We start from the raw sequence: 65,383 nt of genomic DNA, 5'->3' as shown, positions 1-65,383 counted from the left end.
AGGTAAATTAAGTCGAACACGCGAAGGGAAAATAAGATAGGAACATAAAACTGACAAGAGATTAACCACTCTCAAGAGACCTCGATAAAAGGGGATTTTCCTACAAGACACCACAAACTTCTCGAGGCCTCTTCTATCTTCATCTTGGAGACTCCAGATACATCATCTTCTTCCTTCAGGCAAGACGATCTACAACCTCTATTGTACTAAAAGATACGTGAAGCTATAAGAGACCATATAAATCATCAAGTATAGTGAATTTGCTCTCCTAACACCCTATGAACGTAGACTTTATCGAGATCACAAATTTGTTTGTCACCCTCTCATTTATATTTCATTTATTATTTACTTCCATAGATGAACGCAAGGACATTATACCGTCGCCCAAGCCACTCTCGTGGGTTTGTCATCTTAAGGATGTTTCCTTCTTCCTTTCCAGCTTGTACCGAAATGGACATCAAAGGTGATATTGAGCCATTTCCCTATGGTTTATCATAATCAAGATGTAGAGAGATTGGATGAGTTTAAAGCTCTGCTTGTGGGAAGGGAGTTAGTCTAGACTGTCTAGTCTGCACCAACTCCTGCTGGGTCCTACGTTAGCGAGTGATGACTCTTATACAGCCTGTTGTTTTGTTTCTTGCAAAATGATCCCTCAATATGCATCGTCCTGATCCCAGTCTCACTCATGCAGACGACTCCCTACATATAGATCGACCTTGCTCCAGCCCGTCAACACTTCTCCCGTGCCTTCTTGGTTGGCTTTGCTCCTACGGGTTTTCTAGTATGCAAGATATACCTACAACTTTTTTTCAACTAGTCTTACAATCAAACCAATGAAATCGCATCATTTCATTAAAAAGTTTATTATAATTTTACAAAACTAAGTTCGATTCACATACAGTTGTGAAAGAGTTTTGTTATTGCAGGGGCTGTTTAGTGTCTATGCCCCCTTGACATACTGCGGGTTGTAAAGAATGTTCTGGGCCTTCACAGGGAAAATGAATGTAGCAGTTGTGTGTTCGGAAGACTATAGATAACACTTGGTAGGAATCTTTTTATATATAACATCAATAATCGAGTGGATTTCAGTAGACCACATATATATAATATACACATTCTTGATAATTGAAATGCTTCAAGTTCCTAGTGAAAATAATGAACGGACAGCCTCGCTGTTTGCCTTTCAAAGCGACCCCACTGCCTCGAAAAGAAAGTTTTTCCCACAGAAGCAGTTGCAACAATGGGATATATGCAATTACGAGAATAAAGTGTAAATCATGCTACTTGTCAAATGATGACAACAAATGCTACCAACTGCTCAGGCCATCTGGCCGGGCAGCAATAACTCAAGGCTGCACCCTAGTGCAGAACCAGTCTTTTTAAGATCTAGCAATTTGGAAGGTTGTGTGACAAAAAAAAAACAAAAAGGGAACAGGGATACTGAATGGGTTATATAAACTAGATTAAAAAATCAAATTAAACCATCTAATCCAAGCATAAATCTTAGCAATAGCCAAAAAGACTCGCTCCTTTGGATTGTAATGACCTCTTTGTAAGTTACCAATTTGCATAAAATGGGTAATGATGATGTCAAGTTCGAGATCATTTTGGGTTAATGCTGGAGGGACTGCTAACACTTTTGGTAGCTTTTGTTAGCACTGTTCCCACATGCACCGATTCTGTAGGGAAATATGACGGCAATGTTTTGCTGGGAAATTTGAATCATATTTGCCATATACTAGGTAATCTATAATTCAAATTTCACAGCAAAACATGTCCCGGTCATATTTCCCTACAGAATAGGTGCATGTGGCCTGTAAGAACAGTGCTAACAAAAGCTACCAAACCTGTCAGCAATACCCCCAGTAATAATCCAAAATGTTCAAAAGAAAGAAGTTAAACTACGCCTCTTGCATTTTGACTTCCAAACTTGTGTCAGGTACCTCAATACTAGAATACGGCACAGAGACTTCAGGATGATACCTGAATTGCAATACTCAGCATGAGGTCTTGGATCCTAGAAATAAACTTTAACCCAGTGACGACGATATCCATTTCAGTACGCCCAGCCCAAGGTGGTAAAAATAAGCCCAATAAAACCCCTTAAGTTGTTTTCAGGTAGGATACACCAGCTTTACAGGAAACAAGTATCACCATTTGAGTAAAGAAACATATTTTAGAACTATCTCTTACAGACAATTTTAGTATGGGCAATGGAAATCTTTTAACTTGGTATCAGAAGTTAACTTCCATAAAGTCAATCACACACCTCAAGTTGATACAACTAGAGACATTTGCTATCACTAAGAAAATGAAAGTAGAACAAGCGTAAAATAACTATCATGAGTCAGTTTAAGCCATAAAATTACAAAAATAAAAATAAAAAAAATAAAAACAATTAAACAAGATAGACAACAACTTATGATTAGTACATGGTGTGCATATGAAGACGCAGTTGATCAGCATTACACAGATTACAGATAATTTATGACATTCAAGCCCACCTCCCTTGAGGAGCACAATATTCCATTGCTTATGCTTCATCGATCTGCTCCTGCATGAACCCCAAAAAGTGTAGCAGTTTAGCAAAATTCATATCTTGGAGTCCACCATGAGGAAGATTATTGAGCTTCATGAGCTAGGATGTTAAAATGAAGTAAATGCTGTTTTGCACCTGTTTACACTATATTGGTTTAGACACAGTAACCATCCTAACTTGACAGAACACTCAAGGATCAGAGGGATTCACCAGTCAGACCAATTAAAAGCTTTAAATTCTAAAGCAAGGTAATGCCCCTGCCTTGGCTGATGACACCATGAGGCCAATAGCAAAACATAGCCAGGACAGTGTGAATGATGATATATTAGCTAGACAGGATGAAATTGGGTCATGAGGTAAAGGAGATGTATAAAAATGTAGAACAGGAGTTGAGAAAGAAGGGGAAAAGAGCATGGGCATATATGAGAACAACCAAGCGAGAAGGTGCACATGTCTGACGGCTAAAGCCTGAAGCTGCATAACAGCAAGAAGGCCATACTGATGGGAGAGTAAAAAAGATCCATACCCGGTGAATTTACTCCTTGACTTCTCCGGTTGGCCTGGCTGCTTAACTTTTTTTTGATTCAGCAATTCCAGTTTCAGAATTGGCTTACTCAATTTATTTATTTTTTACTATCAATTGTTTTTTTTTCTTTCATTTTTTTCCAGCATGTTTAATTCACACATATTTACAACGAAAGTAATGTCATTGAAATTTTCTAGCAGTAGTTTCCATAACAAGGATCTGAATGTGGGCAGGTGGAATCCAACGGTTTGTTCTCCTCTTCTCTAAACTGCCTAATTGATTATCCTTCACACGCATTAAGGAACCTGGATTAACCCAATTGAATTTGAGCCACCATTGGCTCTGGCACATCAATGCTCTGACTGACTAGCAATTTTGGGCAAACAGCACCACACCAAATTTGAAATTACTGTTACTGCAAACTCAAAAGGATATCCCAAGGACACCGGAGATTGAAACCATTCAGTTTTGTTGTACAAAGGACCTTTAGTAAGACTATCATGTTCTTCCATTGCATTTAAACAATATTTTGCAAACATGATCAGGATGTTTTTTTCTAAATTTCCAGAGGCATGTTCTGGTGATGCTCCATAATTATTTATTCTGTATCTCTTCACAGGCCTGATTTGTGCTTCTAAACGCTATAAAAAATGTTCAAGGGTTTTGTCAGAATGACCAAAGTCTCATCTAACTTCAAGTTGCGCTCACCTGCATATCTGAAGTCCAAAGTGTAAGGTTGTCCCTCAGCAATTGCATGATGAGAGTGCTATCCTTGTAGGAGTCCTCGCCTAATGTGTCCAGCTCAGCAATAGCTTCCTCAAAGGCCTATGGACAAAGAAGAGATTCAAAAATCCAGTCAGTACAAAAAGGTCAACTAAAACAGATAATCACTACATCAGCCTATAGTATAACTTTCAACTTAATAACATACGAAAGTACCTAATAACAAGGGTGCATCCATATCTTTCGTAGACCAACATAATGCAGCTATTTTTTTTTCAACTCTTTTTGATTCTTTGTCGTTTTTTTTTTTTTTTTTTTTTGTCATTGTTGTTTTGGGGTGGTGTTGGGGGTGGGGTTGGTTGAATAATCAGATCATAAATTTATTTGCACCTTCACTTGGTTGCTGTTTCCAGAGCAACTGAGGGATTCATTATAGACTTCAGCTCTTCTTCTAAGGAGTTCTATTAGATAAAAGTAGGCAAGTTCAAAAACTTATACTAAATGTGCCAGAACATGACACACAGAATCAATACATTTACTTTTATGGGTTTTTCCTTCACTGATTTTAATCATCCATGTTAAATAGAACACAGAGACACCCCAATACAATAATAAATGACATTTTAGAAAACCGACCTACATTCCATAACTTGAACTAGACCACTAAAGGGGCCAGTCAACAAGTGATCTTTCATAAGTTCTTTATCAAACCGGAATGATATAGTTTTTATCCTTATGTTACCAAAATTATATCTTCAATTAATTTCTTACTGCCAGAAATACCTCAAACAGATAAAACCAGTGATATCATGTGATCTGCCACACGATGTTAAGTCTCCCAAAATCCTTGTTGATATAACCCACATCCCTACTTAAAAAAGAATGATAGCCCACAACCCTTCATTACCAGCATAACCCTCATTCCAATTCCTTACTGACCAACCAAACTTAGCACATACATCCACTAGCAAATGAGTGTATCTTGTTCCCATAATTTGTGACCCACCTCTGTTTGAGATTGAAACTCCACTAGTGTTTCCCTATGCCTTTTAATGTAGCAATTCTAAGCTGATATCCCATTTGATCTAGTTCAATGTCTCCTACTCATGGAACATCTCATGTGCTTGAGGTTATTCCAAGGCTCAATTTGAATAAAACCCAATCCTAATTTGAACCCAAATTCAAGAAAATAGAACTGACAAAAACAAAAGATCCTATGGTGACCATGATGATCCCATTTCCTGAATTCATCTCGATCACACTTTGGAATCGTGGACAGATACCTGAAACTAATCCACAAGTGGGCCATATCGTTAGGACTGAATGAAAGGTGGATACAGATTTACTTAGGAAAGGTGGTCCAGTCCTGAAGTCACATTAATCTCATCAATCCTAAATCTCAACGTCCTTTTTTTTTTTTTTTTTAATAATTTTATCAATAAATCTCATTCAAATAGTCCTCTCTCTGCGAATATTAATTTTGCACTTCCAGTCACACTTAATTATTTTTTTTTTGTAATACCGTAGTCCACTGGCTGTTTGTAATAAATTTTAATGGATTACATATTCATGATTTTCTTGTATCACTGGATGCTCATGCTTAGATGTCACTCTTGTGTATGTCCTCTATACTTGAGCTATGCCTTATCTATATCATGAATAAAACTCTTGTTTATTGACTAAAAAAATCGATGCACATAGCACCATCAGCAAATTACTAAGGTGGAAATGAAGTTTGCTAAGCAGCCAAGCACAGATGAATTTATTAAGCTGGATAGAAAACAAAAAAGACAACTAGGAAAATGGCTCAAAGGCATAATCATGATTGTGAAGCAGAGCATGAGAAATTCACAAGCTCTAGCTTTCCAATCCTAATCATATCTACAAAACTCTTATATACATTCTGGTCCATATATAGCTTATAATTTTCTTCTGCTTTTCAAAACATATATAATTTTTTGTTCTTGTCCACTATAAATGTAGTACCTGCTTTTCAAAACATATATAATTTTTTGTTCTTGTCCACTATAAATGTAGTAAAGAAAAGAGAAGTGAACCTGCTTTGCCATGCCACAAGCTTTCTCTGATGAGTTTAGGATCTCATAGTAAAAGACAGAGAAGTTAAGTGCGAGCCCCAGCCTTATAGGGTGTGTCGGAGCAAGATCCGCAAGTGCTATATCCTTCAAACCAATAAATAACCATATAAATAACCATCTTTTTCGATCAAAAGATGAAGTACAAAGATAAATCTTTTTTTTCTAAATATAAAGTATACTTTCCCTCGGGAGCAAAAACTAACTAGCATAGGCAGCACCCTACAGAACAACCAACCAGATAGAAATTGAGGAACACTCAACAAAGTTGGAGTGAAAGCAAGGAACTGGCTTATCAATGGAGATATGCAGAGGCTTTGATCTATGCAGAATAACAACTGAATGAAAACGTAGATCCGTCAATTAATTGATGCAGGAAGTCAGTTGATTAATTTGCAAAACCAAGCTTGAAATGTTGGTTATTACTTGATGGAAAGTGGATTAACAGTTCACTTCTAGTAGATAATGCCATGGACATAATGAGCTGCTGTTTCATAAAACTGGACTACCACCGTGACTTTCAGATATCTAACTACAGAAGTATGATGAGACTATGAGTTGTCTTATTTCACCTTCAATAAACAAAATCCCTTATATGTTTAGCTGAAAAATTTTACAATTATAAGGGTTCAATATTTATTTGGCATTTGTAAAATCTGAAAAAATGGGACACATTTAGAAATATATACAAATTTAAAAACGGGATCTTCATTATTAATTTTGCAAATGGAGAAACAAATCCTCTCACGTGTCATTAATTGGAACGAAAAAGGGCCCCATAACCATTTCAAGGACCTGAGACCCCGACGTGAAAAAACAGCAAAGCTCATACTGAAATCTCAATGCACAACTACCCGGACATCTTCAGAACAGAACCGGACTTACCTCGACATTTATTAAAAAAACTGGATACTATTTTGAAAAATTGTTGAGAAAAAACTCAAAAAACATATGAAATTCTATATGCTAAATAATAAATTCATCTAATCAACCACTACGATGGCTCTATGCGACACAACGATAAACAATTTAAGCTCGATAAGATATATAAATTAATTAAGTAAAACCTGAGCCGCTTTGTAAGCCAGCATAGTCTCCTCAGCCGCGGTTTTCCTCTCATCCCCGACCTTGAACTCAGCCATATAGCGATGATAATCGCCCTTCATCTTCAGATAAAACACCTTGGACTCCCCTGTGGAAGCCGACGGCACCAGATGCGAGTCGAGCAGCCTCAGAATCCCAGCGCAGACGGTCGAGAGCTCCGACTCGATCTTGGACCGATAGTCCTTGACGAGGACGACGTGCTCCTCGTTCTTGCGGCCCTCTTCCTTCTGCTCGATCGAGGACACGATGCGCCAAGCTGCCCGGAGAGAGCCGATCACGTTCTTGTAGGCGACGGAGAGGAGGTTGCGCTCCTCCACAGTGAGCTCAGAGACCTGGTTGGAGCCAGTCACAAGGTTTTCCATGAACTGGACCATTTCCTCGTAGCGCTCGGCTTGCTCCGCGAGCTTCGCCATGTACACGTACTGCTCCCTACTCAGTAAAGAAGCCATTGGAGCAACGAGAGAGAGAGAGAGAGAGAGAGAGAGAGAGCGCTTCAGTTTGAGCAGCTTTGGACGGAAGTCTTATAGAGGTGGCTGTATGGGTTGGCTTTCGGAATTTTGTGAGACTATGAGGAGCATTAGCACAATCGCGGGTGAGATTAACAAGGCTTTACTCGCTTTTGTATGGAAACACGTGGAAAGGGTTAGGATATATTTACCTTTCAGGTGGGTGGTACGCTGTCGTTTTCTCTGATCATATTCGGGATTACGGAGATCAATTGGACTCTGGCGGAATGCCGGCGTTGGATTTTGATATGTGCGAGTGTGGTGGTAGCTCGCGTGGTGTAATCATTCAGGCCGTCTTATTGGTCGATGATTATGAGAACTGGATAGAAGCTGAGATGGATGAGCGTCACATTCCACTTGGACGGTCCAAAGTCAAATTTTTCTTTTTTTAATACTCCGAATGACCTTTCGAAGGAAGTTTTATATAAAAGGCCCAAATTCTCAATATTGATTGGGCCGCTCAATTTCAACGCCATATGTTTTGTAGTAGTATAAGATTGGACAATTCATGACGTTTAATTGGGTCTAATCATGTTAAGTTAGTTTGTGTGACATAGAAGTCAATCCTAATTCAATTCACTTGGGCAAATTCCTCAGTTCAAACTTATTAATTCATTTCATGTTGATTTGTAACCAGATCACAATTAGAATTATCAATTATAAATGTCGTGTACAAAGTTCTAGTCCTGTCAGATACCCTAACTTGACTCTGTAAATAAATTTTATGATAAGTAATTGAGTTTGGAGTTTGTGTGAGAAATTATCATTCTACTTCCTAAGTTTGTTTTATTATAACAAAATAAAGCTTTATTGCAAAGAATAGCTTACAATGACGGAAAAAAAAAAAAAAAAAAAAAAAAAAACCTTATAATTGATTATCAACTTGAATGACCTAAGCAATAATACGAGGGAAAGATTCCCATCAAACACTAATGTCAATTACATTCCAAGCAAATCTTGTAAGCCTATGAGCAGCTTCATTTTGCATTCTTCCAACATGTTGAATAGTACAGCTATTAAATCTCTGCATCAGTTCTCTAACATCTTTAATAATGTGGCTCAACAGAGACATAGAATCTGTTGTGAGTTGAAACTCTTTCACTAACATCATAGAATCATTCTCTACTATCATATCTTTTTATTCTTGAGTGAACACTTAGCTGTAAGCCTCAAAGTATTGCTAGTAGTTCAACTTCAATAGGACCATTAACTGCATTCTCCTTTTTGTTAGTTGTCATTATTAATTATCTTTAATCATCTCTAATAATAATCCCTACACTAGCACTATGTTGCTCAGCAAGCCTCACCAAAAGTAAGTTTCATACTCCCTTGAGGTGGAGGCTCCCATCTGTAGTAGCTTTTGATCATCTTGATAGGCCTTCCTCTTATATCTTTATAATTCCATCCTGAAGCAAGAGTGTGCCTAATTACATGATAGGTGTCAAGGTCTTCTACTCATAAACTAAATGGTTCCTTCTATACCAGCAACTCCATGCTATAAGAAAGAATAGCTCAACATCATTTCTTTTACATTTCTCCTTGACATGGCTGGCAACTTCCACGAAATCATAGTTAGACTCAAATATTTGTAGTGCAAGAAGGTGTTGTTTCCAATTGTTTTCAAGTGTAAGACAGTACCAAAGTGCATGTGTCGTATCTTCCATTACATTTTTGCAGAATTGGCAGTTGGCATCATTGATCACCTCATCTTCAGTAAGTTATGTCTTGTTGGTAGCCTCTCTTTACATGCTTTCAAAGTTCTTTCCATATTGTCTTCTATCTCCTAGCATTAGAACTCTCTAACTTCTTGTCTCTAAAAGGCCCATCAGCACTCCTTACACTAAACATATCATTATGCTCAGGTGTCCATGTAAGAGTGTCTTCATTTTCACTTGAATTGAATAGGATCTTTAGGACCTAGGACCTCATTTGGAGCAGATGGATGTATCAAAGTCCTCACCTTGTCCACATCCCACCATTTAGTATGCCCATCCTTGAGACTATCCACAGTCTCATTTAAGCCCCTGACATCCCCCTCCTATAGACAATGTAGTAGGCTTCTAAAACTAGGAATCCAATAATCAATCTATATCTTGATAGTTTGCCCATTGCCTAATCTCCATCTACAACCAAGGATCATATATTTTTTCGCCCCCCAAATACCCCTCTAGACATAAGAAGGATTGTGGCCTAATCCTTGAATCTATGAAATTCCCATTAGGAAAGTATTTAGCTCTGAAAATGCTAGGAAGTAATGTATTCCTTACATTCATGATTCTCCATTCATGTTTAGCCAAAAGAGCATCATTAAAGGATATGAGATCTTTGAAACCCATACCACCAACATGTTTTGGCTTGCACATTTGCTTCCAACTGACCCATTGAGTTTTGTGTTCCTATTTTTTCTGTCCCCTGTAGAAGTTAGCTATCATTTGCTCTAACTCATTACAAAGAATACCATGAAACTTAAAATAACTCATAGAATAAGTGGATATAGAGAGAGAGTCACTGCCTTTATTAACACATCTCTTCCTCCTTGGGATAACAACTTCTCTTTCCAACTCTGAAACTTCTACCACACTCTATGTTTAATATCTAAGAAGACCTTATATTTAGCTCGACTAACTAGAGGGGGCAATCCTAGTTATAGTCATCTCATCCTTGGTGAATGTCTTGGTGAGCTCTCTATTCATTTCTTCAAAAATTCTACCTTTTAAACCATCAAGGAATTCAAAATCTCTGCTCTATGTGAATGTAGCAAACAAGGATTGGAAATAATCCAAGATAATGTTATCTCTTCTTTCCCAACATGCCACAACCCTTCATCATCTTTTGGCCCAGTAATAAAATTCTTTTTTCTTATTTGAGATGCCTTCCTGTGAAAGTACTTGGTGTTTTGGTCTCCAACTTGAAGCCACAATGCCTTTGATCTTTGCCTCCATGGTATCTCATACATCTCTAACCAACACTATGAAGTATTTCTAGCATTTTGATGCTACTCTATTCTCAAGCATAGAGGGTCAGACATTTGGATTTTGTTGAAGCTGATCCCTCGATTGTTTGATCTTTTTGTGGACTAATCCAAATGTTCTTTTGTTTCATACTTCTAGTTGCCAATTGTAGGCTGAAATTTTGTCTATCGCCCTCTTCATATATGTACTAATAGGACCTCTACGCCAAGATTCTACAATTATTCTTTCACAATCTTCATGGTCTGCCCACATAACTTTAAACCTAAATAACTACTTGCCTCTACTATAGTATTGGTCACCATGTATGTGTAAAATGATAGATACATGATTCGAATGAGTTATTGTTCCATGTGTTACTCTTACATTGGGGAAAAGGTTGATCCACATATTATTGGCTAGGAATCTATCCAACCTTTCACTAATGCTATGATTCTCCCCCTTTTCTATTACACCAAGTGTGCTTATTACCTTTGTTTCCCATATCACTCAATGCACAACCGTCTATCATGTTTCTAAACTCCACCATTTTTCTTTCTAGCCTATCTGTCCCTCCATTCTTCTACTATCTGCCCCGAATTTCAATGAAATTCCTAAAGACCAGCCAAGCTTGATCACCCCCCACTTTTAATGCATTAATCAAACTCTATGTTCATATTTTTTTGCTACATCTGAATGTCCGTAGACACCAGTAAGCTGCCAGTCCATACCCTCTCCCTCCTAAAAAATTCTAGCATCAATATGGTTTTTGGAAAAACTTTTAACATTGATCAAAATTTTCTTTTTTCACATTAAAGCTAGACCTCACTTATGCCCTCACTATCCACAACCAAACAACCTTCATACCTCAAATTGAATTTTAAAGTCTTCATATTCCTAGTTGTCAACTTTTTCTCTTGAAAAAATAAAATATTGGGACCTTCCTTCCTAACCAAGTCACGAACCCTGATTTTAATAAATATAAACTTTGCCCACAATTAATACGTTTTCCTCTCATAAGAGGTTTGGAAATATCAAGACAAACCTTGATTATGATAAATTCATCCCACGCCACATCTACTTGTTCCACATTAATCTCTTCGACAATGCCAATGGCCGCACGAGTGAGTTTCCCCACCTTCTCATTCATAACTTGTAGCAAGAGATAATAAATTCTAATCCAGAAGCAAGCTTCTATAAATTTGATTTGGTTGAGTTGCTAATAGATGTCTAACTCTTTAATCAGAAGTAGATGTTTATCAAAGGACCAAGGCCTTCCCTCATCACATGATTCTTGTCTCTATGGTCTTCAAACTCTGCAATCAGCAAATTTGGCTCTAGGTCTTTGAACAAAATCTTCTACACTGGTCTCCAAATTCTCCTAATTGTTTGCTTTATTGCTTCTTTATTAAAATGACGGTCGTTAAGTAAAGTCATAACCAGACAATTGGTGCCTCTATTTCTTGTATGTTCAACAAGTTTGTCTCCACCACAATATCTTTCTTCTCATGCTCAAACAAAAAAAGGTTTTTTGTATAGTTCTTCCAAATCCCCATCCATCTTATTATGCAGCAAGCTTGATATACAGGCCCCACCATAAATCTTTTTTCGAGATTGTATAGCCTAACATTGTAGTAAGCAATCAATCTGTACAATGAAAGGAGAGAGCCTTTACTTGGAGAGGAAAAATCAGAAAGAATTCATACTCCCTAAGTTAAGTGGAAGCACTTATCCTTTATAAGGAATCTTGAACTGACCTAACCAAGTTGAAATTCAAATTTTCATCTCGACTTAAAAAAATTTTGGTTCAAAAGAAATAATATTTTCTGCCGGAATACTATTCCTTGGTCTTTCCAACCCGAATGCTTCCTATTTTGATCTTCGTAATTTTTTTTTTTTAATTACACCATCAATAACATTACATTTGGATAGACTATCATTAGATTTAATTCTCAATTGCCATTAGGCCTGTGCTCCAACTCCAATGGAGTCGGAACCGGGCCTTTCAAATTCCAACTCCGATCAGAATTTGGAATTCCAATTGGAAAAGCTGATCGGAAAAGAGCCATCCATTTTATTCTTGTTTTAAATTTAGTTTATTCTTGTTTAATAAAAACTCACTTTATATAGATTTTATTATTGTTTAATATTTCTCAATTAAACAAATAGGATTTTTTTTTTTTTTGTTTGTAGTTTGAATATGTAATCATTATCTAAGCAAAATTTTTGAATGGAAATAAAATTGCACCTTTTGATAATGAAAAATATTATATGAGGAAAATGTGGAGTTGTGAGTAGGAACACTTGAACCGAAGTGAGTGATAGTGAGAGAGAATCCATTACCAACAATCACATTCTCAAACCCTTGATATGGTTGTTGAAAAGATAAGTTGTCAAGACAGGTAGGAATTGAGGATGATAAGTAGAATTATCATAAATAAAGAATAATTGCACAATATTAAGATTGGAAGTTAGGCACTCCTTGAAAAATAGTGAGATAAATTATTAAAATAATAATTTTTGCATATAAATTCTGAATTTTTTTTATTTTTTTAAATACGTTGATTTACATATTATAAAATTATAAATATCATTTCTTTTAAATATAACACAATTATATCTTTTTACACTATTGGCCATAATAATATGTGATATAAGCTATAATGTCAAAACAAAAACATGATGTACAACCTTTTATTATGATAAAAGATGAGGATTTAATTATAAGATTAGAAAATGATAAAGTTAATTACAATCTCTGAATTAATAATCATTAATAAATATTTAGTCTTTAGTACTTTATACTTTATCATGTCCAGTTACATTTGTTGATCTGATAAATTTTAAGTAGTCTTATATATTACTCACTTAAAATATGTAAAATAGCAGTGTGACTAGTGGTGAAAAAAATTTATATTGACAAAAATCATTAATGTTTTATGATTTAACCTAATAATTTTATTTATTAATTTGAGGTATGTTTGTATAGATTTCATTCTTGTTTTCAATTTTCTTGAAATATATAAAAGCTTATTTTGACTATAAATATTGTTTTTTTTTTTTTTTTTTTTTTTGTGTAGCTTACAATGTTATTTACCGTTCAAACTTCAAATGGAATTTTTATAGCAGTATGTACTGTTCAAATGAAAATTATCTTCGATGAACGAGTATTAGGGACAATATTCAAAATATCAAATCTGTTTGAATACGTTAGACTGTATAACTAATTATTATACATAATTTAGAAAGTCCTAAACAATTGATAATAGAAATAATAGTCTATTTCAAAGTTTGATTAAACAATCTATAAGAATAAACATATTGATTCAGCTAAAAAGAAAAACATCATCTGTAGCACCGTACTTGGTCACTCGAAGTACCTGAAATTAAGATAAAAAAAAGTTTTCAGTTAATAAATATAACCAAAATTGATTCAGAAAACTGAACACAGTAAAAGTAAAATTTAATTACCATTAATATCAATAAAATATAAATTAGTTTTGATATCAACTTATCCTTATATATACTTCATCAATCACCGGCAACTATATTAGGGTTCACAATTACATCTATGAAATGATAAAAAAAAATATAAATTAAATAGATTTTTGAACATCATAAAAATAATTAAATAATCAATAATAAAAAAAACAAGTAAAATAAGGTTACCATCTTCAAGCCTATAGCTCTCATCATTAATGACAATGCTATCTAGTCTAAGGGGTGTATCACTGATCCAGTTTTGTGTGCAAACGAGGCCTCCACGGTTGACGGTGACAATGAACTCTAGAAAGCATTCAACACTCAACCTCCAGTGCTAAACGCCAACTCAGATGCAACCATAATAATAGAAATTGCTAGCACATCTCTGGCAATACGGGAAAGATTGGATACTTGGTGGAATTAACCTTCCAACAAATCAATATATCAAATGTAGGACTAGATGCCTCGACATCTTCCATAAAATACCTTTCAACTTCCGAAGTACACCCTATAATATTCTTTGATGCAACAAACTGATGATACTCATTCATAACGTCATAATTCTGACGGCGTCGACGCCATCCTCCATTTGGGCTAAGGTCATTGGAGGGAGGTGTCGGAATCGAGTGTGAGGTACCCACTATAGATGAAGGTTGTACACTACTTTTGTAGTGGTTATACAAGTCATCGAGATCAATTTTAAGCATTGTAATAAACGATAAAGCCTTCATTGCCTAGAGGACGGAATTTGCTCAATATTCTATCATGGCAAACTTGATTCGAGGGTCAAGAATCACAACCACAAAGAGTAATTTATTATCTTCTCAACTTGCCCCCAATATTTATTATATTTGGTAAGCATCCTCTTAGCCATACTAGATAACAGTCTGCTAAGGTCATCACAATCATCTTCCAAGTGGTGGTGTAATGCTGAGATCTGACTGAACCATAATTTTGTAGTCGTATATGCAAATCCAGATATTGTCATAGTAATGTCATAAAAAATCTGTAAAAATGTGACAAAAAACCCCACATTCGTCCAATCATGTGTATCTGGCGGACCGAGCCCTTTCCTGCAGGCTCCAGCAAAGCATATTTAAGGCCCCCATCCTCCACCTTCATCCGCTCAAATGCTTTTTGGTACTTCTGTATCACATCCAACATCATGCATGTAGAGTTTCATCAAGTCGGAATGTCCAAGCACAGCGTCTGTGAATGTTTTATCCCAAGCTGTTCTTCTATTACCTCAAACTTTTTAAGCCTTTGGGGGGAAACCCTCACATACCGCACAATGTTGCAGACTTTTGTAATAAAATCATCAACTTCTTTTAACCCCTCAGTAACAATCAGGTTGATTATGTGAGCACAACATTGAATATGGATAAACTCATGGTCCCGAATGACATCATCTCTCACCCTCGTATTCTGCTTGAACCATTCAATTGCAATGTCATTGGCACTGGCATTGTCAACTATAATACATAAAACTTTCTAAATTTTCCAATCTTTCAAGCAATTATCCCTCTTCACCCCAATGGATACACCCTTATGATCATTGATTTCTTTGAATCCAATAATTCGTTTTCTTAAAGTCCATGAACTGTCAATGTAGTGTGCTGTGATACATATGTGGGAAACGTTCTGTATAGACGTCCATATGTCAGTCATAAATGAGACTCTCTAGCCAGTGGTCACAAACATTTTTCTCATCTCAGCCTTATCTTTTAAATGCCTTTTTATACAATCTCACATCACTGTATACCATGATGGTAATGGGAATTGTGGCTCAATAAGCTTGATAAACTTTTGGAACCCTCTTTTATCGACTGTAGTAAAAGGTATCTCATCTTCGATTATCATCTCTACAATCGCATATCTCAACATTTTCTCACGATATTGAGAGATGACCATTTTCTTAAGTTGCGTACTATCAGTCGCAGTAGAAGTTTCGTAACTAAACTTTGTCTGATCTTTGGCCGTCAATCCCTTCGCTATCTTATACCTCTGGCAACCATTTAGATGTGATATCAAATAAGCAGTGCCTTGTTTCTTTGAATGGCATCCAACTTGTTGGCCACAATGGTTGCAAGCTGCCTGCGATTCCTCAGGACTACCGTTAACCTTGGTGAAATGTTCGCACATACACGACCTTTTTTTATTTAATCGTGGTTGTGGTGGCCTCACGGATGGAGGTGGTACATCCAGCTCATCCCTAATAGCCATATCTTCCTCCTCATTAAATGTATCTTCATCTTCTATGTCTACCGGGAGTGGGAATCGACGACTTACACATGAAGTTTGTATTCTAGATGTGGGTCTGGATCTCAGTATTGGGTATGGTTGTGCATCCATACCTTGAAATCTGACACATATATATAAACATCAATACTTAATCCTCAAATATATATATATACACATATATATATATAATTATGTATATATACTTAATGCATAGACTGATTGGCATAACACAGTTTATTTGAAATGTAAAATAAATTGAAATGTAAAATACATTTAGTTGGTATTCTCTTTCGGGTTTATACCATTATTTTCACGAGGTTTTTTGTATCATGGGACTAAACACGGGTTTTTAAACTAATGGTACTTAATTGAACTGACTTTCCTTGATAGAACTATAAGACTAACAACTTTCTGTTAGTACTTAAAACATAAACTAAACATTTTACACAAACACATTGATGCTATTTATCTTTTCTAATGATACATCCACCTTAAAAGAAACCTTAACTTAGCATTAAAGAAAAAAAATTTCTAATGATATATCTTTTCTAAACATGTTTATTAATGAGAATTTCATATTTGCATACTGCTCTGCTCTGCAAACAAGTTCGATTTAGTCACAGGTGTGGGGTTGTTTTTTCAAAATAAAATGTTTGACAAATTGAATACTAAACAGCCTGTATCTGTTTCAAAAAAGCAGATAGGGCATGACCTTTTGATTAAATAAAGAGAATTGGCTGGCTTCACTTCTTTACGATGTCTTCATGTTCACTAACAAATATGCTGGCATGAAGAATAATACGACCCAAAATCCTACATCAACTCTAGTCCTATCTCAAACTCTTAAAGTTAGGCATGTCAATTACGTTATGTGTGATCATATAGTTTTAACATATACAAGCAATTTTGAGAAAGAAAATAAAGAAGGAAGCAGAGCAGACTCAATAAAGTACATAGAGACCATAAAATAGATAAATAAAAATAAATCAATAAAAATGCCAACATTTTCCTCACCCTCACTGTTTGAATGGCTGCTCACAAAAGTTCTCAACATTTTCCTCTGCTACCATTTCCACTAGTATTGGACCTATGCTCTATTTGAATGTTTAAATGAAATGTTCTTAACTATTGGGGGTCGTTTTTAATGAATGAGAAGCTTAAGACATAAGATACACATAAATAGAGTTTATGTGGCTGCTTCTGATTGGACTGTGAACTGGAGATGGCATTGAGACAATTTTGGTATAGTCTGAAGATCTCATAGCATATATATATATATATATATATGAGTAAACTATCTCCTCCACATGCATAATCAGAGAGTTTAGATACACTAGCCAGTAGAAAAAATCTAACTTTTTTTACATGGTAACAAAGCACAAAAATGTCACTTTTACAACATGGATGCAGTAGATCAATTTAGTAGGACATGTAATGCAATGCAAAGTAGTGATTCCCGACAAACCTCACTGCCATTCAACTCTAGCACTCATTTTTTCTTCCCTCTCAATTGTTTTTATTTTTGGCTCCTCACTCCTTATTTCAGTTTCTTAATAGTTAGGCCATTAATTCAAAGTATGCCAATAATTTATAAAATAAAAATTAAAAATTAAATTTAAAAAAAGAGAAAAGAACATCATGACAACTTGCCACTTTCCTTTCTGCCAATAATTTATAAAATAAAAATTAAAAATTAAATTTAAAAAAAGAGAAAAGAACATCATGACAACTTGCCACTTTCCTTTCTATGATCTCACTCTCTTTTCAATCCTCTCAATGACAACTTAATATTTCACTCCCTTTCCTAAAACCAGATCAGTAAAAAAAATGCAATATTTTTTCTTTTTTATTTTTCATCTATAAGTTATAATTAAATGAAGGTGTAAACTAATAAACTTTAGTAGTTTGGATGTACATGTGTCAATTTTGAGAGTGCAAAAATCAATGAGAGAACTCCAAATAATTACGTGGAGATACGAAGTGTATAATTTATTCAATAGAATAATAAAAAAAAAAAAAAGAATTGTATGTAAAGATAACTAAACTATGTAAAACAACTTATCTTGTGATGGACCCTTTTTATTTTTTGTGTTACAACTTACCTCTATGATTATTTTATAAATTATAACGACTTCAATCAAAGATACCAACCAATATATATAAAACAACAACCAAAACAGACTGATCCATATATATATATATATAAGAAGAATTATTAAAGCCCAAACAATAGGAATTCCTAATTCTTTTACTATAACTTCTTTGTCTTTTCACTATTTTATTTTATAGAGTTATTATATTCTTCTTGTCAATAGTTTTTTTATAGGTTATTGCTATAACTTCTTTTTTTTTTTTATAGAGTTAAAACAACTTAAATCTTTTACTATAACTTCTTCAATTAAATTATAACATACGCCTGCAAAAATTAAGGGTGTTTAACACTTTATAAAGTACAAAAACAAATATTGTCATATCACTTTTGAGGAATTTTCCAACTTAGTTTATTCAAGTTGTTAGGCTGTGTTTATTTATACTTATATGGAGCATAATTCAAGTCTTTGAGATGGTTGCTAACAAGTCTGTGTTTATTTCTTTTCTTTTTTTGTGACATTTCCACAAACAAGTAGCATTCAAAGTCCAAAATCACAAACTTTAACAAAAGAAACATCAGAACCCTCTTTTCCTCAATACATTCGTTAATTTCGTTCACAGAATTAATTATTCTACACAATAAAATTTTCACTTTGAATAAGAAATAATATAAAAAAATTCAGAGTAAATTCATAAATATAAAACCCTAAACTTTAAAATTACCAATTGAAAAAAACTGGGAGAAAGAAGGCACTGCGGTGACGGCCACGTGAAGCAATCTACGGCGGAATCCTACTTGGTCGTGGGCGATGGTGTCATGCGGCGTGAGAGGGCACGATGAGTCTGTGAGAGGCTGAGAGTTGAGGAGAGAGATACTGAGAGTGATCGAGTGAGAAAGAAAGAGGGGACCGACAGCATTTGATTGTCGTATATTCAAAAAGGCGTTGTTCCCATTTAAATGGAACGATGTTGTTCTAGTCAATAGTTGGAAAAAATTCAAATGCAAATGGCATTGTTTTGTATCATAATTTTTTTTAATAAAAAATCAAAATTCGGAACCAGTGGGGCTCCGATTCCAACTCCAATTTTTGTTACGGAGTCAAAATTACTCTGATTTCTGAACCAGTTGGAGTCGGAATCGGAGCAGGAATTTGTCAGAATCGGATGGGTCAGAATTTTGCACACCCCTAATTGCCATTGCCAACCACATAATACATATATTATACAGCATATGAGTCTTGATTTTGCATGCATTGTGTTTAAGATTGGTACTACATAAAGACGTTGGAATATGAGAAACTAATTAGTTCATGTGGTTGTAACTTTCTCAACTGCTAGTCTACCACCAATATATGTGCCTTTCATACTTGAATATTTTCGGATTCATTTAACCAGACAACCTTATCAACATCACGTTGAAGATTAAAGTTGAATTTAACTATTGGAATTCTTTTTTAACATCTCCAAAGATCAAGCAATACCCAATGAAATGAAGCATAAAATATAATCAAATAATCATTGTAAAATTAAAATAGAGTTCAACCTGCTCTATTTATACACAAGATGTAACCACTTTCCCACCAAAACACTATCAAGCATTAAAGTATAAAATACATGTTCTCCTTCATTTAAGCAAGATGTATGAATACAAACCCCAATAGATCAAAAAATAATCTCTAGAAAAGATAAGGGGAGAAGAAATCCATATTTAAAAAAAAAAAAAACATTCATCAAATTAAATAAGTTAACCGGCCAATAAAGTTAAATAAACTTAAATAATCTAACAAGGGAAAAACCAGGTATTCTTCAATCGTCCTCATTCAAAACATTATTCAAAGTTATCAATGGTTGTATTATTGGAAGATTCAATGTCAACAGTGATGATAAATAGCTTCTTTATAACCCATTGAAGTATGAATGACTCGTCTCCTCCTATTGTCCTCCTTTTATGATTAGAAAATTTCGTAAAACATACTATTTTGTTATGCATATGCAGTTAAGATTTTGAATCGATATTTATGTATTAATGGTGATGCAAATCTTATAATTAGATGGCATGAGCATTTCTCTTAACTTGTCATTTTCTAAAAAGTAAAACTTCAAACATTCTCACATAATAGTAATGCGAGAATAGATTGGAAATCTAAGCTCAATTGTGGTCATTAAGTCTCTAAACCCTTGACCTCATCCATAATTACCATCTTAACTATTACTAACATTATCTTCTGTTCATTATACTTGGCAAGCCCAATACTAGGATTGTTAGTTGTACCATCACCCCATCATTCTTCCTAGCTTCAGTCTTTTTTATTAGAGTTTATCCATTCCACTAAGAAAGACTTTACATGTCTCATTATGGTACTTCAAATATGAAATACCTTACTTATTAGAATGGCATAATAAAATCTTATCACAATAACTACATGTGGTTTTATGCTCATTGGGATCTCTGTCATCAATTCTAGTAAAATGCAGTCATACTTTTGATTTGTCTAGAGGTTTCTATGTCTAATAGGAGGGTGGACATAAGGACTAGTTGTAGGGTCTTCCGTGGATACTTCTTTCTAGCTTGTAGGCACAGAGTTATCCAAATGCATCACATCGACGATTGATTCAAACCTTAACAAAGGTATAGTACCACTTGATTCCATAAGGCTCAACTACAATTTGAGATACAACGCATCATTAATCACTTCTATGATCATGAAAAATTATAATTGGCAACAAGATGCATGACTTAACTCAAAATTCGCTATTTCTACCACGAAATTCTCTTAATACATTATCACCTATATCATTTACATGCATATATGCACATCATTGTGGTGAGTAAACACAGAGATATGTATATACATATACATATATTATGTATATATATATATACACTTGATACCCAAATAGGGAGAGTAGAAGACTGGAATAATCAGATCATAGACTTATAACAACTTATTAAAACACCAAAAGATTTATCAATCAATGCACATTTTAGAAGTGATTGCTCCACTCCAACCAAAAATGTTAGAACATAAATACATGCTTGGAGGGTAATGCCAGGATCGTAACACTTATCAATGACAAATCCTAGGGTCTTGTAAAACATGTTAATTCATCGTGAGCATGATGCTACTATTGCTGCTATCGTTTATGTCTTCCCCTGCCAAATTTCCAAAATTTCTAAAGAGAAAAGGCTTTTCTAACACAAGATGCATCTATTTAAATAAGACATAAAGAGAGGAAGAAAAATGAGTATTGGGTAAAGTGATGCATTTGAAGTCCATGTCAAAATCATGTTCATGATCTTTGAATATAACTCAAATTTTTTGAGAACATAGCATTGGTTACGAAATAATTTTCAAGAGTTTAGAAGGCTTTATATAATAGTACATTTTCCATCACTACAAAATTCCCCTCAATGATCATGTTATGGACTTAATAGTAAAAAAATAGAAAATGTACTAGCAATTCAAGGAGCTAGAATCCCTCCAACACAATTCAAATTTATGGGCAAAATGTTGTAATTTCATCCCATTAATCAGTACATTAAATAGAGAGATAAAATAACTTCTAGTTAAACAAACGAAAAGCATGAACTAAATGGACTAAAAACTGCCCCTTAACTAGACCCACGTGCCTAAATGGTCCTTAACCTATTCAACCGATAACTACAACCCAAAATGATAATAGCTAAATACATAAACTAAAATAAACGATATTATCCTAAATAAACAGATGAATTCCAACAAATACATAGCCTTGGTAAATAACTCTAAAGACCATACCCTAGGCTTATATCATAAACCACAAAATTTCCAAATCCAACAACCACCATACAAACCCTAACTTTAACACCTCACAAAATCAACCCACCTAATCAGTCAAAACCAAAACCAATCCAAAAATGGTTTACATGGAGCATTGTTGCATCTATTATAAAGCATGCTAAAATTAGCTTAAGAAAATTCTTACCTTTGATCAATGATCATCAAGCCTTGCAGTTATGGAGATTGAGTGAAAATACACAAGAACCAGCCACAAGAGAATGGTGAAAGAGAGGGTGTTTGATGACTTACATAATTTAGTATATTTTATAACTTCTTAACTTTAAACTTTAGTCTAATTTTATTTATTTTTGTTGATTTTAGGCTTTAGTGTTATTATTTAAATTTTATTTCAGATTTGAATAAAATGAAGAACTAAATTTTAGAGCCCTATCATCTAAGGACTCTCTCTCATTTAAATGAAGATTTATCTTAATATGAGAGTTGGTCATCAGAACTATTTTGAAGATAAAGATCAAGTTGAAATTAAAAGTCAAAAATTAAAGGAATTAAAAAAATTAAAAAAAAAGAAGAAGAAGAAGAAGAAGAAGAAGAGAGAAAGGACACTTACTATTGAAAAAGTATAGGCATGCAACGTGGGACCTTTAATTGGAATTGAATGAAAAAGTTTTTGAGTTTGACTTGACAATGAGAGGCAAGCTGGCATGCAACACGGTGAAGCAAGCTAGCAGTTTGGTTTGGATCCACATGTAACGAGCAGCAGCCTTTGGAGGTTGGATGCATGGACGGAAGACTAGTTTTTATTTTTGAATGCTAGAGCAAGTTGCAACACACACGAAGCGAAACTGACAAAACGAGACGCTGGCAACAGGATTTGATTTTATCCGTTTTAAAAAGGATAGAGAGATTTTTTTACTCTTGTTTTGCACGAAACACAGCATGGAAAAAAACAGAGAGAACGGAAGGAAGAGAGAAGAAGAGAAGGACGTTACGGCTTGGAAGACGACACTGCAGAATGTGACGAGTATTTTTTTAGTGTTCATTTCCTCCCATTCTTCTCATAAAAATTATGATGATTTTGTTTATGTTGAATTTAATTTTTAGTATGAACTAAGTTTTATTTATTTTAGGAAAATGATGTAATCTAGTTCTAAACTATGCTTGCTTTTCTATGCTAATTTAAAGTAATTCTTTTCTATATTTGTCTGATTTATTCTGAGTTTATTGCTTCTAATTAACTGGTCATTAATTAGATGATTTTAATCTTATGATTTGCTATCGAAAGAGTGAATTATATGATAGATCTTAGATATTCCATATTTCAGCATAGGTAAATATAGAGATCGAAAAACTTGTCTGAATCTATATAGTATTAAAATCATTAGTCTCAATGCTTTATTAATTTGCATATAGTATAAAATGATAAATAATAATAATTTCCAACTGACTATCGAAAAAGGCTTTTGGATAAATTAGATATTTGCTAACAAACAGAGAGAATTAAATTCAATTAGTTAGATGAGTAAAGCATAGTGAGAAATTAGGTAAAATCGATTTCCTAAAAGTTTTCTTTCTCATTAATTTGATCTTCAAACAATAGCTTTCTTTTCTTTTGAATATTTTCTTTGAATTGATTTTATTTTAAATTGCAATTGCAAAAATCTTAGTAACTTTTCTAAATAAAGTCAAGATTAGTATAATTTCGATACTTGTTAAAAGTAAGTTACAAATCCTTGAGAACAATACTCTTTTCATCACTTTATTATAAAACTATGATACTGTGCATTCATAGTTTTGCACCGATCAAGTTTTCAGCACCGTTGCCAGAGATTAATTTATTCTTATTTTTTCCAATATCAATACAAAATAATATTCGTTTTAATGTAGAATTTTATTTTAATTTATTTTTATATTTTATTTTTTGTTCTACATGTGTATTTTTAACTTTGGATGCGCCGTGCTAGATCTCGTGACATTACTCATTTTGATTCGGAGATTGAAAACCTTTTAGATCAACAAAAAAAAAAAAAATACAAGTCATGACTGACGGACAACATGATGCACAGTCACACACCTTAAAGGATTATGTACGGCCAGTTATGAATGACAACTATTCAGGTATAAGACGACAACCCATTGATGCCAATAATTTTGAGCTCAAATCAGCCTTGATTAGCATGGTGTGGCAAGCCCAATTCAACGAGTTGTTACTTGATGATCTTAATATTCATTGGGTGATATTTTTGGAGATTTGTGATACTGTAAAGATTAATGGTGTTACTGAAGACACTATTAGACTGTAATTATTTCTATTTTCTTTGAGAGACAAGGCAAAATGTTGGCTACAATCTTTACAACCGGGAAACATTGCTAGCTGGCAGGACATTGCTGAAAAGTTTTTTGCTAAATTCTTTCTACCTGCAAAAACAGCCCAACTCAGAAGTAAGATTGGTCAATTCAGGAAAAATGATTTCGACCACTCTATGAAGCATGAGAAATGTATAAAGATTTGATTTGACGCTACCCTCAATATGGATTTTCGGATTGGTTGCAAGTTAAGATGTTCTATAATGGGTTAAATGGGCAAACTTGAACATAATTGATGCTACTTCTAGTGAAACTTTGATATCAAAGACAGTTGAGGGTGCTACTTATCTTTTGGAAGAAATGGTCTCAAACAACTATCAATGACCAACTGAAAGAACTATGGTTAAGAAAGTTGCTAGAATTCATGAATTCCCGTTTGCTGCCCTTTTAGCTCAAGTTGTTACTCTATCTCATCAGATTTCAGTCTTGACAACCCAAAGGGTACCACAAAATATAGAATATGTTGCAGCTACAAGTATGACAGTTCTGAGTAATGAAGCGAGTTAAGAACAAGTTCAATACATCAATAGTCAGAACTACAACTATCGTGGTAATCCTATGTCAAATTACTACCATCTAAGACTTCGAAATTATGAGAATTTGTCTTATGAAAACACAAAGAATGTGTTGCAACCTCCTTCAAGATTTGATAGTCAACCAAGCGAGACGAAGATATCACTTGAGGATGCCATGGTTTCCTTTATTAAGAAGACAAATGCAAAGTTTAAAAAGATTGATTCACGATTGGATAATATTGAAACTCATTGCAACAATATGGGAGCTACTATAAAGAATCTTGAAGTGCAAATAGGGCAACTAGCCATGACCATCAATATCCAACAAAGATAACTTTTCCTAGCAACACAGAAGTGAATCCAAAGGAACAATACAAGGACATCACACTTAGGAGTGGAAGAGAAATTGAGAGATCACCATCAAAGGAAACTAAGTCCACCCCTATATCTACGAACAATGGCCAAAGCAAATATAAAGTAAAAGAAGAGGAGATTGTTGATGATACATTAAGAGAGACTGACATGTTTCCAGCAATTTCATTTCCTAACAATCCTCATATTCTTTCTACTCCACTGCCTTATCCTCAACATTTTCAAAAACAAAAATTAGATAAGCAATTTTTTAAATTTTTGGATATTTTTAAAAAAATTCACATAAATATTCATTTTGCAGATGCCTTTGAACCAATGTTAAATTATTTCAAATTCTTGAAGGACATCATTTCCAAAAAGAGAAGGCTGGAGGAGTTTGAAATAGTAAAGCTTTCTGAAGAATGCAGTGCCATTATTCAAAAGAAATTATCTTAAAAATTAAAAGATCCGAAGAGTTTCACTTTGCCTTACACTATTGAAAATTCTTTTTTTGAGAAAGTTTTATGTGATCTTGGTGCTAGCATGAATCATATGTCATTTTTTGTTTGCAGGGAATTGAGACTTGAAGAGATGAAACAAACAAACATTTCTTTGCAATTAACAGATCGATTCATCAAGCATTCACATGGAATCATAAAAGACGTATTGGTAAAGGTGGATAAGTTTATCTTTCCTGCTGATTTTGTGGTGTTATATATGAATGAAGATGAAGAAATCCCACTAATTCTTAGCCGACCATTCTTGGCTACGAGAATGGCTTTAATTGATGCTCAAAAGGATGAGTTAACATTAAGAGTAAACAAGAAAGATGTTTTGTTCAACATCTACCAAGCCTTGAGAATTTCAAAAGAGCCAAGCACTTGTTTTCAAGTTGATGCCATTAAGCAATGTGAAGAAAATGCCTTTAAAGAAGATGCCCCAGTCGATCACCTAGAACGAGCCTAGCAACAGGATACATCACTTAGCAATGAAGTGAAGAGGAATTGTACACTTATTCCTCTTGTAGATCCCGATTGATGAAGATTAAAAAGTCTGGCCGTAAACTTTAAAACAAGCGCTTATGAGAAACAACCCATAAAACTTTCTTTTAATCTTTTTTTTTATTTTTTTATTGTGAATAATTTGGATCTTGGATGCAGGTTTATTTAGCATGAATAAAAAGTTAAAAATTACAAATTACGGCTAATTCACCATGAAATCAGGGAAGTTCCTTTCATTTCTTCAATTTTTCTTACTTTTGAATTACAATGAGGACATTGTTTAGTTTAAGTTTGAGGGTATAAACTCCTAAAGTTATTTTGTCTTCTTGATTGTTGGTTATTTTTTTTATTTTTAAATATGATTTTATAACTCTCAAGTTGTTTGATTCTCTTACCAAGCATGTATTTGAGTATGATTGAATTCTCTATAACTCTGAAATTTGTAATTGAGGATAGGATTGAGAAAAATTTTCAAAAATTTCTTTTTATGTCTGGCGGAGTTTTGTGAGCACTTTGATTTAAATATTTGTCCTTGAACATAATTGAGCATATAGTCATTTTTTCTTTATTCCATTTTACTTATGAAGAGAATAAGTTGAATTAACTCGGTCAGAGAAGTTTAATCTTGCTTTGCACTAGAATCCATTGATGGATCCTTGAGGCGAAATCATATTTAATACCAATATTAGAGAAATGATCTAGGCATTTTTTTTCATAACCAAAAATTTTTCCAATCTGTCCTAGTTATCATGTCATCATTGCATTGTATATTTCTACAGTCAACCCTCTTGAACCTTAGGTTATATAAACATTTATTTATTCTTTTAACTACATAAATCATTCCCGTTCTAAGCCTAAAAAACCATGAATCTACCATTTACAATTTGAGAAAATACTTTGGTGGAAATTTACATTTAAAGAGAAATTCAATTCAAAGAAAATTATCTACATTATGTTTTCTTTGTTTGATCAAAGTGTGAAAAAAAAAAAAAAGTGAATGGCAAAAAAATAAAAGATAAAAAAAATGTTGAAGTAATTGAAAATTTGAAAAAATTACGAAAATCGAGGTGGCTGAAAGAAAAAAAAATTGGGGGGGACTAAAAAAGGAAGCTGAAAAAAATAGAAAAAACTTAATAAATTGAGTATCTATCACTTCAGATTTTGTTAAAGGAGTAGGTGGTATTGCTTCATTAATTACAGTAACAATAATGTCATCATCATGAGCATATAGTCGAGAAAGAGCTATAGTTTGAATCTTGTGAATATCTCTTTTATTGTTCTTTCCACTAAATATTTTTCCAGTTTACTTTGATTTTCCTATTCCATTTCTTTCTTAGCCCTCATCTTGTGGCCTGTCATTACAACCTGATCAAATACCTTTTGATCTCTGATTTTGGTGTTGACTATATTAGTGGAGATGATTTCTAAAAATTGAAATTATGGGGTTAAGTTTTGAGAGAATTCTTCTGATTTTAGTTGTTCTATTTTTATCTAAGTATGCAGGTGGTTTAGAGTTAAATTGACTATATTACACACATACACTCAAGGTCTTAGCTTTAGGTTGAAATAAACGCTTAACTCTTGTTTAACGAATTGCTAAATTTTTTATTGATTTTCCTGCTATCTTTGATATTAAAAAATTAAGATACTAGTGATAAAATCTAAATCCAAATCATGACTTAGTAAGTGATAATACTTCTCTATAGGGTTTAGTTGATATTGTCTTTAGTGGTCTTTTCTTTTCTTTTCTTTTCTTTTCTTTTCTTTTCTTTTCTTTTTGTTTGAGAACAAACAAAATTGTAAGTTTGAGGTGTTTGATGACTTACATAATTTAGTATATTTTATCACTTCTTAACTTTAAACTTTAGTCTAATTTTATTTATTTTTGTTGATTTTAGGTTTCATTGTTATTATTTAAATTTTATTTTAAATTTGAAGAAAATGAAAATCTAAATTTTATAAGCCTATCATCTAAGGACTCTTTCTCATTTAAATGAATATTTATCTTAATATGAAAGCTAGTCATCAGAATTATTTTAAAGATAAAGATCAAGTTGAAATTAAAAGCAAAAAATTGAAAGAATTAAAAAATAAAAAAATGAGAGAGAAATGACGCTTACTATTGAAAAAGTTGATGCATGCAATGTGGGGCCTTTAATTTGAATTGAATGAAAAAGCTTTTATGTTTGACTTGGCAATGAGACGCAAGCTGGCATGCAACATGGTGGAGGAAGCTATCGGTTTGGTTTGGATCCACATGTAACGAGAAGCAGCCTTTGAATTTATTTCATTTTAGTGAAACGCTTCAGACCGGATACTCCTACAAGTGGAGAACAACGGAAACCAGTTGGTCTGTGCCACGTAAGGGCTAAAATTATAAACTGCTACGCCTCGATGCAGGAGAAAATTCCTGCTGAGAACAACACTCGCAGCCTCGCACACCCCTTTTCTGCCTCTCTATGTCTCAAACTGATATCCTCTCTCTTTCTCTAGTCTTTCCCTTTCACAAACCCTAACATTACCAGCTAAATCATCCACTCCCAGTTCATTGCTTAACTTGATGAAATAAACCCTATTTATATTTATTTTCCCTTTATTGATGGAACTTGAAGTTGTATGTGAACTATTAGTTGAAGGCTTACAAACTGGGGACCGGTTGGAGGCTCTCATTTATCGAGCCATATATTTGAAGGTTTTCTTTGATGCCTTTTTTTTTTTTTTTCTTTTTTTCCTGCTTATGTCTTCAAGTTGATTCTTGCAACCCATTTTCATATATTTTTCTTATGCAATGGATAAACACAGGGCAAATTCCTTGCTTTGAAGGTGGGGGTCATCACCGGCCAAACAGGCATGCTGAGATTTCCCCATGCCTTCGGTGGAAGCTCACAACTTTCAGTTGGAAAGTGGCTTCCAATAGCTAGCTCTGCAAACATAATACTCTCTAGATCAAGTGTATCCTACCCACCTCCATTAAGAGAATGAAAAACAAAATGATAGAACAGCTTGAAGGGCAAATTCCTTGCTTTGAAGGTGACTTACGGACCACGAAGTGGTTTCGGTCGACGAGGAATCCAAGATCAGGAGTGGGTTTCGGTCGACAAAGAATTCGAGATCGGCAGTGGGGAACGGAGTTGACGGTGGCCCTTGATTCTCGAAGGCTTTATTGGTGCAGAGAGAGAGAGAGAGAGAGAGAGAGAGAGAGAGAGAGAGAGAGAGAGAGAGAGAGAGAGAGTTTTTGGGGTGGGGTTGGGGGAAGGAGGACGGAGTCGCATGAAGAGAGAATTTTTTTTTTTGAAATCTGATGCAGTGCGGTCTATCCGTTTTTTCATGTGGCTTCTACGTGGCATGTTGCCATTTGACTCCGTTGGTTGAAGAATAACAAAGGCTCTTGCGGGAAGGTTTTCTCTTCATTTTATTATCTGTTTTGGAGGCTGGACTCATGAACGGAAGACTAGTTTTTATTTTTGAACGCTGGAGCAAATTGCAACGCGCACGAAGTGGAACTGACAGAACGAGACGTTGGCAATAGGATTTGATTTTACCAGTTTTGAAAAGGATGGAGAGATTTTTTTACTCTTGTTTTGCATGAAACACAGCACGGAAACAAAAAAGAAAGAGAATAGAAGGAAGAGAGAAGAAGAGAAGGACGCTGCGACTTGGAAGACGACACTACGGACTGCAACGAGTATTTTTTTTAGTGTGCATTTCCTTCCATTTTTCTCAGAAAAAATTATGGTGATTTCATTTATGTTGAATTTAATTTTTAGCATGAACTAAATTTTTTTTATTTTAGAAAAATAATGTAATCTAGTTCTAAATTATATTTGATTTTCTATGCTAATTTAAAGTAATTATTTTCTATACTTGTCCGATTTATTCTGAGTTTATTTCTTTTAATTTACTGGCCATTAATTAGATGATTTTAATCTTATGATTTGCTATTGAAAGAGGAAATTATAGAATAGATCTTGGATATTTCGACATAGGTAAATATAGAGATCGAAAGACTTGTATGAATCTATGTAGTATTAAAATCGTTAGTCTTAATGCTTTCTTGCTTTATTAATTTGCATACTATTGTGTAAAATGATGAACAACAACAATTTATAACTGACTATCGAAAGAGGCTTTTGGATGAAATAGAGATTTGCTAACAAATATAGAGAATTAAATTCAATTAGTTAGATGGGTAAAACATAGTGAGGGATTAGGTGAAATCAATTTCCTAAAAGTTTTCTCTCTCATTAATTTGATATTCGAACAATAGTTTTATTTTTCTTTGAGTATTTTCTTTAAATTGATTTTATTTTAAATTGTAATTACAAAAATTTTAGTGATTTTTCTAAATAAAGTTAAGATTAATATAATTTTAATACTTATCAACAGTAAGCTATCAATCCCTAAAAGCGATACTAAAAGCCTAAAAATCTTTAATGTTAATCCAGAAATCGACGAGAACCGAAACTTTTGGTAACTAATCAGGTATTGGGTATCAACCCGATCCAAATCAATATATTTAAATCAAAAAAAAAATAACCGTTTAGTTTTGTTTTCGACCGATTTCATATCGGGTCGATTATTTCAAGTTCGGTCGGTCACACGATTTTATTGTGCACTCCTACCGGCATTCATGTAAGGTGTAGATAGGGATCTCGATGCTAGAATTAAAAGGCTTATAAGAATACTTTCAAGACAGGCAGTCGATATGTAGAGATGATTGGCATGCATCTCCTACCCTTGATCGTGTATCAATAAAAATTTAAAATCATGATCTTTCATCTAAGAAAGATGATGTCGCAATCTCAATTTAAATATATTTACTCAACGAATTGGATTAGTATTTTTTATTTAAATAATGTTAAATATAATCTTGAAATACGTAAATCTGATACACTTTTTTAAAAAAATAAAAAATGAGATTTTTTTTATCAAAAGATTTTTTTTTTTTTTTTCAGATTTACGCATTTTCATTTTTTCAAAAACATATGCTACATAGAAACATAGTGATTCAGTTCTTTTTGTCTTCCATTCTTTTTTTGGGCCCAACCACCTACGCCTGAGGCGTGTCGTCTGGCCCAATACAACAGAAATGATCAACGAGGGGAAAAAAAAAATAAAGGATAAGAAACCCTAGCGCGGTGGACTCTTTAAAATGGGAGCCGTGCCATCAACACCAGATCTGAGTCCGTGCATTCCAGCCTCCGCTCCCCAGATATGGAGCTCCGTACGGCAACAGCAGCCATCCCAAACGTCCCCAACTACCACCGCAGACTCTCCGCTCCAAACCCTGTCTACCTCCTCCGCTCCAAACCTCTGTCCCTCTGAGATCGACCATTCTCCATCGCACTGGTCGTGGCCTCCACTACCGTACGTTCTCCATCCTTTACATTTTTGGATTTGCGAAGAAACCCTAGGTTTTCATTTTTGTTCCGTTTCCTTTATTTATGGAGTGCGTTTGTGTTTGTTTTAGTAATTAGCTTCACTGTGCGTTCCTACTTCGTTTCATTGTCCACCAATTTATTCTCGATTCTGTATTTTTGCCTTTTTGTTTGGCGCCCTTTTGTTCTGCTTAAGTCTTTACATTGTGGCGTAGACTGTACTATTAAAGCTTTCAATCTATATTGAAGCTTTAACGTAGCTTTATCAACTGGCATTATATATTCACCATGCAAGGCTTGCTTTAGGTTTTTTTCTTTTTGATAAGTAAAACTCAAATTTTGCTGAATCATAGAAAGAGTTCTGGCCCCGGTACACAGGCATTATAATATGCTGTAACACTCCCCAGGTATTTGATGAAAATAAATTAAGGATCTCTCACTTCGAGGGGAGCACCTCCAGCAAAGAAGAAGGAGAATAGGGAAGAAACTGGAAAATTCTAGTGCATTTCGATGATGGAAAATGCTCCTTACATAGCGATGCCCACGAGATGGGCCTAGCTAGACGTAGAAAATTAAATGAAAGTGATCCAAGTATTAAGGGCCAAGGCCCAGTATCTTTTACAACCAAAGTCAACAAAAGAACTAATAACATATACAGAAATAGTAATGGGCTTAAACTGACCCAAGGCCCAACAAACGTACAGACTTCCAACTCAGTGGCTGAGGCCTGGTACCTGTTCTTGGACTGCGACATATGCTTGCTTGTATACATTCGAATCACTCATGAATCTGATTTCATTTGCTTTTGAAGACTAAGAGTTTCTTTTGCTGAGCTTTTAACCTAAAAGATAGATGCCATTGTACAAGTTTTTAGAACATACGTGAGACACGTTTTGGCGTCCTGGAAAGAAATTAAAGAATCAAGACTATAACTTTTGAGGTTTTATGGTATTTGAATACGGAGTGCTTGATTGTATGGACATTTTATGGAGTAAGGTTGGTAACGTAGTTGACCTTGTGTGTTTATGTTTCATTCTAATATGTAAAGTGATGCCCTCGAGGCAGATGTCGTTGCTATTGTTGTAACTCTCTTGGATGCCCAATAGAAACAATTTTTTAACCAAATTTCTATTATTTAGGGTTTTTCTTTTATACTAATCCGTTGCAAAGAGCAACCATGTCTGAAGAATCATCAAGTCGAGCAAATTAGTGTGTTGATTAAGAACGTGATGGTGTTATAACCCTGGAAGATGTTCAGCCAACTTAGAATAAGACATTCATTGAAAATATGGCATATAGATGTCTCTTCCGGAGATGAGCAAACACAGTGGTTTGAGTTTTTTGATAATTTTCATAATAAGGTACCTTCAAATCCCAGAATTCCATTTTGGTAGACATTGGTGGTCTCATCTAAAACAAGGGAATGCTTCGTTTCTAAATTGAAAAAATAATAGATTGTGTGCTTAAATGGATATTAATAATAATTCAGCATTTGCCAGTCTTTCCCGGGAAAGTATCTCTCTCTTATGTAACCAAATAAACATTTGAAATTAAGTTAATGAAAACGACCAATCAACCTTGTTAATGTTTCTGTGATGTTAACAACCCCTAGGGGTTGGCTCAAGTGATTAAGGCATTGGTCTTGGTGGTATGCTCCCTTCAAGGTCCAAGGTTCGAATCTCAATGGGTGCAAACAATCTTTAGAGGCCATTGGATTGGGGGATTTTCCCCTTGAATTATCCAAGATGCACTTACGGGAAACTTCTTGTTAAATACTTGTGCACTCCCGGGATTAGTCTTGACACTGTTCCCAGACACCCGGTGCCAATAAACAAATATGTTTCTGTGATGTTAACATTTACAATTGAACTCAGATCTTAATAAAGTGTTGTGGTGACTCCTTCACAGTGGTCTATGTTACATATTTTTGTGTTAAATGGTTTTAGGCTATGTGGGGTAGATTATCTTCTGACAGTTTTTAATTAACAAGTATTTTTTATGTACTAATAATGTTCTTATATATATATATATTTATTTATGGGGAAATATTTATGTGACTTAGCAACTTTAAAATATATGTTATGTAAATGTACGCATATATTTCTTGAGGTACTTGATAGTATGAGAGAGAGAGAGAGATGAAGCTAAAATGGCCGGTGATTGTTCAGGTGTACATGATCTAGTAGCTATTCTCTTTTGTTGGATGATTTTATCCTTTTTATGAACGATAATGATTATTATGTTCTTGCACATTTATATATATGTTACTTTTGCATTTATAACACTATTCCTTTTCTTCTATTTTCTTATTCATAGCAAATACAATCAAGAAACTTTATCTTTCATCAGTCTTTTTTCATGAGTTTTAGGGAGAGTGGGTGCTATGATGATGCCTTCAGTGGTTGACAGTGTTCGTGGAATACTGTATGAAACGTCGACAACCATGTCGATCCTGAGCGGTTACCTGAGCACCCCATCTATTAGTAGTTTAAATAAATTGTTACATCTCAGTTTTTGTTCTTTTCCTTCTCCCTTGTTCCATATATTTCATCATCCCATCATTTTGTTCCTTGTCCACCTGGCTTTATACTTTTTAATGGTTTTTTTATTTACTTGTATGTAAAAGTTAAGTGTGTGTGGACCTTGCACAAACGCTTGCACCTTGCCAATGGTACAAAAATGAGTCAATTGGGACTACAATTTGGTTATTTACTTCTCTGTCCTGATGTTAGACGCATTGAGTGACCAACTTTTGATATTTCTTAAATATTTTTTTTACTTCACATCTTATGATTAGAACAGGAATTAGTTGCTATGATGATGGACAAAACATTACGAAGCTTTCTATATATGGTTGGTTGATGAAAGTCAATCCTGAGCGGTTACCTGCGCAACACGTGATTCCTTCAAAAAAAGAGCTTCCTCTCCATTTATTTATCCTTTTTTCCCCTTTCATATTTGGACTTCTATGACCTTTTGTTGGCGTTCAAACTTATCTTAATGTTCAATCCCTCTACATTCTACAAATGTGCATGTGTTTTTTATTATGTATCTTATTCATTATGTATTTATTTAAAAAGTTTTGTAGATCTCCCCAAGATCACGGTCTGTTCATCATGACAGTGACTTACTTTCGTACTGCTTTCAATCTCTTTTTATGTTTAGACTTTTTTCAATCATTATGTGATATTTTAATTTAAACTTTATATTTAAAATTTCTTCTTCCCACCCCCCTCCCTTTTCCCTGTGGGTGTAGGGGGTTTGAGTCTCTTTCCTGACATACCATATGGCTATGTAACTGCTTCTTGTAACTTTTGTTTTAATTTTGTCTCTCTCGCTCTCTTTTTTTGGTCTGGAAATCCTGCAGGGTAATGTTGTCCATTTTGATTATGTATGCCTACCCCTCCACTGTTTATATCATTAAGGGAGTTTTTGTTTGATTAGGTGAGCACTTGGTCAACAACATGCAATTATTGACTCCCTTCTGTGGGTAAAATATAAATTTAAGAAGTTAAGTTTCTTAGTTTGTAACAGAGATTATCAGCCCCCACCATTAAAAAAAAAAAAAACCTGAACATTGCTAATCTTTGTGGCTGGTTGCTCTGGTATTTTCCTACTTTGGAGAACGCCAAGCACATTCGTATTATACATGAAAATGACCAGAGTTTTTTTGTTTAGATTGCACGTATAATGTGTCAAATGTTTCTTCAAAAAAAAATAAAATAAAGTCATGTAATGGGTCAATGTTAATACTAGCAGTCAAATTGCTGAGTGGTTTTCTAATTCAATTACCATATTTGATAGCCATTTGGTTTTTGTTACATTGATGCCTTGCTTAGTTACATGCAGTTTGACTTGGACAATGCATATACTATTCTTTTATATGGTGGCAGTGCCTTGTTGCCCTGTGGTTAGCATCAACCATTGTCAGCGCTACTGATTCTATTCCACTGGTGTGTATTTTGTGTTAGGTCTGTTGTTTCTTGGAATTATAAACAAGGTATTCCTTGTAATCTGATAAATTGATAGTCAAATGTAATGAAATCAGTTTCAATAAAATATCTTCTTTAAAAAATATATATATATATATTGTAATGAAACCAGTTTCCCTAGTTGATGGAAGTTGTGGGTCTCTGCTCATTCTGGTTCAGATATTGCTATCTGATCTTTGAGTTATCTACTGAATGTGCTGGGTTTTGAATTAATCGCCTGCTTTTATCAGCTAAAATTGAAGAGCTTAAGCGAGAGATTCTTGGTTCAAATGGTGATTGACATGGAGTCACCAATTGCTTTGTTTAGGTATAAGTAGGGAGCAATAGATAATTAATAGTTAAGGCGATATATTTGTTACCTTTTTTCATTTTCCACTGAAGATATATGGATAACGAGTATAAATTTGTTTAGTTAGTTGTGTTTAACTTGGTTGATCAGGGAGGGATGAATATTCGGGTCATTTTGCTTTGTAACTATATTCGGTGGTACGATTTCTTGTGTGATCATGGTAAAGGGTTCTAAGGGTAAACATGCATTTGTCATACTAGACCTCTCGGAATAGAGGAAGAGAGAAACGGAGTTGTGTGGCATTGCTGGAGATATCCGGATGTCTATTGTTATGCGATCTTTGAACTCGAACCCAGAATCATCTGGACAAGGATATAAATGAAGTGGACGTATAATTTAGCGTGACCAATGTGTGTTTTGGTGAGTTTGTCAATCGAATCTTTGTTAGGCTCACAATTATCAGCACCAGATGAGTAAGAATCATTGGAGATTCTCTCTCAAAAGCTTAAAGAATTGATAGAATAGTCAATAATACTGGTAAAAATTCATTAAAATGGCAATTTTGGTCTTAAGCTGTGGAAGTGGTCGTGATTCTAAAATTGCATACCTTTAAGGTTTGGTTTGGAGTGATCTCACCTCATTTCAATTTATCTTATTTTATCATTATAATTTTTCAAATTTTTACATAAATAATTTAACTTTTTTAAATTTTAAAGCAATAATAATATTATTTTATTTTATTTTTATCTTTTATCTAAAATCATCTTCTCTTAATTTAAACTAGGCCTAAATTTAAATGAATGGAGCCCCACATTTTTCCTCTCCTTACTGGGTCTTTCTGTGGTTTATTATTGGGACTTACTAAGGACGTACCCATAACCTGACTAGGAGACTAGAATTATTATGACAACTCAATTACATACTAGTGGTGTTGACTATAATGATGCCTATTACAGAAGTTAATACTTTGTTAATTGAGATCTTTTAGAAAATTATTACCAATCTTCTAGTTCAACGATATCCTGAGTATGTATACTTTCAAATGGAAGAATTATACTTGTAGTATGAAAACGTGTTGTGTTCACAGGAATTAGGCCTTGTTTTGTTATACAAATGAGATAAAAGTTGAATAAAATATTATTAGAATATAATTATTTCATATTATTTTATTTTGAGATTTGAAAAAATTGAATTATTTTTTATATTTTATTTAAGAGTTGTAATAATGAGAGGAAGAGTTTGTGAAATGAAGCTTCAGCGTGTTCTGGAAGTCTTAACTAATTAAATTACCACAACCTAAAGTCTCTTCAAGGAAAGAAAAAGGTAGGCAAAACAAATTAATTCAGACTGGACATTTCAGAACAAAATAATGCATGCACCAATCAGACTTGCGTCATTAGAGAAGAATATGTTCAGTAGCTTTCTCGGTGCATCCATATTCACTGACTGCATATATTCATTGGGTTTCCCCCCACATGAGCTGTCCACGTGGACGGTGGAAATTCAGTCTCAGAACCTCGTAATCGAAGGAGAGCCTATCACGGTGCAAGCGCAACCTGCTCCATCATCTGCTGCAGTGGCTGCTCAAGCTCTCAACCATGGGACAATACAAGGAAGGAATCATGCTTTGCTACAGACAAATAATGCTGCTTGCAACATGGACGAGCTTTCTGGGGTCCCCCAAACAGTCTCCAAAAGTATAACATCCGTGAAAGATGCGTCTTGTAGCTAAGAAAGCATTTTGGCAAGTGACATTTACATGTTGCATTCCATTAAAAAGATGGTGCAAAATGCATATAAATACAACTTGGATGGACCCCACGCCCAACGCAATGTTCCCAAACGTGCTGGATTTGTGCTTGTCCATATGCCAAGAAATAAAAATTTTCACGGCTACCGATTAAAAATGCCAATTTTTCTACTAATTTCTCAAATGCATGCAATCCTCTTTTCCTGAATTATTATATTCATTCATATCAATATAAATCTCCACGAGTTTAATGAAATATTTTGGAATTTTTTTATACACATTATAACAAGCCTCGAGGTAGCTAAATAGAGATATAAAGCATAGACAACCCTTCATTTCTTTCAATAATGTATGGTCCCCCATTCTCAACAGAGTGGTCGACATAACTATGTATAACGTACGAAGCAACTTTGGACCACTAGAAATATTAATTGAGGTGGTTGGTGCTTACCATCTGCCCCTCAATTAAGTTCAAATCATAATCCATAAAGCGCTTTCTACTTCACTGTTTTAGCTCAGGCCATTACACAACACAACCTTTCAGTGTGATTCAGATTTTCTAATTTTCCAAAGATACTTTAGAGATGGGATTTGTCTTTAATCCCCTATCATTTGTTGAAAATAATTCTTAAGATTTAGACAAATGATCACATTTGATTCGGTCAATTACAAAACCGCGTTCTTGCATAACATTATTGTTTAGCATTTATGATCTCCACCTTACGTTCCCACAACTAGAACAAGTTGGGACAACACTCTTGCATAACATTAATAGCTAATATGATAAGACAATATCCCCTATACAAACTTGCAAGTTGCAAGTAGAAGAATAAGGCTATGATTCATCACAAACTCTTCTCCATCTATCTCAAATCAATCTTTGATAAAATTCACTATTTTTTCAATTTACTTCGTACATTTAAACTCATGTCACAATTTATTTACTTTAAACACGTCTCAATAGGATCTACAAAATTCTAGCACTCACATATCAACTCAGATCACCTCATTTTCCAAACATGCCTAGATGATCAGATGAGTACAAAATCTAAGATCAAACAATTTCTATCGATTAATCTTCCCGGTATGGAGGATCGTCTAGAAGGCAAGTTTCTCGATATTTTCCTTTTCAAAATTGACATTAACAAATGAAGCCATCATTTAATTTGTAATCAAATTGAACTTGTCATCACCTTAAGCAAGCAATTCTAATCCGAAAAGAAACATTCCGTGGAGGAAAATAAAATCGCTTATTAAATTATATAAAAATACCAAATTTGTCGACACATAGCTGTTTTTGGGTACTCGAAATGTCAAGTAACAGAAAATTAAAACCAAGTTTATTCTAAAAATCTTCGTCGTCATCTTAGGGGATATCATAATCAAGTAATCATCAGAAATCCTTGAGCAATTTGCGAACCTGCTCGAGCGTCACGAACAGCACGACAGTGAAAGGTCCCTGTCTCGAAATGGTCGGCACGAACCCCTTGTACAGCGCCATTGGGCCCTCGGCTCGCACCGTCTTCAACGCGCAATCCAGAGGACCCGAATACGGAGGCTCCGCTCCTGGCTCCACCTTCATGTTCATCACCCTCGTCTTGATCACGTCCACCGGATTGGACGCCACCGCTGCCACGAACCCCGCTGCGAAGCTGGCCGTCACGTGGGTTCCTAGCCCGTCCTTCATCACTCCCTTCGCCAGTATCGTCTCCTTGATCTGGTCGTACGATGCCAGCTGCGAGGCAGTCACCAGCATCGCGCGGTTTATAGTCAGGGACGAGCCGCGCCACAGGCTGGGGATCCCTTCCTGGCGGGCCATGCGGGTTATGGCGTCGACTACGCTCGTGTAGTTGCGGCGCTGAGCCAGGGGGAGCCGCCCGTCGGCTTGCATACGGACCATGGCAACGTCGGCCGGGTTGCCCACGGCAGCGCCGACCGCACCGGCTATTAGCCCCGCCCCTATCTTGCTCCCGAGCGGCAGGTTTCCGGATTTGGGGTCGGCCCACTTCTTTTTCAGGATGTCGTAGAGGCCCATTCGAGTCGTCGAGTAGAGACTCTGTCGTAGGACGGTCGCTGAGACGCCCGAGAACAACGCGCCGACACCTTCCTGTTGGACGATGCGGACACCTACGGATATTAGGCCCGCACGCGCCGCCTGAGTAGGCGGGAGAGGCACGTTGATCGATCCCGGAGCAGAGAGCGAGGTGGTTTGGAAGGCGAGGGCCGGGCGGAGGTTTTGAACCGCAGCATTCGCGGTCGGTTTTGGAGCATTGGCTTCACCTTGGAGCTGCATTCGGACCTTGAGCAGGTCCAGAGGGTGGGTGGCACAGCCTGCAACAATTGAAGCGATGCCTCCTTCAACAAAACCTTTCAGACCCATGATCTTGAAACTAATAAATTTGCTGTTTTTTTTCCAATACAAAGAATAGAATAAAAGGAAATTAATTTCAGAATACTCAAGGGAAAAGCTTGAGAAATGGTAATAAAAATCTTTCAACTAATGAAAATTGCAACACCAGTTGGGGTTCATATCACTGGACACAAGGATATGGGAATGGAGGCCCAAGGCTATGGTGGAAGAGTGAGGAACGCTGGGCCTCTGAGACATATGCTATCAGAGATTGGTTTGTTTGGTTGAGAAAACGGTAAGGAATGAATCTATGGTTTGGGGAAGACGAGGGTGGGCAAGGACAATTTATAGGAAGGTTAAAGTGCTGGGACCTGACTTTGGTTGGCTCGGGAAAGGTGGTGGAAATGAGGTTCTTACGCGAACTCCTTCCCCGTGCGAACACTACGAAACAGGAACAAGTCTCCTAGTATCATTACGCGGTCGTGGGGTCCTTCCTACGACTTTTCTTTTGACCTTTTTTTTTTTAAGTTACTTTTCACTTTTTGTTTTTAATTTTTTTTATTTTTATATAAAATATAATAAATAATTTAATTTTTTTAATTTTAAAATAAAATTAATATTAACAAATTATATTATAATAATATTTTATTTATTTTTTAATAAAACATCTAATCTTATAACGAGACCTATTTGTTCACCAAATAGTGATATTTAAAAAGTTTTTATATTACATACTTCTCTATAATATAATTTAATTTATAAAATTTTAGATTTTATTTTTTAAATTAAATTTTATCGAGTGAATGGTGTGTGGAGAGGTCTTCAAATATAATTATTCTTATTTAGTATATGAAAAGATTTATTTCTTTTTATGAGAATTTATTTTTACTACCTCACGTATTAAATAATCCAATTCGAGCAATGTTATGTACAGTCTTCATTTGGAAACTGTAATACAAATTTAGGTAATTTTATTTTTAAAATTTTTTAAAATTATAAAAATATCTCTTCTGAAATAATGATTTTTCTCATTTAATAAAAGATCTGCATATGCAGTCTTTAAGTGAAGATTGTAAATAAAATTTTTCAATCCAAATAGACTTATTGATAATGTGTAAGACTTATTATATTTGAATAATCCAATTATAAGTCTTATTTTGGAAAGTGCAACGTTATGTAAAATAAAATTAATATTTACATAAATAGTTTTAACTACGTGACATGCTATAATGCTGAAAATAACATATCATTTGTTAAAATATTTAATAATTTTCCGACATGATTTATCCCTTCTCAAAAAAATCTTGTTATGAAATGTCTGAAATCTCTAGCTACGGATCAAAGCAATATTTCTACAAAGATTTTAGGAGCAATCAATTTTATATATTCTTTTGCACATTTTATTAATATAATTAACTGTATTTTTTAATTAAAAATAATTATTTTAACCAATTACATAAATACGTAAAAATAATTATACGTAGCAAAATTCTTATTTCTAAAATAAATATTAGATAAAATTATAAATTGTATAAGTGTCAAGCACTCATGTAAAAAAAAAAAGTATAATTTATTATTAGAAAATTAAAATTTTCATATAAATTACATATATATATATATATATATTTTTTTTTAAAATACGTCATGCTTACACATTTCTATAAATATCATTTCTAGGTGAATTTGTAATTCTAGAGCTTTTCTAGACTTGACTTTTGAAGTCGCCAAAGTTGGCCCGGGCTTGCCACGAGCCAATCTAACCATGTTTTGCCCGGTCCAACTAATTTGGAGGTGTTTCACTTTCTCTATACTTTCTCGTCACCATGTGAAAACAAGGAAAATAGTTCCCTTGACTCAAAAACTTTAGCAATTGGCGTCACTTACGTGTGTACAATAAATTATTAAGATCAAATCTTCAGTGTTCCATTTTTTATTATAAAAATCATTTTTAATTTCCTATTAATTGGTGATGCCAACTTTGTAACAATATAATAACAATAATACAAAATTTATCATGTGATCAAGGTAACAATTATTAAATTATCAATTCTCTTTTTATAAATGTTTCATCTCCTAAACATGGATAAAGTTTGACATTTTTTTTAGAAAATGATAGACGTACTTTTTATTAACAACTTGTGTACAACTGTGTAATAGAATTATATTATTTTAAATTTTATTTTGACTTCATTGATGATTTGATGTGTTTGAATATAATAAAAAAATATTATTATATTTGAAGTTGTTTATAAGTTGTAGATAAGTTGGTAGTGTATTATTATCTTTTTTTTTTTTAAAAAGAGGACGATACCTAAATTTTATTGAGTGGTCTCACTTATGACAGGAGAGAACCGTTGTTACATATAATTTTAAAATCCATAATCAAGTATCAAAATGAAATGCAATAACAAATATAGATGAAATTATCAAGATTTAACTAAAAGGGGAAAACAATATGGGGTTTTAAGAAATATTGAAATTATAATCTACAATTAGTTCTAGCAATTGGATGGGATGGGATCAATTTGATTTTAAGACATGTAATTTAGGTGTTTTACAACTTTTTTTAATTGAAAATATTAATTTTGATTTTTTATTATCATTTTTTAAGATCAAATAATTGACATATAAGTAATAATAATAATAAATTATTGTTCAATTATTTGATGTTATATAACGTTACATACAATCGTGAATTATGTAAGTGTCATGCAGTCGTTTTGAAAAATAGTAGGGTCTACTATTAAAAAATTAATTTTATTTTCATATGAATTATGTATTTATTTACTTTTTTCAATATGATAGCACAACACTTACATACTCACAAGTGCAAGTATTATTTCTTGTATATATATATATATAAATATATATAATAGTGATATTTAAAAACATGATGAGTAATATATTTTTTTTAATATTTGTTATATCTGTGAGGGGGAGGGGCCCCTAGGCCCAGCCCAGAGCCTCCAAGTAACCCCGAACATGGAGAAACAAATGGGAGGTCCAGGCTTGACCTAGCAACCCCATTTGCCCCATGAAAGAGGTCTCTAGGTTGTGGGCCATGGTCGGCCGAGAGGCCCATCACAAGCCTAGGTCACTCAAGGCCATTACAAGAATTGGAGCCTGACGGGATCACATCGAGTAGGAGAATGGGCGGCACATCGAAAGTCAAACCTGTCCAGGCATGGGCGGCCAAAGACATGTCGCATTTATGACCTGGCTAATCGTGAGTGGCTAGGGACACGTCATATTTATTATATGACAAGATATACCCGCATGCAAGAGCGCACCCATGAAACCACATGATCAAGGTATGACAGAACACTACCGGATTAGGAATGAGACAAGTCTAACCCAAACACGAATTGACATCCCATCCTTCCCTTTGAAGACAAAGTCCAATCCAAATATAAATACCTCGACCCATTCTATAGAAAATGATTGGATATTCTCTAATATCTGCATATTAAAATTCTCAACTAACTTTAGCATCGAAAGATTCACGGGTTTAATCCAAGTCTACTCTCTGTTCATCTTGCAGATTCTCCAGAGTGGGTCCCATAGAATTGCTGAGGCCACGAAACAGGAAAGCAGCAATAACATTTCTTCTTTATATTTGTTATTAGTCGAAACTAAGAAAACAAATAAATGATGGCAGTTTGGGTGTCATTTCAGTGTTTCACGTAGCTTTATATATGGATAGATACTGTGGATTAATGGCGTTTTCAAAAAGGTCGGTCATAAACTTGTTTGTGGATGAATACATAAGAAACAACTCAGAACAGCTAATTCATATATTTCACGTGAGGTCGGAAATATGTTCACCATCATGTTATTGAGATATTTATGTCACGTACAAAACGTTGGCAAACAAATTTGGGGATAAGGAATATGAATGGAATAGAACCAAATTATGAAACTACAGTGAGGTTGGTTTGATTGCACAGTTTAAACTATCTAATCTCATATGATTATTACAATTTTTTTTAAATTTCTACACAAAATATAATAAATAATTTAATTTTTTTAAATTTTAAAATAAAATCCATGTTTAAGATAATTAATTCGATAAAAATACCAGATTTAAAAAAGATAATTACAAAGACATCATATAAACTTACGTGAATTGATATTCTACGACATATCTATTTTAAAATGAGAAAAAAAGCTTGCATATGGAACAAAATCACATCAATGTTTACAAAATAATCGATTTTATTATCTAAATTAAATTTATCAATGTTTACAAAATAATTTACTTTATTATCTAAATTAATTTATTAGAAAAATATTATACGTATAAAGAGAATTAGAAAAAGTTTGAGCCATGCTAATTATTTTTCTTTAGGAAGCATTTCACTTCATTTAATTGGAAGAAAAAAAATTAAGAAAATGATAGTTAATGTTAAGAAAAATTTTACTTATTATCATTTACACCACATACTAACATGTGATTTATCATTTTTTTTATTTAAATAAATACACATTAATGTATAAATATATATGTTTAAATATAAAGATAAAATTGACAAATTACATATTGATGTTTTGCTTAACAATAAAAAGTATCATTTTTCTTAATGCTAATTAATATCATGACATGATAGCCAAAGTGTTGAATAATTCAAAATGTGGTGGTAGAGTTCATAAAAAAGTCAAATACAAAATTAGTATTCGCGTTTTCTAGTTTTTACAATATTGATATTTAAAATTATAAAATTTCGTAATTAAGTAATTATATTCTCATGTTATTTATATTATTCAATTCTTTATTAAAAAATTATCAAGAGAATTGTGGCTTAGTATATCATTGTCACGCGTTGATCTTTTTACTCTTATATATCAAAATAATGTTCATAAGAGTATTGACAATGGTCTATTTATTGCCAAGTCTAAAATTTGACTATCTATTTCAAAGTCAAAATAATAATATAATATTATATATTTTAATAATAATTTTTAATTTTTTTATATTATACAAATACATTATATATATTAATTAATAATTTCATTTTTACGTAAAATTATTATTTTTCAGCTCTTTTTTTCTCAACCTAATTATCTAATAAATACATTTGAGAATATTTTTAGATTAAAATATTATTTTAGAGATAAATAAATAGTGGTTGATTAAATTTAGAAAAATATATGAAATTACTGTAACTCAAGCCATGAAGCTTTGATTATTCTAATGCAAACCATTTTTGATATAATTAGTCAAAATTTGACTAGTCACTGATATTTAACTAGGCCAATTCCAGTAATATAATCTCTAAAAAGATTAAAATCCAACATACTATACTACTATTTATTATTTTATTATTACTTTTTACATATTTTAACTATTATTCAATATTCTATTATTACTTTTTACCTACTTTTTTATTACTATTCACAATATACCTTAACACTTTTCAACAACCAAATCCACCCTAAACATTATGAGCTTTGCTATTCATTAACCCATACATCACATACCACCTAATTTTTTTTAGTTTTAATCTTTTTAAAATAATTGAATTCTTCTACTTATAATCTATATATCCCATATTTAATAAGAAAAAAATTAAAAAAATAATAAAAAGAGTGACGTGTGGTATATGAAATTTAGAAATAGAATTTTAAAAAAATTATTAGTGGGAAAGATGACATCAAGTTAACAAGAAGTTTGAATTATAGGAAGAGTAATCATATGGAGGAAAGTGTCCAATCGTGGGTGCCAAACGCCATTATTTGACTTGAATATTTTATTATTTTTTTACTTTTTTTATTATTATTTACAATACATTTTAATATTTCTTAACAATCAAATTCACTCTAAAAATTATGAGTTTTATTATTCATAAATCCATACATCACACATTATCTAATTTTTTATTTTTTTTTTAATTTTTTTAAGTTTTAATTTTTTAAAATAATTAAAATTTTTTATTTATTATTTATATAACGCATATTTAATAAGAAAAAAAATTAAGAAAATAATAAAAAGAGTGATATGTTGTATTTAAGACTTATTAATAGAATTTATGAAAAATTATTAGTGGGGAAGATGACATCAATTTAACAAGAGGTTTGAATTATAGGACGAGTAATTAAATGGGGGAAAGTGTCCAATCGTGGGTGCCAAACGGCATTATTTGACTTGGGATACCAACTTGTGGGAAATCTTTGAAATTCGGGATTTTATGTAGGGATGCCCATATAAATGCTAAAGCTGATTTTTTTGGAATTCCAAAGGGTCAGCCTCGCCGACCCCTGACCGAGTTAAAGGTTGACAGCAAAAGTGGAGGTTGGATTTGGGGAAGGCAAAGGCAGGCCTTGATCAGTCTCTGGTACGGGTCCCACTCAGCCTTTAATTTCAATTTAATTAAATCAAATAATAAAAAAATATAAAATAGAAATCGTCGCCTGAGAGATTCGAACTCTCGCGGGGAAACCCCATGTACTTAGCAGGCACACGCCTTAACCACTCGGCCAAAGCGACGACTGTTGTGTATGAGGCAGCATTTTGAAATTCTACTCTTTTCAGAATTTTGTTATTTACTTTTAAAAGTTATTATAGTTACAAACTTAAAAAAATAAATTCACACATTATAAGGTTTTATATAATAAATTAGATTTATTTTATAATAAAAGTAATTTTATCACATTAAATAACGTTAGTTTGTGAGTTTATTTTTTGTGGAATATCTTTTTGGTTAAATAATTTCTATTTTAAAATTCTCAAAATTTTTCATAACTTTATTTTCAAACACCATTCAAATAAAAAAAAATCACAATTTTAATAATTAAAAAATTTTCATCTAATTATTACCTAATCATTATTCAAACTAAAAATCAATACAACTTTTACAAACATCAAACAAAAATAATATTAAAAAATTATAAATAGTTTTTTAATATAGCTTTTGTTTTGAAATTTGTAAAGCTGTATTGATTTTTGAGTTTGAATAATGACTAGATGAAAATATTACAAATTTAAAATTAAAAAGTATATTCTATTTGAGAAATGTTTAAAAATAAAATTTACAAAAAGTTTCAAAAATTCTCGTATTTACCAAACACCCACTTAATCGCTTGAATTTCAAATATCACTTTATATTAAGTTGTTAATTTATGAGATTACTTAAAATAGGGTCTCACAACATATAAGATGTGTAAACATACCATATTATCGGACCTAATGCCATTATAAAATGTTAAAACACAAATAATATTTTAATGTTTTTACATTAATGATGTATTTAGAGTGTTATAATTAGTGGATTTCTAAATATATTTTTCTTCTAAATAAATCATATTATTTACTGTGATTGAAAATAACAGAATCCAGAACAAAATACTAAGTTTGGATACAAATATTGTTTTAACTCATTTCATCTCATCATTATAATTTTTTTAAAATTTCACATAAAGTATAATAAACAATTCTAAATTCTAAAATCTCAAAACAAGAATCATATTAAAAATTAATATTTTAATAATATTTTATTTAATTTATAACTTTTGTCGAAAACCATCTCATCTTATCTCACTATCTAAGCCTCATCGTATTACTCTTGCCTCGTTCACAAATACATTGCGTACGCCATTAAATTTATGTTCTTATAACGTGCTCTTTTATTTTATTTTTCCCATGTGGACATGTTGTATACGACTCAACATTATAATATTCCTTTCTTGGATCCTCCTTTTGTTGGGCATAAAGAAAATGAGACAAAGGAGACAATTCCACCATCTTCATTTTCTTGCTTACGTTGTAAAGAAGTAACTACTTAGGGGTCAAAGCCAAACTACGTTCCGTTATAAAACACGAGTTGATCTCAATTTGAAAACACAACAACATTTGCAGTTTCTGTCCGTCTTTTGTTACCCTCACCAAAAGGTGCTACTTGTGTTTTATTTCGTGGCATTCAATGTTGAACTTTACAAATTATTCTGTGTCGTCATAATGTAGAATGTGTATTCATGCATGGCATTTAACGTTTTGATTTGCCATCTTCATTCATTTTTTTTTTTTTAAATACCATTAGAAAACATTTATATTATATTGTAACAGATATTCCCCTTAGATTATTCTTAATTTATAGTAAATTTTTTTAAATATTCTTATAAAAAAATTACTTAAAAATAATTAGTTACTTAGAATATAACGTATCAATCTAATTAAAATAATTAAATTTATTAATATGAATTTTAAATTTATATATTTTTTAAATAAATAAATGAATGTATAAGAGACGAAAATTAGAGAATGAAAGTAGTGAAATACTATTGAATGAGAGGACAAAATTAAAGACGTGCCACTTCATGTGTTCAGACCAAAAAAAAAAAAAAAAAAAAAGGGAAAAAGGGAAAAGTAAATTGCACGACAAAACAGAATTTCATTCCCTCTCTTTTCAATACAACTCTCCGAGTGTCTTGTCCGAAATCTCCCAAAATAAATCCAGAGATGCTTATCGTCACGACCACCACCGTCACCTGAATTTCCGTTTCTGCCCCTCCACGCACCACCCTCTGTTACACCGCCCGGCGCATCCGAATCACCGACGCCGCCGCCACCGCCACCGCCACCACATCTATGTATAGCAAAATTACGATCCTAGGGTTTCTCTGTTCTGGACTGATCCTCGGCGCCGGTTAAGCCAATGCTGTTTCCCGGAATCCTAGGGTTTCTGACCTTCCTCTTGCCTTCGATTTTTTTTGTTTCTCTTTTGATTCGCCTCAAGTGGAGGGATGCGGCGGCGAAGAAGGAGGAGATCATGAGGCTGGTCGCCATGGCCTCCGAGGAGGCCGCCTTGGCTGAGGTCGAAGCTACAGTTGAGTACACTTCGATGCCGGTAGTGCGGCGCTACCAGTGTGCTGTCTGTTATAGCCCTACCACTATGCGCTGCTCTCAGTGCAAGATAGTCAGATACTGGTCTGTCCTTTGAAAATCTCTCTCGTTCAAGTTAATTTTCTGATTCCTTAAACTGTAATATTTGTGCATGTGCGTGTATTTGCTTGCAATTGTGTGTTCGTAATTGCATTGGTTTCTGGGGCCCTTAGAATCCATACGTTGAATTAATTGACTTTTACGGGTTGCTTGTAGGCGAAAAATCTCTATGCTTCCAAATTGTTGGCTTGGGATTTTGATGTTTGTATTTCATATTTGGTTTTCAAAGACTCAAAGCGATTAGTTTGACCGTAGGATTTTATTTTTGGGTCCAATAAACAAAAGGATATTGCAAATGGAAGCTTAGAATAGTAAACTGATTAGTAACGTCAGAATCTGACTTCATGTATTATTTGACCTTGTGTTTCTTTATTTGGAATCATAGAAGATATTACCAGATTGAGTTGGCAGGAGTTGCTCATACTTATTTTTCATCCATTCATCTCTGGCCCTTACTTAGCACAATGTTGACTTTGACTCTCAGATGGTCTTTAATGGTTTCTGCCTGATCAACATATTTCCGTGGAGCACCTGTGAAGTACGAAAAATTTGTAATAGGAACCACCTAAATATTCTTAGAAATGTCTAGAGGTTAGCCGTTACTAGAATAACACAGTTTAAAAATTAATAAAGGACTCTTAAGAGAAATAAAAGTGCATTACATGATTTTGAAAAATAGAAATATATGAACTAAGCTGAGCTAAATAAGAAAAATACTTGGTAATGATTAAAAAATCACCTGAAGGGGGCCAAGGAGGCGTAATTTAGCTCGGTTGATGCTTTTCCTTGTTTCCAACACAATTTTCTTTTTTAGCTGCCTTGCCACTCAGTTGCTCGCATTTGTATTATATAGATAGAAGCATGTTTGATGATACGAGGGGCTCATGGGATTTGAGGAATTTTAGATTTTAGAGAAGAAAGGAATCCATACAGTGCATGTATTTTTGGGTGAAGTTTGTTCTTGATTGTATTGTTAAGATAGAAGTTGCACATTGTTTGTGATACCCCCTACTGAGAGATGGGGATTAGTGGTGTATGAGATCCCATATTGCTTGGGAGGGAGAAGTTCTTGTTCTTTCTAATGGTCCCAATGGGGCTCCAATTTTATTATTGAATACCCATTTTGGAGTATAACCTATATGTGGCTTTGGCCTCATTTGGGGCATTACAAATGATATTAGAGTTTATCCCAACCAGAAGTGTGAGACTTGATCCATACCACCTATAATGGAATCGCTCGACGAGGACGTCGGGAATTTAAATGGGGGGAGATTGTGATACTCCATACTAAGTGATGATGATAGGTGGTGTATGAGATCCCACATTGCTTGGGAGGGAGAAGTTCTTGTCTTTATAATGGTTCCAATGGGGCTTCAATTGTACCTTGACTCATCCTTTTGGAGCATGGCCCAGATGTGGCTTGGGCCTTCTTTGGGGTTTTACATTGTTTGTTTGGTAAGAAACCTTTCTCTCTTCAATTGGACTTTAATTTGTGTGTTGAAACTTATTTTTTAAATGCTTCAAGTACTTCCAAGGACAGAGCAACATTGATATACAGGTGAATCTGCTAAATAAAAAGTCTATGAGGGTAATTTACTAAAATTTTAAAACCTGTCTTCAATTCCCGTGTGACATCTGGCATTTACAAGAATTAGGAATGAGTATGACTGGAGATTATTCTGTTTTTTGGATATAGCATTGACTTGAAATGAAATTTAGTGAACTTTGCAAGGCCTATCTCATTAAGGGGTGTGAGACTCAAAACCTATGTCAATTTAGGTGGTTTCCTTGCATGAAAGTAATTAGGTTTCATTATCAATAAAAAAGTTCTCTTGTGTACAACCTGTGTACTTGGGCACTGCCTATTGTTATTATCGATAAAGCTTACAGTTACTTATCAAAAAAATGAAAAAAGAAAGTAGCTAGGTCAAAGAAGCCACTTGGGCTAGTATGGCGTATGCTCTTTTGACTATTTGAAGATACTCAGATTATAAGTTGATTTGAATGCTATTCTCACCACTTGTACTGTTGGCACCTTAAGCAATGTTGTTAAATTGTGCCTAGGTACATTTCTCTCTGTACAGTTCTACCATGGGTGATTCTTTCTGGTGATCCACACCGGAATCATCATTCTGTTAGCTTTTCCTGGGTCTGTAATCTTTCTGGTCCAGGATAGGCTTCTTAAAACATTTATTAATAGAAACCATGGTTTTTGTATTATCGTTAGAGTGGGGAAGCCACTTCCGTATCACTGGAAGAAGCAGGAAGGTCACGAAGGAGATGGTACTCAGCCATTCCAGCGCTCATTGGCTGGCAACACGGTGGAAGGATGCTCCCTGTTGGAGGGATGAAAGGATTTTTTCAAGGCTTATCGTGTTGGGTCTGTGGCAATAGTTGTTCATTGGTGTTCCAATGCCTTTGGACGCTACTTGGAAGTCACTGAGTATGGTGGTAATGGGCGTCGAGGCCTTCTTGTGGTCCTGGAAGGGTTGGAAAAGTCTGTCCATGGAGATGAAGCAAGCTCCATCACGCCTCTCCAAGGTTCCAACAGTGGTCCAGGGTGATGGGAAGGGGAAAGAGGTGGGTAGGCAAGCTAGGATGTATGCTAAGGCTGCGATGGGTGGTAGAGTAGGTAGTAGGGTGGCGGTGCATGGTGATACAGGACAGGCTTTGGCGTCACAAAATGGAGAAAAAGACAAAAATAAATGGGTAGCAGGGGAATGTTCTTTGGCAGGGAGGGTTGGTCGAAACTCTCTACCTGATATAGTTGGAGGTGGTCTGTCCGATACCTGTACAGGGGATAGTGAGGGGGCAGAAGGTACTTTCTGGGCTGAAGCTGGAGCTCGGTGGTGTGAAGGAGGAGCTCTGTTTTTTGAAGAAGGCTGGAGCTCGTTCACCTGTGATACATGCATTTCTTTAAGAATACGTTACCTAAATTTACTTATAAAAAAAACAGTTACCTAAATTTACTTATTTTTAAATATAGCCATATTCATTGATTCCTTCTTCAATATCTGCACATATATGATTTTGGATGTATGAACTGGTAGTCATTTCCTTTCTTTTATGGTTCTTTTTTTGTTGTTTGTTTTTGTTTTTGGTTTTTTTTTTTAATTTGTTTTGGGGGGGGGGGGGGCGAGATAATGTTGATTGATTTTGGAAGTTGTATCTTTTGTTTGTAGTTCTGGAAAGTGCCAGATTATGCACTGGAGACGAGGTCATAGAGATGAATGTTGTCCTCAACTTGGTGCCTTGGAATATCAAGATAAAAGTGACTTTGGTGGGAAAGCAGGATTGGAAAAACAGTCTGAAATTTTTGGTAATAATAGCATAGGAGGGAATTTGCACTTTTTTTTTTTTTTAAACTTTCACTGATGATGGATGATGCTAATATTGTCTGGCCTTGTGCAGATACGAAAGGACTACATACTGCTTTTGCATCTTCTGGTTCCTCACCATCTGCTTGTTTCTCTCTGTCTGATGCTGGAAGTAAATCCTCTGTTGATATTTGTTCCAATCAGGGAATCAGGTTTGGCACAATCGACAGATCAGAGAAACCTCTTTCTGATGATGATGCCCCTGATATGCCCCGTGGAACTGCTAGCTTTAATGAGATGGAACTAACTACATCTCTTCCCACACAGTCTTCTAATTCAGTAAGTTTTATAGATGGTATTTCTTGTGCAAGCAAGTCAACTAAGATGAAATCTGGTCATATTGATGAAGGGGTTGACAAATCACATTTTTCTAAACCCAAGCCACTTATGACCAATGATGTGAAGCTAAAAAGTCCTCGCAATTGTAAGCCCACCAGAGGATCTGCTTTACCAGGAAAGTCAGTTACAGATGCCTCTAATTTTAGGTGTTTGCCATCCCCGAACTGTTCAGTGTCAGATTCTGTAGCTGATGGTGGGGAAGATGATTCTGAATTATTTAAGTGTAAAGAAGTTAGGTCTTTGTCTTTTAAAGCTTCTAGTGATCATCCATCTTCAGCCACCACGGGTCATGCTTTCTCCCATCCCAAGTCTGCAAAGACTGATGGTTGTCATACTTTATCTGCAAAAGTTGGTAGCAGCCAAAGCTTGCCACAAGATATTCGTAATGGCTTGAAAACATCAGTGCGGAAAGTTGTACAGCAGTTTAGGGCCTCAAAAGAGTCAAAACACAAATTGTCAGGTCTTGGAAATGATATTGCTGGAAGGAACAATTGCAAGGTTTTTGACAAAATCTTATAGTTTTTTTTTGGTAACTTCTTTGTTTCCATTGTGATAGTTTTTTATTGATTTTTGCCCCAAAATTTGCTTCTGTTTTGACAGATAGTCTTTCCATACGAACTTTTTGTGCAACTTTACTGTTATGATAAGGTGGAATTATGCCCATTTGGCCTTACAAATTGTGGGAACAGGTGATGCCGATTTCTATCAGCTTCTAATTTATTGGCATATAAACTGACATTTAATGAGTTCTATGAATTGTAAGCAGCCATGCTGTTATTTACTGGAACTAGAGTGAAAAAGGGTGTGAGGCAGAGGAGAACAATTATGTCCTTTTATGAGGTTGGGCATAGAGTATAAGCCTAATGTTGTATAATAAGTATTGTAATTTTGCTCAAAGCTGTAGGTTGTAAGTATATTCTGTTTACAGTTAAATGACAGCTATATCAAGGTAAAATTATTTCTTTTTGCTAAAACGAAAGCTCTTGTGAAGAAGAGCTTTCATTTAATTTCCATACCTTGATACAGGGTTTAAGCCTAATGTATAAATATTGTGATTTTGCTCAAAGCTGTAGGTTGTAAGTATATTCTGTTTACAGTTAAATGACAGCTATATCAAGGTAAAATTATTTCTTCTTGCTCAAACAAAAGCTATTGTGAAGAAGAGTTATCATTTAATTTCCATACATGGTTTCTTTCGCTTGTGTTGCTGTTGGTCAGTGTGTTACATCTGATTACTGGAATTTGATGCTATCATTTTCTACTTCACGTATTGTGTAGTGAGAACTAGCAAAATCCCTCTCTCTCTCTCTGCTGGTCTAATAGCATGTTTTTCCTTGTCAAAATTAATTCTATATATTTTTTTTCGATAATTAAAAAACAGAAGGAATAGTTCTATATTTCTGCTAACGTAATGAACTTCTCCTTGGAATTTCTGCAGCTGTTATGCTAATGCTGTTCTCCAGTGCTTGGCATTTACTCGACCTCTTACTTCGTATCTTCTTCATGGGCTTCATTCTAAATCATGCAAGTTTCTCTTTGTGATTCCCGTGGGATTATTACTTGCTTAATTATTTGGCCTTTGTGCTTGATTTCTTTCTCACATTTTACAATATTCATCTTTTGTCCCAGGCCGAAGGAAGGGGTGGTGTTTTATCTGTGAGTTTGAATCTCTAATTCAGAAGGCAAAGGAAGGCTATTCCCCTTTGTCTCCCATTGGGATTCTATCCAAAATACATAAAATTGGAAGTAATCTTGGTCATGGGAAGGAAGAAGACGCGCATGAATTTTTGAGGTGAGCCATCTGAAAACTTTCCCAGTTGGATCTGTAAATTTTCATATTTCTATCTACTTTCCTCTTTTGCTGTCTTAAATGTGCATCACATGATCAGTTAATAAGATGGCAGGTATGCTGTTGATACAATGCAATCTGTTTGCCTGAAGGAAGCTGGGAGTATGGGTCCAGTGGCTGAAGAAACAACTCTAGTAGGCCTGACTTTCGGGGGTTACCTTCGATCTAAGGTTGTTCCTTATTTCATGATACTTTAATAATTGTTTTCTCTTTAATAAAGTGCATCTGGTGGTGGCAATAATTTTGTGCAATTGACTACCATAACCGGGATTCTCAGATAAAGTGCATGAAGTGTCTTGGCAAATCTGAGCGTTGTGAGCAAATGATGGATCTCACTGTTGAGATAGATGGGGACATTGGAACTCTTGAAGAGGCTCTTGCGCAATTTACAGCTACTGAAATTTTGGACCGAGATAACAAGTACTATTGCAGCAGGTTGGCTTCATTTGCCCATTTGTATCATATATAAAAAGTACACTCTTTTTTCTATCAAGATGAAAAATTTGGTATTGCCTTCCGCTCAATATAGCTTGTTTACTGATCATACTCAAAGGCATACTTGGTACTCATTGTTTTGTCAATCAAATCCTGCATTGCCTTGTTGGACATCTTATCTACATGCCCAAACCAAGATTAGATTTTCGGTTTTGTACCCTTCCCTACCCCACTTTTTTTCCCCTTCTGTTGCTTCTTTGGGTGGGGCTTGAAGGTGTAGGTGCAAGGAAGTTACTTTTGTGCAAAATAGACACATTACTGTGTGGATGTGTTTGCTACTTTTGTTTGAGTTTTTGTGAAGGCCTAGTAACTCGGATGGGGCACTGTGTATGTTACTTAGATGTAGGTAATGGAGATTTTACCAGAATTGTTTGTGTGGGAGTGATTAATTTTTAATTCTTTTGTTTTGTTTTGTTTTTTTGTTTTTTGTAACATAGAAATTCTTTTAATATATTTTCTATGCATTCCGAGTAAATCTTAGAAAGGTTTGAACTTGAGACCAATAATCACTTATTAAAAAAAAAAAAATAACTTGAGACCAATAACAACTCAATCAAACGAGCCTAACTCACTGGTTATTGTTTCTGTATTCTCCTGCCAAACTTTTAGCTTTGGATAATGAGTTGTGTGCAATGAATCTTAGAGTTGTCATTTTATTTGACAACTCTTAGAGTTGTCATTTTCTTTGTTTGTTTTTTTGAAGTTTGTTTAGCTTTCATCTATTTTCTGGTTGAAAACTTGAATTGCTCTGATCACGTGGGTTATTTTCTCAATAATTCTCATTCCGCACCTCTTCTTGTTTTATCTAGGTGTAAATCTTATGAGAAGGCAAGAAAGAAGTTGACAATATTGGAGGTGCCAAATATTTTGACAATAGTTTTGAAGCGATTTCGGGTAAGTTCGTGACTATTAACCTGCTTTGATGCAATATTTTTACTTTTTCACTTATAAATCTAATGCCATTTGTTACCTATCAAAAAAATCTAATGCCATTTGTTTCAATCCCTTGCAGTCCGGTAACTTTGAGAAGTTAAACAAATCGATTCAATTTCCTGAGGTCCTCGACATGGCCCCGTATATGAATGGAGTGTGTGATAAGTCTTCTTTGTACAATCTTTATGCAGTGGTGGTTCACTTGGATATCATGAATGCTGCATTTTCTGGTCACTACGTGTGTTATGTGAAGAATTTCAATGGGGAGTGGTTCAGGATAGATGATAGCACAGTAAGTTTGTTTTCTTTTTAGTCTACAAATGCACTGCTGAGTTAGGCCATGCTTGGTTTGAAATTATGAGGTGCCAAATCTGAAGTCTTCCTCTCATTTTTGACTTACAAAACAGGATTTTCCAAGTTCTATTGAAACTTTAACAAGTTATCAGACCTTTTCATATGACTACCAAAACTTCTTGCATCTTAGATGTAAAAGGAAAACTTATACTATGCTGTTAACTAAATCCATTGTTGCTGTTGGTTATTCGATAATATATACAAATATACTTCGTTTGCAATCTTTCATATCATTCTTTGTAATGTGTTTGTAGATGAGTAGTTGAAACATATGTATTGCCTGATTAGAATATACTATAATACCTGAAATAATAGAAGTTTGCTTTTACTTGCATATCAAGAATATTAGGCTAGAGTTGTATTATCTGATTTTAGAGCTGATTGGTGTCGTTTTTTGTGTGTAGGTAGAACCTGTGGAATTGGAGAGGGTCTTGTTGCAAGGGGCGTACATGCTCCTTTATGCTAGGTATATTAACTTGTAACTCAACCTGCATATTGCGAATTTTAACCTTTCTTTAGGAATATGCTTTTCTTACCGTTACCGCCTTTTATTACTAGGCACTCTCCAAAAGCCCCAGCTTTTATACGGAACAATGTGGTGTCTCATGTGGGACGGTTAAAGAAAAGGAACTTGGAAGCTGTTCCTTCCAGCCTGACTACATCCAAAACAGAGTCTAATACTATGACAGCACAGCATAAGCATGGAAAGCACTATAATCAATTGTTCCATCCGGAGGATTGGAGATTCCATTCAATGCAAAGAATTCCATCAGTGGATTCATCCAGTGAAAGTTCTTCCCTTTTCAGCAGCTCAGATGCAAGTTCTTGCAGCACCGCAAGCATCAAGGACTCGTCGAGCACAGGCGACTTGTCTGATTACATATTTGGAGAAGTCGGACCCAATTGGTACAGCCATTATGGGCTTTCATCGGACCCCGTTTCATCTTCCTCCAATGAAAACTTAGATGGAGATTCAGAAATGGACAATGACATTTGGAGGGTAGGGTCTGGAGGCAATGGCTGGAGGGAGCATTTGGATGGGAATGGAAACTCAGGGATTTTGTATACTGAGACCAGTAGACAATGTAGAAAGTCTTGTAGCAGTGGTTGTAGGGACACTGAATTGGAGCAATATGGCTTTGGTAATCCTTTTGTTGTAAATTCTGGTGTAACATTAAGAAGAGTAAGTGGTGATAGATCAGCTCAAACGTTTTCTTGAGGTTTGAGTTGAAAGAAAGCATTGTTATTTATGCTCTAAGGGAAAAAAAAAAAAAATCAATCAACGATTCTTTTCTCCATCGATCTGTGTTCTGGGTCTTCATCTTTATCATTTCTTTCTACTCCTATCATGTTTAAATTTACACTAGATTTGCTAAAGGGTAGAGAGGGCCATTATTTATTTATATCTTAATATTATAAAAGCTGTTTTAAAACGACAGCGTCCGGGGGGGTTTGACAGCGTGATAACTTGCCAAGAAAACCTTTGAAAGTGGTGGGATTATGAGAGTGGCGTTTACGGAGCAAATGCTAACAGTAATAACACCGGTGGCACCAAGTTACCTCCGCTACCAGAAGCCACACCACCGCATCTCCACCTCACTCTTCGTTCTCGCCGCCGCTGGAGCCAAGAGAGCCATGGTTACTGGAAACAGCAGCAGCAGCAGTGGCAACGCGGGTGCGTACACGACTGTCAAAGAGAGAGTGACATTCGAGAGAGAAATCAAGAAGAGCAAATTCATCGCCATTGCTGGCCCCATCTCCGACGAGCGATCCGCTCTCTCCTTCCTATCCCAGGTTCTTCTGTCATTCTGTATTGTCTCTTCCTCTTTCACCTGTATGTAGAATTTCGGATAATTCCCTGGAGCTAAAAATAACGTTGTGAATTCGGCAATAATTTTATTCTTTCATTGAACCTTCGAAATCTCCTGAATTCATACTTTGCTTCCGTTCCATTAGTTCGGGTGATGCTCTGTCGTCTTTTTGCATGTTTCCCCTTTTAGGTCGTATATGTGCATTTGATTTTCCACTTTCATGTTACATTTAGTCAGGTCAGAACAGTTGTTTTTGAATGGTATAATTAGGGTTCTATAAAATGTTTTTTTTTTTTTTTGGAAAAACAAAGCTTCTATGACTTAATTTCTTTGTTGATTTTTAGGTCCGAGATCCCCGTGCTACTCACAATTGCTGGGCTTATAAGGTACACTAATTTATAATTTCCTATATCGATGACCCTAATTGGTTTAGCTTCTGAAAAAGAAATTCAATTTACTTTGTCCCCTTAAAGTGATTTTGGAGGAAGAATTCATTAGGCGGTCCTTTTATGCTTCGCATCCCTGTGGTTTGGAAACATTTTTTTTTAATATTTTTATCACTAATTCAAACTGTATGACTACTTGTGGGACCTGAATGAGGGCTTCAGCTCTGAATGAGTCAACATTAGAGCTACCCTTAACGGCCTCAGAATGACTACAAGAGCATTTCGAAGTTAAAGGTTGAGGAATAAGTTTAAACTTTGTGTACTAGATGGGACCTCATTGGCTCAAGTGGTAAAGGCCTTGGGCTTGGGTTTTATGCTCCTTCTAGGCCTAAGGTTCAAGTCCCCTTGGCTGCAAACAATTTCTAGGGCATCGGGCTGGAAATGACCTTGAATTACCTGAGGTACACTTGTGGGAACTCATTTCCGAGGGCCTGTGCACCCCTGGGATTTGTCAGGACGCTACTCCCAGACACTCGGTGCCAATAAAAAAATAAAAAAAGATTGAGGAATAAGTTTAAACTTTGTTTGATATTTGAATGGCCACTTTAAACGGGGGTTGAATCTAACATTTCTCTGTTCAGACCCATATACATCATTCCGACTCTGATTTTTCTGGATACAGGCCTTCACGGCCATGCAAAAGAGGAATGGACTCCATTGGGAGATAAATCATGAGAAGCATATATAAGGGGTCCTGTTTGTGGTGACAGTTTTCTCAATCAAGTCCAATGTGGTTTATCTTCTGCTTCTCAGGTTGGAGACCAGTATCGGTCTAATGATGATGGTGAGCCCTCGGGTACAGCTGGCAAGCCAATACATTCTGCTATTGTTTCGTCAGGAATAGATAGAGTTATGGTAGTAGTGATCAGGTAAAATTTTTTCACTGCCCTCCTATGAGTTATGGTAGTAGAGTTATGCTCAATGGGAGGAGGGACTAGAGGCTTTTTCTTTCATACTTTATTCATTTGGGCTTCTGCCATTGTTCTAGATGGGGCTAATTTTCATGATTTCCTTGTTGCTTTTTCTAGTTCCTTGCTTGTGGTGTTCTCTCTTGTATACTTCCTGTGTACTTGGGCTATGTCTAACTACTTGGTTTAATTAAATTTCATTTTATTAGCCAAATACACCATGTAAGACAGAGGGATTATCCTCCATACAGCAGTGATATGAGTGATAGATATCAATGGTGTCAAATGCTTTTGCATCTATTGGAATTACTAGAAGAAAAGAAAGGAGAAAGAAACCCATTGTTTTTACTTTTGTCTGATAGTACATCTTGTTTCACTGAGTTCATGTATTGGACTCTGCTTTCAATTAGCTGTGTTATCTGATGAGCTTTAGTTGGTTAGTATATTCTTGCAGTTCTCATACTGTTCACATAACTTAAATTCCAGGTATTTCGGAGGAATTAAACTTGGAACTGGTGGACTGGTCAGGGCTTATGGAGGAGTTGCATCAGAATGCTTGAGAAATGCCCCTACTTGTCTTGTGAAATCTAAGGTATTAGGTTTCTTCCTGTCGTTGCTATGTGCATTACTTACGATTGCCTCTGCATGCTACTCCACTTTTATGAAGAATGCTTGTTAGTTATATTTCACTTTTATTTTAATCTGGTAAACTAACTCTTTTGGCATCTTTGATTGTGTTGATTATGATTGCAGGTCCCAATGGGTGTGGAGGTTCCATTTGATCTTTTGGGTATTCTGTACCATCAGGTGATCTGAAGTCACATTAATTAGTTTTTGTGCATCTTTTGTGGTTGCTATTGGTCCCTGTCAATGCATTGTTATACAGTCAGTAACTGTTATCAGAATATTCTGATAAATTTCTCTTGCTCTTTAACTAAATAAAAAATGAATAAATTTCTATTATTTTGAGTTCTTTTGATTGTTTTCTTTTGTCTATATCCTCTCATTTTACTTAGAGAATAAATTTTAGCTGGTTGAACGGAGATTGAGTAGAAGTAAACCCCCATTTGAAATGGATGCCGTTGATGATTGATCAGTTTGCCTTTCTTCTACTGTGAGGATTTTTAGGGGTTTTTAGTTTGTTGTCATTGAAGACCTGGGTACTACACGAGTCGACTTTGAAGGATTTTTGTCGTTTCTTATGTTTTGTTTTTGTGGGTTTACTTTTTCTTGGTTCATTTTCTGTTGGGTTTCTCTATTTCTCTATTTGAATTTTTTTAATGCTTTGATTTTGGCTCAAATGGTTAAGATTTGTGCATTTTATATGCTTGAAATAGAGAACTTAGAAGGGTTTCACTGTTCTTATTTTTCCTCCCAAGTGATGGGATCTTTATCTAATCCCTCGCATGTTCACCCATTTTCTGGTGAAAAAAGATGGCGTAAAGGGAACAAATTCAATATTGAATGGTAGGTTTTATGGTAGTTTGCACAAAAGGAAAACCAAGCTAGTGTACACTGAACGACACCAAATCCCTGTGAATGAATTTCTCCTGCTGTTGCTTCTTCTTCTTTTCTCTACTGTGTTTTCTGGAAAGGATGTAAAGCTCCACCACTGCTGCTTCTCTCTCTCTCTCTCTCTCTCTCTCTCTCTCTCTCTCTCTCTCTCTCTCTCAGTTCATTTTTTTTTTTTTCCTTTTCTTTAATTAAAGCTGAATTGGCTTCGTAGTACCCGATCTGAAGGGATCTCTTTCTCTGGAGGTGCGACGGGCTGAAGGGGTGCTATGGTCTGGAGGGGTGCGGCGGTGTGGGTAAAGTGGATGAGTGGGTTTGTGTTTTCAGAAGGAAATTCACACGGATTTCTCTAGTTCTAATTTTACTATCCTGTGATCTCAAATGACTTCTATGTGGATTGCTGATGTGTCTATCTATTATTTGTTACCGTTAAATGCATGAGAACAGAACTTCCGTTTTACTTAATCTCTTAGAATGGGTGTTTTGCTAGATTACCTTCTCTAATATGCCTTAACACTATGATCAAACTTTTGTTTCAAGTTTGTTTTGCAGAGAGTAAGTAATTGAATTGGATATCTTTCTACACTCTTGTCACTTCTTTGTACTTTAAATTATGACTTCATCCTTTTTCTGGTATGTTTAAATTGAGTAGTTTATTCCATTAAAATCTCTCTGATCCTCAGATAAGCTGTTCATAAGAACAGTGCATCTTAAATCTGCTAAATGTATATTTCTTTTTCAGGTTAAGTATGTGATGTCTTTGTATGGACCTATATGGAATAAGTGGAGACATCCTATCTTTGACAAGTTAAACTTAATGTTTGTGTACTGATCACTTGCTTGGTGTTTACAGTTACAACCTTTCCAGGTTGAAGACATCAAGCAAGATTATGATACTGGTAAAGATGGCATCAGTATGGTAACTTTCAAGGTTGATTTTGACCAGGCTGAGAAATTGGAGGAGGCTGTCAAAGCCAACTGTAGCCGAGAACTGGAGTTTTTTAAACATTGAGACAGAATTGGCTGTATTTCAGACATGTGAAGACATTTTGAATACGATTGAATGATCATGAAAGTGGCACTTTCAGGACCGGGAATGTACAATCCTTTTTCTCCTGTTTTGCCCCACAATGTGCTACGTAAGTCATACGATCTGCAGACTAACCCTTCACTGGTTTATATACTGTTTGAAAAATTACAGGTAGCTGTATAAGATTATTAAAGGATGTATAAGACTATTAAAGGATTATGCCTGAAAGGTGCTTGTGATCCGATGTTGAGAGTTGTACATGTAATCTTCAATTAATAAAGATGTCCTTATAACCCATTTCATATTTCATGAACTCTCTTGTAGATTTATTTACTACAGCTGTTAAACGTTGGCATCTCCCTGTACTAGAATTGATGGGCTATTAGCATTTCTCCCCCTCTCATAGACTGGAGGTCGGTTCAATATGTAAGTGTGTGGGGCTTATGTTGTAAGGTTAGTAAAGAAGAAAAGAGGGTTGAGAACTAAAAATGCAAACCATAGAGCCATGCATTCTCAGCTTGTTTAATAAAAAAAATACTGCGTACTTTTTTCGACAAACTGTGTTATTGATCTTTATAAATTCTTAGTATAAATTCGTTGTATATGAGAAGTTCTTGTTGGTTTTTTAAGAGTCAAGAGTGCCTTAATTTGCTGATATGACTTGATAGATATATTATATGTAAAATACTTTGTGCATGCCTAGGACGAGCAAGTTTCATACAACCCCTTTGAAAAAAATTGGGACTCACCTGAAAAAGTATAGTTGTAAAGGGCTAGTTGTTCATTTCGATGGGTGGGTGTGGGAGATACCAGATTTGTGGTCTCTATGTAATGGTCTCATGTTGCCAAATTATCTGTTTGAGAGGATGGAACAATTGCGGCATCTATATCTACCTTGGTTTTGCTAAGTGGGAAGTTGCAATTGGCTAATCTTTTCCAGACACTGGTCAATGTCCATGTTTTCATTTGTGATGTTACAAATCCAGCGGTTCGATTCAACAAGTTGGGAAAAAGTCACATGCCTACAAATTTTGAATTCGGGTCTTCGTGTTCTTGTGATGAGTTGTCCTTGTACATATAAGCTACTCGTCTTGAGGAAGACCTAATGCGGACTTTGGAGAAATTCCCAACTTAACGATTCTACGCCTTATGGGAATGTCTACGGGGAAAAAGATGATGTGTTCTAGAAGAGGATTTCCTCAACTTCAATCCCTCATCCTTTAGAGATTAGATGACTTATAGGACTAGGAGGTGGAGGAAGGATCCATGCCCAACCTCTGCCATTTGGAGATTGGCATATTGCAGGAAGCAACAAATTGAGGATGGTTCCAGATGGGCTGAAAGCTCGTCACTTAACAACAATCGGTGATCATAAACATGTTTTGGTTAGTCAAAGATAGGATGGCCAAAGGGGACAGGATTTCTACAAAGTCCAAAACATGCCTTCCCTTCAATTTTAATAAAATTCTCTAAGCTTGGTGATCCGTCGGTATGTTTTCTTGTGGGAAGAACACGATCACATGTAGATGTCGAGTGGAGCTCATTTTACTCTTTTGGACATTAGAGAAGAAATCCTTAGGCTGGGAACCCTGCTCTTTCATAAGGGAGCCAGCTTTCTTACAAGACCAAGAAGGGAATAGAATTCTTACTAGTATTGTAGGATACTAATTTGACATTTTTGAAGAATTTGAAGGAGACCAAGACCATATGAGTTATGATACAGAGTATTGTGATATTTTTGTAAGACCCGAACTTCTCTGAGCCTCTTGCTTCATCCATCTCGAAACATGCTCTATTACTTCAATTTTATTGTAAGGATTTTGATTTATTTCCTTCTCTTTTTTATTTTGAATCGAGTAATATTAAATATAGTCATGAATTATTCAAGTGTCTTGTATTCCTTTTTTTAAAAAAAAAAATCTATTATTAAAAAATTTAAATTTTTTATGTAAATATTATATTTATTTACTTTTTTTTAAAAAATACGAACATTTATGCATTCATGACTCTTAAATATCATTTATTTTTTCTTCATCATCTCTGACTGGACCGACCGACAAGGAATATGAAATGTGTAGACGTGGGACGCGATGCAGGACATGATTAAAAGCAGTTGCAGAATGTTGTCTGTACTTTCTATTTTGATGTTGTAATTTATAATCATTTTTCATTGCAATTAATTAAAAGAAAAAATTTAATTATAAACGATTCTATATATTAATACGTATATTTATTTAATATAATTAGTTATAAAATTAAATTTTAATAAAAATAATTTTAATTTAAATTTTAAATATAAAATCAACAATATTAATATTCAAATCGGTACATGAATTTATTTATATATAACAAAACTCTAATTAAAAATAGTTTCATGACAGTTATGGCTATAGATTTATAACTATCGTATTTTCATATTCTACCATTTTAGTAACTTGTAACTATTTGAAAATTTTGAAGGCACCCAACCCCCTCCCTTCCTTTTCGTGCTGGGTATGCCCCTGCTCACCTTCTTCGGCTACATTCATGCCATCAATTTTGTAATTTACTGTATCGATTTTATAAAAATTAAAATTATAAAGTCTTAAAAATGTAAAACAACCAAGTATTGATTTTACAATTATCCATTTTATCGCCCATAAATCTCTAGACTAAAGTAAGACTGCAACAAATGAATAGAACAGCTCGAGCTTCTCACGTATATACTTAATTCAGACTAAGTTAATTTAATAAATGGTATTTTGTAAATACTAATATTTGTTTAAATTATAAACGAGCAAAACTCGTATAAACTTGACTTGACTTAGTTTAGGCTTGTGAATAAAACTCGTATATATAAACTCGATTTGACTCGTATAAACTCGCTTTGAAATTTGTAATATGTGTTATATTTATTATATCTTAGTTGTATTTGATTTATTAAATTATATATTATTAATTTATTTATAATCTACCTTATTTAATATATTTATTATGTTCTCAAAGTATGAATAGGATAATTTGTACGATAATATGTCATACAACTAGGACTTTTGATTTATAATATTATATATATTAAATATTTTAGTTTATTATATTTATCTTAAGTATTGTTATTTTTATTTATAATTATAAGTTACTTTTTTTATTTTTTATTTTTTTAATAAAAAGTTATACCATAACAACATTTTAATCAAAATCATTTGGTTGAATGGTTAAATGGTTAGATTTTTTTAAAAAAAAATTAAAAAATCTTTTTATTAATTATAAGATAAGCATCAAAATTTAAAAAAGAAAAGAGTTCGAGCTATCAAAGCTTGAGGAGAATTCAAAGAAGGGAAATGATATTCCCATATAGATAGAAGCCACACCTAAAAGTCACCAATTGT

General features: G+C 34.4%; 4 protein-coding genes, 1 long non-coding RNA gene and 3 other non-coding genes across 10 annotated transcripts; 5 read left to right on the top strand and 3 right to left on the bottom strand.

The window, feature by feature from the left end:
- Window positions 1-2,205: 2,205 nt before the first annotated feature.
- LOC122308528 (14-3-3-like protein GF14 kappa) lies at window positions 2,206-7,498 on the bottom strand. 2 transcript variants are annotated; one of them, XM_043121909.1, is made up of 4 exons: window positions 6,949-7,498; window positions 5,846-5,968; window positions 3,774-3,890; window positions 2,206-2,548 (listed from the first exon to the last, which is right to left on the bottom strand). In XM_043121909.1, exons 1-4 carry the CDS (start codon window positions 7,432-7,434, stop codon window positions 2,534-2,536), a joined length of 741 nt encoding a protein of 246 aa, XP_042977843.1. In that variant the 5' UTR covers window positions 7,435-7,498; the 3' UTR covers window positions 2,206-2,533. The 2 variants fall into 2 exon arrangements, with proteins under 2 accessions (XP_042977843.1, XP_042977834.1); XM_043121900.1 differs by having other exon boundaries at window positions 2,206-2,554; window positions 6,949-7,495.
- Window positions 7,499-31,296: 23,798 nt separating this feature from the next.
- On the top strand, window positions 31,297-36,335 carry LOC122308520. 2 transcript variants are annotated; one of them, XR_006242061.1, is made up of 2 exons: window positions 31,297-31,634; window positions 32,785-36,335. It is a non-coding gene; the product is annotated as an uncharacterized LOC122308520 (long non-coding RNA). The 2 variants fall into 2 exon arrangements; XR_006242060.1 differs by having other exon boundaries at window positions 32,053-36,335.
- On the top strand, window positions 34,024-34,117 carry LOC122293989. Its single transcript, XR_006237431.1, has one exon. It is a non-coding gene; the product is annotated as a small nucleolar RNA snoR128 (small nucleolar RNA).
- Window positions 34,455-34,539, top strand: LOC122293995. Its single transcript, XR_006237434.1, has one exon. It is a non-coding gene; the product is annotated as a small nucleolar RNA snoR128 (small nucleolar RNA).
- Window positions 36,336-38,907: 2,572 nt separating the features above from the next.
- On the bottom strand, window positions 38,908-40,416 carry LOC122308510 (mitochondrial uncoupling protein 5-like). The gene has a single exon (XM_043121878.1). The coding sequence runs from the start codon at window positions 40,054-40,056 to the stop codon at window positions 39,070-39,072; it is 987 nt and encodes a 328-aa protein (XP_042977812.1). The 5' UTR covers window positions 40,057-40,416; the 3' UTR covers window positions 38,908-39,069.
- Window positions 40,417-46,428: 6,012 nt separating this feature from the next.
- TRNAS-GCU lies at window positions 46,429-46,510 on the bottom strand. Its single transcript has one exon. It is a non-coding gene; the product is annotated as a tRNA-Ser (tRNA).
- Window positions 46,511-48,399: 1,889 nt separating this feature from the next.
- LOC122308494 (ubiquitin carboxyl-terminal hydrolase 17-like) lies at window positions 48,400-57,606 on the top strand. Its single transcript, XM_043121854.1, has 12 exons — window positions 48,400-48,946; window positions 52,144-52,280; window positions 52,373-53,175; window positions 53,278-53,366; window positions 54,116-54,201; window positions 54,307-54,469; window positions 54,582-54,696; window positions 54,804-54,961; window positions 55,831-55,915; window positions 56,034-56,246; window positions 56,713-56,774; window positions 56,867-57,606. The coding sequence occupies exons 1-12, from the start codon at window positions 48,675-48,677 to the stop codon at window positions 57,525-57,527; spliced, it is 2,844 nt and encodes a 947-aa protein (XP_042977788.1). The 5' UTR covers window positions 48,400-48,674; the 3' UTR covers window positions 57,528-57,606.
- Window positions 57,607-57,710: 104 nt separating this feature from the next.
- Window positions 57,711-62,322, top strand: LOC122308504 (IMPACT family member in pol 5'region). Its single transcript, XM_043121867.1, has 6 exons — window positions 57,711-58,102; window positions 58,464-58,505; window positions 59,319-59,434; window positions 59,960-60,065; window positions 60,227-60,280; window positions 61,839-62,322. Exons 1-6 carry the CDS (start codon window positions 57,809-57,811, stop codon window positions 61,995-61,997), a joined length of 771 nt encoding a protein of 256 aa, XP_042977801.1. The 5' UTR covers window positions 57,711-57,808; the 3' UTR covers window positions 61,998-62,322.
- The last annotated feature ends 3,061 nt before the right edge of the window (window positions 62,323-65,383 follow it).

The sequence above is a fragment of the Carya illinoinensis genome, chromosome 1 (assembly GCF_018687715.1).
Source record: "Carya illinoinensis cultivar Pawnee chromosome 1, C.illinoinensisPawnee_v1, whole genome shotgun sequence".
In the NCBI taxonomy this organism is placed as follows: Eukaryota; Viridiplantae; Streptophyta; class Magnoliopsida; order Fagales; family Juglandaceae; genus Carya; species Carya illinoinensis.
Note: the sequence above shows the minus strand (reverse complement) of the source record. Positions and strands in the feature narration are given on the sequence as shown.

What these genes read in the sequence shown, in the direction of transcription:
- LOC122308528 (XM_043121900.1), bottom strand. Translation starts at nt 7,434, where the DNA reads ATGGCTTCTTTACTGAGTAGGGAGCAGTACGTGTACATGGCGAAGCTC. An exon ending in TGGCTTACAAAGCGGCTCAG is followed by an intron (nt 5,969 to 6,948) that starts GTTTTACTTAAT and finishes ATTGGTTTGAAG; the next exon opens with GATATAGCACTTGCGGATCT. An exon ending in CTTGTGGCATGGCAAAGCAG is followed by an intron (nt 3,891 to 5,845) that starts GTTCACTTCTCT and finishes CTTTGTCCATAG; the next exon opens with GCCTTTGAGGAAGCTATTGC.
- LOC122308510 (XM_043121878.1), bottom strand. Translation starts at nt 40,056, where the DNA reads ATGGGTCTGAAAGGTTTTGTTGAAGGAGGCATCGCTTCAATTGTTGCA.
- LOC122308494 (XM_043121854.1), top strand. Translation starts at nt 48,675, where the DNA reads ATGCTGTTTCCCGGAATCCTAGGGTTTCTGACCTTCCTCTTGCCTTCG. An exon ending in GACGCGCATGAATTTTTGAG is followed by an intron (nt 54,470 to 54,581) that starts GTGAGCCATCTG and finishes ATAAGATGGCAG; the next exon opens with GTATGCTGTTGATACAATGC. An exon ending in GGGGTTACCTTCGATCTAAG is followed by an intron (nt 54,697 to 54,803) that starts GTTGTTCCTTAT and finishes CGGGATTCTCAG; the next exon opens with ATAAAGTGCATGAAGTGTCT.
- LOC122308504 (XM_043121867.1), top strand. Translation starts at nt 57,809, where the DNA reads ATGAGAGTGGCGTTTACGGAGCAAATGCTAACAGTAATAACACCGGTG. An exon ending in ACAATTGCTGGGCTTATAAG is followed by an intron (nt 58,506 to 59,318) that starts GTACACTAATTT and finishes TCTGCTTCTCAG; the next exon opens with GTTGGAGACCAGTATCGGTC. An exon ending in CTTGTCTTGTGAAATCTAAG is followed by an intron (nt 60,066 to 60,226) that starts GTATTAGGTTTC and finishes TTATGATTGCAG; the next exon opens with GTCCCAATGGGTGTGGAGGT.